The sequence below is a fragment of the Diospyros lotus genome, chromosome 7 (assembly GCF_014633365.1).
Source record: "Diospyros lotus cultivar Yz01 chromosome 7, ASM1463336v1, whole genome shotgun sequence".
NCBI classification, from domain to species: domain Eukaryota; kingdom Viridiplantae; phylum Streptophyta; class Magnoliopsida; order Ericales; family Ebenaceae; genus Diospyros; species Diospyros lotus.
This window is the reverse complement of record NC_068344.1, coordinates 37,292,578-37,362,914: the sequence shown is the minus strand read 5'-3', so window position 1 is coordinate 37,362,914 and position 70,337 is coordinate 37,292,578. Positions and strand designations below refer to the sequence as shown.

General features: G+C 35.8%; 3 protein-coding genes and 2 pseudogenes across 7 annotated transcripts; 2 read left to right on the top strand and 3 right to left on the bottom strand.

Moving 5' to 3' along the window:
* The first annotated feature begins 11,948 nt into the window (after positions 1-11,948).
* LOC127806733 (auxin response factor 19-like) lies at positions 11,949-19,440 on the top strand. Of its 2 annotated transcripts, XM_052344210.1 has the most exons (13): positions 11,949-12,521; positions 12,834-12,949; positions 13,951-14,049; positions 14,153-14,209; positions 14,334-14,489; positions 14,586-14,670; positions 14,808-15,063; positions 15,188-15,310; positions 15,433-15,508; positions 15,605-15,746; positions 16,262-18,123; positions 18,202-18,392; positions 18,747-19,440. In XM_052344210.1, the coding sequence occupies exons 1-13, from the start codon at positions 12,464-12,466 to the stop codon at positions 18,883-18,885; spliced, it is 3,360 nt and encodes a 1,119-aa protein (XP_052200170.1). In that variant the 5' UTR covers positions 11,949-12,463; the 3' UTR covers positions 18,886-19,440. The 2 variants fall into 2 exon arrangements, with proteins under 2 accessions (XP_052200170.1, XP_052200171.1); XM_052344211.1 differs by lacking the exons at positions 11,949-12,521; positions 12,834-12,949 and adding an exon at positions 13,044-13,293.
* A 1,011-nt stretch (positions 19,441-20,451) lies between these two features.
* Positions 20,452-33,027, bottom strand: LOC127806734 (proteasome subunit beta type-6-like; annotated as a pseudogene).
* Positions 33,028-33,984: 957 nt separating this feature from the next.
* On the top strand, positions 33,985-49,234 carry LOC127806102 (DExH-box ATP-dependent RNA helicase DExH10). Of its 4 annotated transcripts, none has more exons than XM_052343122.1 (18): positions 33,985-34,140; positions 34,345-34,406; positions 34,505-35,508; positions 36,037-36,351; positions 36,450-36,554; positions 36,646-36,714; positions 38,743-38,910; positions 39,027-39,098; positions 39,177-39,293; positions 39,763-39,987; positions 40,113-40,271; positions 41,285-41,374; positions 42,039-42,131; positions 42,528-42,681; positions 46,938-47,086; positions 47,165-47,260; positions 48,256-48,348; positions 48,945-49,234. In XM_052343122.1, the coding sequence occupies exons 3-18, from the start codon at positions 34,540-34,542 to the stop codon at positions 49,053-49,055; spliced, it is 2,985 nt and encodes a 994-aa protein (XP_052199082.1). In that variant the 5' UTR covers positions 33,985-34,140; positions 34,345-34,406; positions 34,505-34,539; the 3' UTR covers positions 49,056-49,234. The 4 variants fall into 4 exon arrangements, with proteins under 4 accessions (XP_052199082.1, XP_052199084.1, XP_052199083.1 ...); XM_052343124.1 differs by having other exon boundaries at positions 34,345-34,410; XM_052343123.1 differs by having other exon boundaries at positions 33,989-34,140; positions 34,348-34,406.
* A 1,145-nt stretch (positions 49,235-50,379) lies between these two features.
* On the bottom strand, positions 50,380-52,793 carry LOC127806103 (FCS-Like Zinc finger 14-like). The gene is made up of 2 exons (XM_052343126.1): positions 51,907-52,793; positions 50,380-50,921 (listed from the first exon to the last, which is right to left on the bottom strand). The coding sequence occupies exons 1-2, from the start codon at positions 52,425-52,427 to the stop codon at positions 50,762-50,764; spliced, it is 681 nt and encodes a 226-aa protein (XP_052199086.1). The 5' UTR covers positions 52,428-52,793; the 3' UTR covers positions 50,380-50,761.
* A 5,519-nt stretch (positions 52,794-58,312) lies between these two features.
* Positions 58,313-61,997, bottom strand: LOC127805726 (U-box domain-containing protein 52-like; annotated as a pseudogene).
* Between the last annotated feature and the right edge of the window lie 8,340 nt (positions 61,998-70,337).

Below are 70,337 nucleotides of genomic sequence, written 5' to 3'. Positions count from 1 at the left end.
CTATTATCTTAATATTAGAGCATATCCTATCATCACAACAAAAAACTTAACAAGCCTACAAAGAAAATTTTCTAAAAAAATAAACAAGAAAAAAAAAACTATACAACTATGTACAAAAATCAGATAACATCTTTCAAAAGCCTGCACTCATCATTACACAAACCTATTTAAAATTGTAAAGGCTTTTGATATGAATATCAATATTAGTATAAATTTAAAAATTATTTAATATTAAAATTAACATAAGCCCCACGATCAAGTGTTTTTAAATTTTATATTAATATATATCATACTAGTTTTTGTTAGCAAAAATTGACAAAAAATTAAGAGAAAGACTAAATTGTAACAAAAATTTAAAATTTAATAATTAAGGTGACAAAAATAAAAATTCAATAATTAATTTATTACAAAATACAAAACCCAAGTACTAACAATGTAATTTTATTTAAAAAAAACAATGTAATTTAATGTTCTGCCTTGGCTTTGATGAAACACGCAAGAAACAAAGAAACCCTAACTTTGCTCGCAGAGGCATAGTCAAGTAGCAAAGGAGTAGGTTGAAAGTTTGTCTAGGGATTTTCAATGTGAGTTCAATTCTTGGTGGAAACAAAATATTTCCTTTTGAAAGATAATCTTGAGAGTGACATTAGTGGTGTCAAGTTCTACCACTTTGGTCAATCAAGCACGTCCATCAATTTATCTTCTCAGTGTAGCTCTAGAGATGGGGTGGCTGAGGACGCCAATAATGGGGCATAATAAAAAAAAAAAAAACTTAACTTTGCAATAGGGAATCACATATAAAATTAATTAAATACCCATTATCATGAAGCCACCGATGGTTACGTACGCATAAAAATATGTATCTATACATTATTATATAAATATATGATCTTAAATTATTGTAGCTTATTCCATGTTCTTTGCCAGATAGAAGAGCAGTGTTAAACAAATTATGTTGCCTAAATTAATGTTTTGTTGGATCAAAATTCTAAGTTACCATGTGAGCCTGATCTGGAGTGTGATTAATTATTGTCCTAGGAAAGTGCATATATAAAAGAATTAATTAAGTACATTTGACCCTGAGAACTGGCCCTATCATGGCATGGCAATTTAAAATTCCTTCTAATCTCTGCGGTGACTAATTAAGAACATATATATGCATGGTCTAGGTTAGGTGCATCGTTTTAATTAAACAAACAAAAAAAAATCATATTTTAACTACAATTTAGTTTATACGTTAGGTTGAGTTTGAGAGGTTATTTATTTATTTTATACTGATTCAGTTTATCATGGTTAGTGACTCTTCAATATTTAAGGTCTGTTGTAACTTATGGGTATTCTCTTGATTTATATAGTTTTATTAATTAATCAAATGAGTGTAAATGTAAATATGTTATATTTAGATATTGTATTTAAAGAGTCATTTGGCTGTCACCTAAGGGAAAAAACTGGCCTCGATGGGCATGTAGATCAGACGACTGATGAGGGCACATGTGCTCAAAAGGTGAAACCTTCACGTTAAGAGTCTCTCATTACTTGATCTCTTGATTTTAATAGGGAATGATTAATCATGAAACCCAACAATCAAGGATTGAACACGGGATCTCTCATCAACTATATAGCGATTATAGTGCAAAGCACTCAATCAAGCAACGAGGGCACATGTGCTAAGCCTATGACAATGTGGTGTAAGCATGGACCAAGGGATCTTAGGTTGAGGCATTGTAAGTACATGAGGTTGCATCAAATGGGTGCATAGGAGACAATAGGGCCAGCTAAAGACATTTTCACACCAAGTGCAATGGCCGAAAGGAGTAGGCAGGGGTCACTTGGAAGAGTGACTTTAATAATAATAATAATAATTATTATTATTATTATTATTATTATTGAAGGGGACACCACCAAAAGAATGATTGGTGGGATTCCAAATATAACAATTGAATGTACATATCAATACATACTTATAAAAAAAAAAACCACAAGATGATAGTTTGTGGCATTGAAGTGTTTTTTCGTTTGGTAAGTTCGATTATTGTAACTTTATCGTTTAGAGTTTCGTGATCTTCCAATCGAGTTTAAAAGGTAAATGAATTAATGATTAACAAAAATTTTAGAGTCAAACATTACTCAATTTGTCTAATGGTCATGTTTTTTCTAGTTCTTCTCGATTTTGAAGTCCTCCTAGCAACCCTTTAGCTGAAGTTATTTGGATTGGCCCTATCTGCAAAAGAAGGGCAGGATTCAGTCCCTTGGTGGATTCTTCGACATTCAAGTCAATCACGGAGTTCAAGAATGATACAGTAATGATGTAATAAATGTCGTACTTGATGTCATGATGTCACATAAATGGTCGATTTGATCCTTTGAACAAACTAAGCAAGCCAACTATAGGCACGGGTTTAGGATTAAGCCCTCATTTGTGCTCATTGTTTAGATATCCTTAGACCGAACTTTAAACCTGGTTCAAGTAAAGCCAGCCCTTCAAGTCTCATCTTATTGAAACCTTGTATTAAATTTAAGTTGTTGTGGGTTTAGGCCTTTGCTCTAAAGAGAGGCATTCTTGTATGTATTTATGTAATTAGATATCCCATCACTAATAATATTGCCCCTAAAATCTAAAAAATATTATTAGTTCTTTAAATTAAACTAAAAAATATTTTTCAACTTATAGCTTAACAACTAAGATTTAGATTGTTCCCTATATCAATTTAAAATATATAAAATCACTTTTTTAAATTTAGTTGCTGAATAATAATTACCTAATCTTGTTAACAAAGTATTTTTTATCTATTTGATTTAAAAAATAAAAATTATCTACGTAATTTTTAAAATATTTCCACCATTACATTAAGGCTCGTTTAGATTAAAATTTTACTTAAAAATTAATTTTTTTTTTACTTAATTTTTACATTAAGGCTCCTAATTTTTACTTAATTTTTTACTTTGGATACCAATAAATTTTAACTTAATTTTTATTTTATTTTTTATACTTATATATAATATGTCACTAAATTAGTTAGCAAAATGTCAAGGCACAATAATATGATGGATTTGCAGCTTTCCAAAGTACTTTACTGATCAGATCAATGATTTTTTTTATCTGATTTTTAGCATTCCAAACATGACTTAAACTAATCAGTTCACACGACACCAACCATTTTCATCACCAAAACCAATTGTATATGTGTGTCTATACATATGTATATATATATATATATTATTTCATCATATTATTAAAACTAATACAAGGGTATTTTAGACATTTTATATAATAAAATCACTATTTAAGACTATAAAATATGAACAAATAATATTATCCTCAAAACTATATCCTTAAGTTTTTTGTCCTAGTCAACAAAAAATTCAAATTAAGTTGACCTTTTTAGAATAGATTAGAGAAAAATAGCAAGGTTTTGGTGATAAAATGGTAAACGATCAAGACTTAAAATCTCACACTAAAGAGTATGGAGGTTTGAAAGTCTTTTTCAAGACATAATATTGAAAATCCTTGCAATTCAATAAGAGATATCAAATCGAATTGATATTGATATAATTATATTTCTTCTTTCTTTAAAAAAGATTCAACTTATAATTAATAATGATGTATATATATTTATGGGCATAGGTTATATAATTTTTTTTTGTTCTTTTTTTTTTTTATACCATGAGATATTGATTTATCGTATTTTGAATTTAACTATAAAATTTTATCGATTTTTATATTAATAAAAGCATGTGAAAAGATGCACGTTTGTTATATTGTATGAATTATTATACTTAAGATAATTTTTATAATAAAATTTAATTTCTCAAAAAAATGTTATGTTATAGGTTATTAAACTCATGAATTCTTAGGATAATCGTTTTTCTGCAGCTTTTGATACTTGTTTCCTTGATTACATTAAGGGAGATAAATTGCATGAGGATGATAATTGAACTCACGACCCACCAAATTAAAATCAGTACATTATTTATTCAATCGTTCGACTTATACCCGGGGGGGGGAAAGTCATGAACTCTTAATACCAAGCAAATTAGGCTAAGCCAACTGAAACATTCATTGTTCATGAAAATGAGGCTTTACCCAACAAAACCCATCAATGAACTTGGATTTTTCCAACCAAAAAGAAAAAAAAATTAGGAATTTTCCCGGAATTTGATGGGTGCAAAAGAAACTAGCTTGGATTTTCCGGGAAAAACTATGAGGCTGCTAGCCCTTGTGGAAAGCAGCCACATATTGACATGGGATATGCCTCAATAGGTAACAAGTAGTGGCCAATTTGGCTAAGGCTAAATCCAAACACTATTCATGAAAATGATAATCTAACCAACAAAGCCCTCACTCAACCTCACATTTTTTTTTTTATTTTTCCACCAAAACCCTAATCTCATAAATTTCTCAGCTGTTGAGATTTTTTTTATAAATAAAAATTTCACTACGAAAACTAAAAAATGTCTATAATTTTAAATCGAAGGAACACTTCCAAATTGAAACAAATAATTCATATACAATTATATACAACTGACAGAAAAAATTTATAAAAAAATATTCACCAAAGAGAGAACTCTTTCTTTTAAGTACTTAAAAACTCATGACGTGAATATTCATATTTATGATATTAAGACACAGTTACTCACTTAAAAGAACTTAAGGGGACATCGTCCAAAATATAACTCATCAACTCATAGAATCTCGCATTTGAGATTTGGGACAGCAATAAGTCGATTTATGATTTTTAAAAGTAAAAAATAAATTAATGTGATTCTTAAAAATAGAAAAGAAATAGCATTTGGGTTTTTCTTCTTTTTTAAAAAAATATATTTATTACTTAGTTGGCAAGCAAGAGGGCATCTAATACATCGCGAAGTGGACAAAAAAAATACAAAAAAATTAATATAATTAACACCACTCATAATAATTGAGGCCAATCTGTCACTAATTATATATATATATATAAAATAAGGGTTAAAACAATATATTATGATTATTATTACTATTACATTATTATTGGCATTAATTGTATATAAGATGCATGATTCATTAATGATTAAATATAATAATATCTTCTCAAACAAATTGTAATAAAAAATGTTATCTTGTTATTTAAAAATACATTATGAATTGTATTATCGTAATGCTTGATCGATGCCGGTTTTACCATTATAATTGGGCGGTGGGGTACAGAAGATCTTTCCTCCAGGTCACCGAACCACTCGCAAACTAAAGTGGAGGAAAACAAATACCCACGTTTTTCGATAATATAACGGAACTGCCACTTTGCGGTGCCAAAGGCGGAAGCAAAGCACGCCGACGGAGAAATCGACGGCCAGCCGTTCCCCCTCGGCGGCATCTGCCAACCAAAGCCGTCGATCGTTCCACGCCATCGGTAATGCGTTCAAATTGGTCAAACGAGTGGGTCCCGCCACGCAGAAATTCGGAAAGCACTGCCTGTGGGTCCCATTGGCATCAGCAATTGGGAGATTTTAATATAATTATTTTGCTGGAAAATGGCCATCAAAACGGGGAATGCTAAATTAATAATAGAAAAACTAAATTCGGATCAATTGTTGCATTCGCACCCTTCAATTTGCGAATATTGTACGTTGTCCCCCACATTTTAAGAATAAGTGTAAGACTATATATTATGATATAATTATGTTTTATTGTCCGTGTCGGAATGCAAGGGGTAAGGAGATGTATAGGGATGGAGCCCATGCACCCTTTTTATTTTGTTTGCATCTGACAAATTTTATATTGTCCGACTTTAACAATAAAATAATTTTATATTATGATAATCTTTTTTCAATTTTCAAAATAATAAGTCTTGTATATTAAAAATGTCTTTTTATTAGAGTATGATCCATTTATATAATCATAAATACTCTATGTGTTGCTTTTAAATGATTATTTCAATATCGTGTTTTTGGTGATATAAGATTATTTTAATATGAAGTTATAAGTTATTGTTTTGTGCATAGATACAAGATAGACGAGGTAAATAATTAATAATGATAAATAGTAAATTAATAACCTAGCTCAATGGTAGAAAAATTATAGCTTTGAGAAATACATTAACGATTAGGGGACTTGGAACTACAATGAAAAAATCTATTTTTGTAGTGTGCTCGAAAAAATTATTTAATGTATAAATTATATCTGGTTATAGGGCAAATAAGAATTAGCAAAAGATAAAAATATGAGATAAGTGCCATGCCTTACACTTGGGGTACTTGTCATTTTATACCTAAGATGGTATGATTGGTAGGAATTATTTGTACCGCAAGAATTTTCTATTTCAAGCATCAAATATCGAATTTCATGATATATATTTATTCTAGATATGTGATTTGACCAAACAAATGATAATATATCACAAATATATATATATATATTATCTAACATCAATTATCAATTATAGTAAGATAAATTTTGATATCAGTAATTATTTAAAAATAAGAAAATATGCAAAAATAGGTTTTCTTCCATCCTATTTTCAAAATTTAGGGTTTAAAGATTATATTCAATTTTAATATAATAGGTGAAAATAACCAAATTTTATGATTATTTTTTAAGAAAGCACCTTAAGATTATACATTATTTATTGACAGACCACTAAAATAAACGTAAATTAATATTTATGAGGACGAGTATGTACTTACTAAAATATATTAAAATTCTACTAATTTGTTGTTATTATTTATTTTTAATTAATTTAAATTATTTTAGTCAATCTCAATCATTTCAATTATATTGAAATTAAATATACTTTCTAAAAGATAAAACAAAGTATGACCAAATACTTTTGTCACGATCTACAACAACAGAATGAATAACTTATATTGGAGACAATTTTTTCATACATGTTCACTTGCATCACATACACAAATATTTTTTAAACCGTGTAATAAAGTCACTCATAACACAACTCTTTTACTCGAGTTACCTTAACTCGTAAATTATATTATTCAATAATATTAAAAAAATAGCAATAATATTTGAACAAAATAAGATTTTTTTTTTAACCTTTGCATTTTTACATACTTGTCACTCCCAATCTCAAGGGATTAATGTGATAGTTATTATTATTATTATTTAACTTTTTATCTACTCTCCGTGCAAAAGTAACATATCTATGGATAAGGACATAAGTGAAAAATACTTTTATGGGAAGCATGGGATTCGTAAAACTCCAAAAAGGTGGTAACGAAAATGAAAATAGAAGGAAGATTGGGGGTAGTAATCTAAAAGAAAAGCAGAGCTGTCAACATCGCACATGCTGGTGGGCCCCCACCAGCCGCCGACATGTTCCTTCCACGTCACCACGCGATTATCATTGCGCCCAGATGGTAAATTGGTAAAGGGCTATGAATAACAATAACAATAATTAGAAGCCGTAATTAAAGTTTAAAGCTCCCTCAAATTTCTACTTTAGCCACATAATTAATATTTAATCCGTACGGCTGCGCGTGTAGGCTCAATAATGTAGAAGAAAATTCTATCCGCAGCTCGAATTACTCTTTACAGTCTATATCCTATCAAATTTTTTAATAATTTTAAAATACCTATTTTAGTCACACATCCCACAACCAACCCTCTCATCCGATCACCCCGTTGGCTGTCATCTCGCATCTCTCTTTTTCTCCCACAACATACACACACAAATACATACATATATATATATGCTTATTGAGTCGGTTATGACTGACCCACACATACAAATATATATATATATATATACATGCTCACACCTATATAAATATATATATACACAGCATGATAGCGGTCATGAAACCCACCACGCATAGAGATATATATATATATATACATACACTCACACATAGCTATATATAAATATATACACACTCACACACATAAAAGCATGGTCGTGGCCATGGAACCCAGCCACGGCAACAGTCAGAGAATCCAGGGTTCCTCGACTGCTTCGAGTCGGGGAACATTAGATTCCCCAACTACTAATAGTCGGGGAAATCAAATAAATTAATTAATTTTAATTTTGTTTAAGTATAAAAAATTTAACACTTAATTAATTTATAATTACTTAAAATGTAGATATTTATAATTTATTTATTTATATTATTTTAAATTTTTATTTTATTATAATAAAAAAATTAATAAAAAAAATTCCCTGACTACTGCCATGGTTGAGTTCCATGGCCGCGGCCATGCTTTCATGTATGTGAGTGTGTATATATATATATATATATTTGTGTGGGTTGGCCATGACCGATCCAACAAGCATATATATATGTATGTATTGTTGTATATATATAAATGTGTATTTATGTGTGTATATGGTGTGGGAGAGAAAGTGAGACACGAGACGACGGCCAGAAGGGTGATCAGAGAAGAAGGTTGACTGTGAGGTGTGAGGCTAAAATAGGTATTTTAAAATTATTAAAAAATTTGGTGAGATGTAGATTGTGAAGAGTAATTATGCGGGCTACGGATAGAATTTCTCTAATGAAAATTCTCATGAATGCTTGTGAATTGACAAATTTACCCTTCAACGTTTTGGTTTAACTAATTTAGGTTATTATATTTTCAAAAATGTTCAAATCCTTACGAAATCAATGATATTAGTAGGGTTATGTGGAAAAAATAAAATGGTAATTACCATGCGTCGCCCATTTGTAGATAAAAGTGACCAAATCACTTATAAATGAGTAGACCTTATTTAGTTAAATAAATAATTTACGAGATCATAATTAGTAAAAAGATTATAAACAAATGTTATGTGAATTGATAGAGAACGTGGATGGACCACGAGAACTAAGATATTTAAATACAACTCATTTGACATGTTTCTTACTCATATTTGCGTGATACACAATTTATTGTTAATCACATCTTACAGATATACGTGTGTATATCTATATATATATATATTGTTATTCTTATTATCCCATTGCTAACTTTCAAAAACTTTTAGTTAGTAATAATCAGGTATTTAAACTCTTATTTTTTGAATAAATTTCGGGTCAAAAGGATGGAAAATACAAATGCTTGAGAAAACAAAAACTTTAGAAAGTGACCAAACAAACAGAGCTAAAAATGATTAAAGAGAGTGAGTTATCATCTTTTTATGTGCATGTTTGTAGCATCACTATCATTTGAAACATGGGTTGGGACCATTATATACATACATGCATGCATACATATATATATATATAATATATGGATGGAATTTTGCATATTCAGATAGTAAATTCTTCCAAATGAAAAGATTTGTCATGTGCGGATTGCAAATGGTCAAACCCAATCAAATGCAGCAATATTCCATGAGAATGACTTCATATTATATACATATATACCATGTTTTTTGAATGAATCATTTGATGTTTTTTTATTAATGGTTGGATAAATACATATTTCACTAACTTTAATCATATGCAATGAGTTAATAGTACTCAAGAAGGTAGTTACTTTGGAAACAATAATCCTATTTGGGCCGTTAAGTTTGATACCGAGGTAACGTTATGTATTGATATCGTATATTTTATATCATATCAATATAGAATGTCATCATAAGTGTTAAAATTGAGTGTTTGATAGCATATTTCATTTTAAGCTTATTTATTACGTGTAGGGAAAATAAAATAATAAACACGTGTAATATGATTAAGATGATTCATTGACGTGAAAAAGAAAAATTAACCCGTTATAGTTTTATTTTAGTTCGAGAACTCGTTTGAAGTCATTTTTTGGCCAAAAAGGAATTAGATTTGCATGTCGTAAAAATAAAATGATCACAATGACTCAATTAATCTTAAACAATTATAAATAAATATATTTTTGCAAACCAATTAAAAATAAACATACAAAATGTTACTTTAAGCGGAGAAAATTGGCACAAGGTGATAATTAAATTGAGAGGGAAAAATAAAGAAAAGAGTGAGAAATCGTAACCACTAATTCTAATAAGTCTTTTAACCTAAACAAAATTTTAATTTATTTTCAAAGAAATGTAAAATAAAAATAAATTATTTTTGAATCACGGAAACAAAGTAATCCTCAATGAAGTGAATTCTTTTAATCAGAAAATACAAATTTTGATCGAATTTTTAAATACATAATTCTTTAATATTTTTTTATTATTTTACAAATACAAATTTTTAATACTATATTTGTGCTTCTACTTTCAAAAGTTAAAATTTTCTTATTTTTTTGAATTAGAGATTATACTTTTTCACTTTTTTTAATATTCCTCTCGAATCATCAACGAGTCTTACTTTCGACCCATAAAAACAAGTTTGGTATCTTTATTTTTAACTAATTTAAAAAAATAGTATTATTTGTAATTATTTAAGATTAATCGTGACATTACGATTATTTTTTTGTTTAGACATGTAAATTGAGTATTTTTTTTTGGTCACATCAAAGAGGTTATTGGTCCAAAATAAAACTCAAAGGGAGTTAGGTGTCCCAAATTACTTGAAAAAAATTGAATAAAAAAGTTACACACTTGATGGGACATAAATTGGGCTTAACAAAATGTATAGATTTTTTTTCTAAGAAATCTAAACTTTCTTTAAAGACAAAATATATTATTATATTTACATAATAACTAACCTCACTAGAAGTAAGAGATTAATGTTAGTAACTGTCCCAACCAACCAAACTCTAATAATTGAAATGAAATAATTACTGCTAAGGTATAATGAAGCCTACCTACGTTGTACATTGCTTCATACAACCAACTGCCCCAACTGTCAGCGTGTCTACTAAATTATGGGGAAATGCAGATTGGGGATGGGGGGAACGTCAAATGACAGGGTGAGCTTATTAATGACCTCTTTGACTAACCACCCCCCCCCCCCCCCCACCCCCCCCCCCCCCCTTTTTTTTTTAAAAGTTTTTAAGCTGCTTAAATTTTAAGTGATTTAAAATTTTTAAGTTAGTAACATTTAATTTGATAATATATTTGAATAAATATATTTTTAAGATATTAATTAATAATTATGCGTTTAATTTTAAAAAATTAATAAGATATTAGAATTTGACAAAAAAATAAAAATAGATACATTATTAAATAATACAAATAAAAGATATAAAAATATTAATTTTTAATAAAATTAAATTATAAATTAATATCTAATGTTAAAATTTTACTAAAATTATATGTAATTATTAAAAAAATATTAATACAATATATATGTTAAATATATATACATATACATATTTCTAGAAAGAGTGGTCGCGGGCGATGAAAACAGCAAATGTAGAAGATGAACGACGGGCAATAGAGATTAGAGACGACAGATGCAGGCAATAGGAGTGGTAACGACGATTAGGGAAGAGATGGACAGACAGTGGGAGCGATGGCAATGGTCGACGGTGGTGACAAAAAAATTGGGGCAATTGGCGATGGGAGACAAAGATTAAAAAAAAGGGCATAACTAAAAATTAATAAAAAAGATGAGGTAAAATAATAAAATACATAACCAACCCAGCTTATTTAGTAATAACGTTTTGCAAAAACTTTCCTTACACGGCAAATACTCTAATCAAATAAATTAGTAGGTTAAAAGCTACAAAATCGCCCAGCCAAACTGGCCCTAAGTATTGGGTGGTTTAGTTGTTTGGAGAAGTAGGGGTAATCTGGGAAATACATAAGTGGTAATGCAATATTGTTCAAGAGTGATCAATTTCTGGGCTCCGTTTGGACATCTTTTAACATGTTACAAGCTTTGAATTTAGTATAGATAAGCAATATTTATTATATTATTATATTTTAAATAACTTAATTAATTAATTAAATTATTAAGAATATAATTTTATTTTATGCTGATTACCGCGCAGAATATAAGAAGGAAATTTAAGTTCAGAAAATGCTGTAAATGCTGATAAGTGAGAATCCAAACAAGGTCTTAGTCAGTCCCATCGTTGTGAGTAGAGAGAGAGAGGGAGAGGCACAGACAGGACAGATGGAATGAGTAGAGAGAGAGAGTGAATATTTTATAGGAGAGAGAAGAGAAAGAACACGAAGGAAAGTGGAGAGAGAAAGAGAAGGACGAAAGGGGGAGAGAGAGAGAGAGGTGAAAAGGGGGTCGTGGAAAGAAGTGAAGTAGGAGGAGAGATGATGTCTGGAAGCTGTAGTGGGAAATAGGGGGCAAAGCTGCAGCATTTGGTCTGATCAACAAACCCTCCTTTTCCCAATCAATCCCTTCTCCGGTCTTCCCCTTGTCGGCCGCCTTTTCCGGCCAATCCTCCGGTCACCTCCCCGCCTTCCTTTGACCAATTTTTGACCAAAGAAAGTTCACCGCCTTTTCCCTCCTTTTCCCTCGGATTTCCCGACAAAAGTCCGAATCTCCGCCGGAAAGATCAGTAGATTTTAGGTTTCGATTCGCCGATGGGGTTGTGTTTTGGTTTCGGGATGAAGCGCCGGTGAGGGCGCTCTCCGATCGTTTCAGATTCGCCGTTGACGACAACACTGCAGTGAAGATGCCGGCGAACGGCGCCGGAGCGGCTCCGACGACGTCCACCGCCAATCCAGGCGAAGGTTAATTGTTTTTCTACTTTCTCTCTCTTCTACCGCTTCCTCTCTCTGGACGACCGTCCATTGGAAGAATCGGTGGATCGAGCAACAAGGCGTTTGTCCTTTTCTCTTCGTTTTCTTTCCACTCGTTTTCCTGTAGCTCTAGTCCAAACATTTTCTAATAATTTTCCGGGAAAATATGGAAACTCTCGTGGGCTAGTGCCCGGTTTCGAGGTCGGAAACTTGGAACATCAGTTACGAAAGTTTCCCAACTTTTCTTCTTTCCATTTTCTTTGCAACCAAGCAAGATAGTGACGTGTTTCTTGGGATGGTCAGGAGGGGAGAGGAGGAGCATCAATCCGGAGCTATGGCAAGCTTGCGCCGGCCCTCTGGTAAACTTGCCCGCGGCCGGAACCCACGTCGTCTACTTCCCTCAAGGCCACAGCGAACAGGTTTGTTCATACGTATACACACACAGATATATATATATATATGTGTGTGTAAACACAGATTGTACTTACGTGATTTGTGAGCTATTATAGGTATTATGATCAGTTCACACAGTGCAGCCCCGGATGGCGGCGGCTGCGGGTTCTTATCGTTGTGAAAGGATATATATACGTATATATATATACACTTATATACGTATATATCATTCTTCCTAACATGCGCTGGTAACCTGGGTTTGTATCATTGTCTAGTGCCCAAAAAGAAGATTTGCATTAGGGTTTCATCTATTGTGTGCTGGTGGTGTTGAATTCTGCGTAAAGGGATTGCCTTGATGGCGTGGAATTAGGTGGGTGTTAAATGCCATTTTGGGTTTGCTAATATGCGCCTACTAAGTTGTGAGGTGAAAGTCTTGGTATGGTAAATTACGATTTTGTCCTTGGTGGAGATGTGGGAATTTTGAAGCTTTGCCAATGAGAAAGCTTCCCCCAAAAATGTGTCCATTTTACCTTCTTGAGCAACTAATATGCTACTTCTATTGATTTGTTCTAATTATATATCCTTTAATATCTATCAATTATGGTTGTAGTGACGACTTAATAATGCTAAAAACTCAATAACATCTCACCATGTGCGGTCGGTTATATGAATTTTATATTATTACTCGTTTTTATTTATGATCTTATAAATTTTAATGCTAAAAACTCGATAATCAACAAAAAGATGGGAGCTAGTCGATGACTCATTAGGAAGGTTTTGTGACCACCTTGCTTACCATAGGCACCGTGGATAGGACATGGTCGAAGAGGCAGAATCGATGTTTCTTTTCATAATATTGATAGAATTCGAGGGTGATGAATATGGGTTGATCAATGCTAGGTTCTAACATGAAATAGGCCGATATGGTCTTGATGTATGATTGGGATTGATGAAAAATCTGTGTTTTCTTGGTTTCTATGGTTCTTATGTTTATAGTACTTAGCATGTGTTAGAATTTGTACCTCAGGTTGCAGCATCCATGAAGAAGGATGTGGATGCTCAAATCCCGAACTATCCGAATCTCCCATCGAAGCTACTATGCCTCCTCCATAATGTGAAACTACATGTATGACTGGCTTCGACTAGTTTCATCTCTCTTCTGAAAACAGGTTAATAAGGGTAATTTTTAGTCATCGTCGTCCCCTAAACTAGTTTTGTCTGTTTCTTAGGCGGATCCAGAGACAGATGAAGTCTATGCTCAGATGACGCTTCAACCAGTTCCCTCGGTAAGGGTCCGTCTTGAAAGGAATAGCAAGATGTTTCGCTTGCTCGTCCAGAGCATTTAAGAGATAAAGATAACGAAACTCGACTTGCCTGCTAATGTCTTTTCCCCAACATATTTTGGTGCAGTTTGACAAGGAGTCATTGTTGAGATCAGATCTTTCGATGAAGGCAAATAAACCACAGCCTGAATTTTTCTGTAAAACATTGACGGCGAGTGATACAAGCACTCATGGAGGTTTCTCTGTACCTCGTCGCGCTGCAGAGAAAACTTTCCCCTCTCTTGTAAGCAAATTTTTTTACTCGAAGCCTTAGCTAAGCTGAAGTGATCTCTAGAATCATGCATGTTACTGATGCTGTTGACTGTTGTTCCTTTTGTAGGATTTCAAAATGCAACCACCTGCTCAAGAACTCACGGCAAGGGATCTGCATGATACTGCATGGACTTTTCGCCATATTTATCGAGGTAATGTTCATGTTGTTGCAAGTTTATTCCATTCATTAGGACTTGCTAGAACTGTTTTGCTTTTTGCTCTTAATCTGAATCTTGAACCCTAAACTCTATCAAGGCCATATGACATGGTTTTGCAACTCATGATGCAGGGCAACCAAAACGCCATTTACTCACTACGGGGTGGAGCCTATTTGTTAGTGGAAAGAGGCTTTTCGCAGGTGACTCGGTCTTGTTCATTAGGGATGAAAAGCAGCAGCTTCTTTTAGGCATTAGACGGGCTAACAGGCAACCTACCAATCTGTCATCCTCGGTGTTGTCAAGTGATAGCATGCATATCGGCATTCTAGCCGCAGCAGCACACGCAGCTGCAAACAATAGTCCCTTCACCGTCTTCTATAATCCAAGGTTGGTCTAGTGTCTTCATTTTGTTTGTTTTACCAGTATATTTCCTTCTTTCATACAATTTTTAGCAAGAAATGAATCATAAAGCAGGCAAAAATGTTATCGAGATAACTCTTTGTGTATGCAGAGCAAGTCCATCAGAATTTGTTATCCCTCTAGCCAAGTACTACAAGGCGGTATGCAGCAACCAAATATCTCTTGGCATGCGTTTCAGGATGTTGTTTGAAACTGAAGAGTCGGGAACTAGAAGGTACATACATGCACAAACTTCTTTTGGTTCATTCGACTTAAGACTGTCGTCTAGTTGGTTTTCAAATCTAGATGGTTTTTGGTTTCCTTGAAAGAAAACTAAAGAAACGAAGTTTTCTGCAGGTATATGGGCACAATTACAGGTATCAATGACCTAGATCCCGTAAGGTGGAAGAACTCACAATGGCGTAATTTACAGGTAAAAGTTGGGCTTATGTCTTATCAAAACTCTAGTAGTGTCTTAATAAAGCATTTTTGGCCTAACAATGGAGTTGCCTTGCCATTCTCTCTGCAGGTTGGCTGGGATGAATCAACTGTCGGGGAGAAGCGTAACCGGGTCTCAATTTGGGAGATTGAACCCGTGACAGCCCCATTTTTCATCTGCCCGACTCCTCCATTCTTTAGACCAAAGCGTACGCGACAACCGGGAATGCCAGGTAGTATAAATGCTGCAATTTGACAAAAATGGTTATATACATGAATATGAGTTATTAGGGCCGTAGATAGAGATGAATGACGAGCTAAAATTCATGTAGTCGATCCTAGATAGCGGGATGAAGGCTTGGTATCTGTTTGGGTATCACTTGTTGGGAATAGGGGCCCCCCACTTTTGATGTCTGACTATGGTGGGTTGATCCCTTGTGCTGAGTTTGCCCACCAAGAAGGTAATCCTGGATAAAGTGGAGGGTATCAAATGGTCCAGTTATCCATTCAGAAAAGGATATGGTGGAGAGGGTTTATATGTCAGATGCTCTTTTGTCTTTTCCGGGTCAACTTTTTGACCTTTCACAGGTGCCTTTGCTGTGGTCCTTTAATGGTGCAGGTTATCATGTGCTTAGCTCATGATTAGAAGCTTGAAGATGATTCTGCTAGAACAAAAAGACACTCTTTTCAGATAAACAATGATTTGACAATTGAAAGCTGAGTGTTTTTTTGCATTTACCTTTTGCAGATGATGAATCTTCGGATCTAGAGAACCTATTCAAGAGGACAATGCCCTGGTTTGGTGATGATATGTACATGAAGGATCCCCAGTCTCTCCCTGGCCTAAGTTTTGTCCAGTGGATGAACATGCAACAAAATCCTTCACTTGGTAGTTCATTACAGCCTAATTACTTGCAGTCTTTATCTGGATCGGTTCTGCAGAATCTTGCCAGCACAGATCTAACCCGTCAGCTGCCCTTGCCGGCTGCCCAAATTCCTCAGCAGAACAACTTACAGTTCAATACCCAGAAGCCAAACCAGCAAGCACAGCTTGATCAGCTTCAAAAGCTACCGGCCTCCACGTTGAATCCGTTAGGTTCCATCATACAGCAGCAGCAGCAGTTGACGGATATCACTCAACAACAGAAACAAAGTTTGATTAATCAAACTTTACCCTCAACTCAAGTTCAGGCCCAACTTCTGCAGTCACAGGCTCTTGTCCAACATCAGAATATACTTCCGCTGCAACCGTCAATTCATAACCATCAGCTTCACGGAAATCTCTCTCAGAGTAATCTGCAGCAGCATCAGCAACAGCAACATCAGCAACCGGTTCTTGGTCAGAACCAACAGCAGAGCTTAATGTCATCACAACTGCCTGATCAAGTAAACCAACAGTTGCAGATGTCTGAGAGCCAAATCCAGCTTCAACTTTTACAGAAGCTGCAGCAGCAACAGCAAGCACTCTTAGCACAGCAGTCTACCCTGCAACAGCCTACCCAAATTCTGCATGTGCATGATCAGCAAAGGCAGCTTTTAGATGCGTCTCAAAGCTTTTCTAGGTCTGCAACATCCAGTCAAATGCTGAACATGCCTCAAGCAACAACCACTTCACTCCCTCAGACGCAGCTTATCCCGCAGCAGATGACAAAGACTAATGGCCAAGCAAATGTTCGGTTTTCTAATCTACCCCAGCAACTGAAGCTTCATCAACAGCAGCAACCCAGTGTCCTGCCAGAATTGCCCGGCCCTGTTGGACATACACCAACAAGCAATCAGCTCTCAACAACTGGCAGCAGTTTGCTGACTGGAGCCGCTGGTGGAGGGCAATCTGGAATAACCGATGATGTTCCATCTTGCTCGACTTCACCTTCCACAAACAACTGTCCAAACTTCATGCCACCAGTTATGAATGCTAGGAACCAGCAAAGTATGATCATTGGGGAGGAAATGGTTCAATCTTCTGCTGCACTCTTGAATCCCAGTGGTCTAGAAACCATGCCTGCTAATGTTAACTCAATTAAAGATTTGCAGCAGAAATCTGATATCAAGCCTCCACTGAACATTTCTAAGAGTCAAAACCACGGATTCTTGGCCCCACAAACCTATCTAAATGCTGCTGGAGCCCAGATGGATTACTTGGACACTTCATCTTCGGCAACTTCAGTTTGTCTTTCTCAAAATGATGTGACTTTACAGCAGAACACCAACTCAATGCCTTTCAACCAACAAGCAGTACTGTTCCGAGACACAAGCCAAGATGGGGAGGTTCATGGTGATCCAAGGAACGGTGTTCCCTTTGGAGCAAACATTGACAACCAGATGGGAATGCCCATGATTTCTGACCCTATGCTTACAAAGGGAATGCCAGGCTCGGGGAAGGATTTCTCAGGTAATTTGTCTCCAGGAGGTGGCATGCTTTCCAGCTATGGAAATCCCAAAGATGCACAACCTGAACTTTCATCATCAATGGTCTCTCAGTCATTCGGAGTTCCAGATATGGCTTTCAATTCACTTGATTCCACAATAAATGATAGCAGCTTCTTGAATAGGGGACCCTGGGCACCGCCACCGCCCCCACAGTTTCAGCGGATGCGAACATACACAAAGGTTTGCCATTAAAGGATTTCAACAACTGGACTGTTTTTTATATGAATTGAAAAATCTGACTGGCATATTTTCTTAAAGGTGTACAAGCGAGGGGCTGTTGGGAGATCAATTGATATTGCCCGTTATTCTGGTTACGAGGAACTTAAACAAGATCTAGCTCGTAGATTTGGTATAGAGGGGCAGCTGGAGGACCGACACAGAGTTGGCTGGAAACTTGTTTACGTGGATCATGAAAGTGATGTCTTGCTAGTTGGTGATGACCCTTGGGAGTAAGTCAACAAACTTGTTCTGCCTGTAGTTCTAATTCCACTAGTTTTTACCACTCCAATATATCGATATTCCTGTTACACTTGAAAATCTCTTGAGAGTCCTGCCATTCAATCTATCAAAGGGAGAAACTCCATATCCAACTTCTTCTCCAAGTTTTGGATGGTGTCATGATTTTCCTATTGGCTACTCCAAAAGGGGTTTCCCAATGCACAAGGCTTCGACTTTGCAAAGGCTGGGAAGGGTGCAACCCAGCCCTGTATTCATCTTTGCGTTCCTGTACCTTACAGAGATCGATAGCTGTAGTTTTTCTCCTGTTGACTTACATGTTTTGTTTGTATTCTGCTGCATTGCAGGGAGTTTGTAAATTGTGTCCGGTGCATCAAAATCCTCTCCCCACAAGAAGTCCAGGCGATGAGCTTGGATGGAGATTTAGCAGCAAACAATGTTCTTTCCAATCAAGCTTGCAGCAGCTCTGATGGTGGAAATGTGTGAGATACAGCACACACTGAAACTCGAGCGGTCACCTTACTACTACTACTACTACTACTACTACTAGTAGGAACTCGGTCTGTTTCTCTCAGCAGGTATGCTGCCGGGATGGGCTTTCTGCCACCTTTCGAGCTTCTGCATAATGGCCTCTCTCAGCTCCATCCGGGTTCATGTATAGCAGGTAATCCTTATGCAGTTAGAGCCCATTTTACTACTCTGGGACGTAGGTGAGGGAGTGGAAGAACCAAAGATGTTTCTTTCACTCTGTAGCATTGATAGATGATGATGGCTCGGTCCTAGCATCAAAGCAGCTACAGTTTCAGATTGGAGGAGAATCGAGTTGCCAGAGATAAAACAGTTTCTGTATCGATATATGGTCACCGGCGAGATCAGTGTCAGTCAGTCTGTTTTCTCGTACTGACAATCATTCCAGTCAGTAGAGACAGTAATAGCTAGAATTTGCCATGGTAGTAGTCCTGAGTGTATAGATCTCTAGTTTCTCTCCTCTTTAACCCTCTAATGAAATTGCTTATATTATTGATTTTTTCCCCTTTCTTATATTCATAGAATTGCTTATATTCTTTAGCCAATATTAATGAAATTGCTTGCATTGGGCGAGTTCATGGAAGGGGATTATGCTTTCTAATTTTTGTTGTCAATCGAAGGTCTTGCCAATGTTTTCAAGGAGCATAACTTCGTAGGGTGTGTTTGAGAGGTAAAATGTTAAGTGTTCTTTTAAATTTAGTTTAGTGAATTTTTAATAACTATTCTTTCTTTTTTAATAAATGCAAATATTGCAATTCTATTTGATCTCCCATCATATATATTTATATTTTGGGTGAATTACACCTACTGCTGAAGTTTCACTAAGACACAAGTGACCCTCGTGTTACTCAAAAGATTGTTAGAAGTTTTATGTAATTTTATAAAACTTCAAATTTATGTAATTTTAACCTAATCTTATAAGGTAATATGATATAATTTTATTAACAACACAGGTAATTAGTGTAATTTTTAAAAAGGGTAAGGCACTACATGTATAATATCAAAATTTAAGGGTATTAAGTGCAATTCGACCCGTATTATATATATATATATATATATATATATTTACACATTTATATGAAACTGGTGTGACCAGTTGCTTTTTATCTAAAGATCCAAAATTTAGAATTGAAAATAAGTCTTTTCTGGCCAAGATCAAATTGATTAGAACTCAATAACTTAAATTTAGCAATGCCATCAGTTATCACTAAGCTATAACTGCAATGATTATTGAAAATAAATGTCAAACATGTTAAACAAAACACGACAATGTCCCAAATTGGGCACATGCTATCGTGCAAAGTTAATCCCTCCCATCAATTTGAGCATTATTATTCACTGAAATTATTTTGCCCCCATCATTAAAAGCGAGCATTATTTGGGTAAAATTGTATTCGGAATAGAATGAAAAACTTTCCGTTGATTTTATTTGAGTTCTTAGTAAATTTAGTTCATTTCGATGTGCATAAATATATAACAGGCATTAACCAATTGAAGTTGGTTAAGGTGCAAATTAGTTCAAGATGTCACCAACATGATTTCAAACCTATCTATTACATATCAGTAAGCAAATTTGTTGAAATGAATATTATAAGTTCCCAACCAGCAAAAGAAAACCAATCCAGGGCATGCTCTGATATGAAGACATTGTAGGAAAGTTAGCTATTAACTGACCATTGGGTTGGGGCTGGATGACGAGGCTGCCAATATATCCAGCAATGAATTCTGAGGCTGCAGCTCCTCGTGCCAGAGTGGGAGGCTGTCACCTGGATAGAAGTTTCTGGTTACCCCTTCTAAGTTTATCTGTGGAAAACAAAGTCAATAAGCTTGGGAAATTTGCAGCAGCAAAGAGAGAGAGAGAGAGAGAGAGAGAGCAGAAAATGGAGAAGATGGATTGTGGCCGCATAAATTATGATTAGACGGCAAAGAATGAAAGATCGTATGCACCTATCTCAAAACCAAAGTTCTCAATGTCGTGTCAAGAGAACCGACAAAAAGAACTAATGTTTGGACTATTTTTGAGATATAGATTTACACTTGATAATGAATTATGTTTTGATAACAAAATTCAAACCTTTGTGTTTGCAAAACTGGATTAGCTAAAAATGAACACCACCACAATTCACACACCCATACATGGTTTTTTCCCCTTAATCCATATGGTCCAATAAGATGAGCGAATTTGGACAAGTATGCAGGATAAATTACTTGGCAAGAACAACCGTCAACCATAAAGAAAAAGGTAATTTCAAAATTTTTCAATTTTGTGATTCAATCAATGGGAAATTGCTGCCGAACCCTTTCACCTAGACTTAGAGCATGAATTGGGTATTGTTTCACCAGGATGAGTCACATGGACAGATATAAATGCAGCACTAAATAAATGCAGAACTCACAGTGGCAGTCCGCACAACACCACCGCTAGCATCATCACGGGCAAAGGCAAGAGAGACTGCCTTCACCACGAATTTCTGCAGTTAAAAAATACAGAACTGTTCAAACTTCTAAAATAAAAATGAGTGATAAATGAACCGTCGGAAGTGTGAAAGCATATTGTATTAGCAACAGTATTCTTTTCTATTTGGTTTATTTTACTCTATTGTATTGGTTTATATTAATTCATTAAGTCATGTAAGTTGTTAAAGTCAGTGTAAGAGGCTTGTTGTCATATATATATACAGCAATGCGCTCACTTTCAGTTAGTTTTAGTTTTTAATGAAATACGAAGTTAGTTCCTCCATCAAATTCTCTCTCTGCTCTGTTCGTAATTTGCCCTAAGGTTTTCCTAAGAACTTTTCATGGTATCAGAGTCTTAGACGAAAGTCATGGCATCCAATCCTTCTCACAGTACCTCTTATTCTCTTCCTCCTCCTCGATCATCCTCCTCGCTTTCTACTGCTTCGCAATCTGATTTTGGTGCAATTGAGAAGGCTTTGAATTTCATTCTGATTAAGCTCGATTCAGGAAATTATATTTTTTGGAAAGCTCAAGTGTTGGCTACCATTCAAGCATTTAATCTAGTACCGTTATTACACAAATTGACTCCTCCTAAGTATGTAGTTGATCTAAAAAGTAGTAAAGTTGAGGCTATGAGATTGAACGAGGATTATATGAATTGGTTGAGATCCGATCAACTTTTCCTTGGCTGGCTTTTTTCAACTATTGAATGAGAAGTTTTAGCTCAGGTAATTCAGTGCGAATCTGCCGCAGAGATATGGTCTACACTAGAAAATTTATATTCTAGACAGACAATTGCAAAATCTTTTCAATTAAAGCAACAGTTACGTTCCATCAAGAAATTTGATCTCTCCATTAATGACTACGTATTAAAGATCAAGACGATAGGTCATTCTTTAGAAGCCATAGGAGAACCTTTACAAGATAAAGAATTGTTGTTGGCGATTTTAAATGGCTTGGATCATGACTATGAAACAGTAGTTGGTCTTATAACCTATCAAATGGATGAGATAGACTTAGAGAAGGTTCAATATCTTCTCCTAATGCATGAGCAGAGATTAACTTCACAAAATTTGCCACTGTCATTTGCTGTTTTTTGATTCATCTATGTCTTCGATGTCTGTAAATGTGTCTTCGTATTCATCTCAAGGATGAAATGGACCTATAAATAATTCTAGAGGTTATAACACTAGAGGAGGAAATTATGGTGCCAGAGGAGGTCAAGGTAGAGGTAGATCATCTGGTGGAAAAAGAATATACTGTCAACTTTGTGGAAAATCGGGGCATTTTGTTGATAGATGCTATCACAGATTTGATAAAAATTTTCAGAGGAACTCTGGTCAATCTTTTGAAAGAGGTGGTTCAACTGGTCCTCATGCCTATCTAGCCTCTTATCGTTACTCTAACGAAACCTATACGACTGAAATAAGATCTACTCATGGCATTCCTTATGGAACCATTTCTCAGCCACCAGAAACTTATCAATCTCCACCTATTCATTCTGATTCTTCCTAGTTTGTGGATTCAGGTGCCACAAATCACATTACTTCAAACCTCAACAACCTGTTTCTTCATTCTCCTTATCATGGTGGTGATAAAGTAATTGTTGGTAATGGTAAGTCTTTACCTATCTCAAGTGTTGGTACCACTCAGTTTTCTTCACTTGTTTCATTACCTAATGTTCTTCATGTTCCTCAAATAAAGAAGAACTTGATTAGTGTATCTCAGTTAACTCGTGATAACAATGTCATGTGTGGTCAAAGACAAGGACTCCGGAATGGTGCTACTCCACGGTCACCTTAAGGATGGACTATACCAATTGGATTCGGCATTTGTTCTTGCTACAACCAGCAACTCTGTTCATCCTATTGAGTCTATTGTTTCCATTCAACCTAATACTTCTTTGAATACATGTAATAAATAGTTTAGAAATGCATGTAATAAACGGCACTCATTTTGTCATGAGTTGCCAAATTACCGTATCAATGTAGCTCTTGCAGATTCTTCACTTTGTAAACAATGGCATGCACGATTGGGGCATCCATCATCTCGTGTATTGTGACATTTTGAATAAAATTCAAGTTCCTTGTTCATCTTCTATTCCATTTATTCCATTTAGTGACTGTGATATTACAACTACAAAACCATTGGAACTTGTCTATTCAAATTTATGAGAACCATCTCCAAGTTTGTCCATGGAGGGCTATAGATATTATAGTATCTTTGTAGATACTTATACTCAGTATACTTGGCTTTACCCTTTGAAACTTAAATCAGATGCATTACCTACCTTTATTATCTTCCATAAATTTGTTGAGCTTCAATACCATTCAAAACTCATAGCCTTACAAACTGATAATGGGGGGGGGGGGGGGGGATACCCCCCTAGCAAAATGGAGTAGCGGAAAGAAAGCATAGACATATTGCTGAAATGGGTTTAACTCTTTTAGCACACTCATATGCCTCTCAAATTTTGGATAGATGCTTTCCAAACTGCAATTCATACAATTAACTTGCTGCCTGCTTCTCCCATTCGATTTCTTACTCCATTTGAACTACTGTATGGCAAACCACCAAACTATCTTTTGTTACAACCTTTTGGTTGTGCTTGTTTTCCCTTCCTAAGACCCTATAACAAGCATAAATTTGACTTTCATTCTACAAAATGTGTGTTTCTAGGGTATTGTCACTCTTAAGTCAGGTATAAGTGTCTACATCCCTCTGGGAAAGTTTATGTTTCAAGGCATGTTCAGTTTAATCCAAATGAATTTCCTTTTCCTTCATTGTTTGCTTCCTCTTGTACTTCTTCTTCTTCAACCAATGGGCTTGGGTATTCTACTTCTTATCTTCAATCATTTACTTCAAGTTCTTCCTCTTAGAGAGTAGCATAGTCCTTAAATCCTTCCTTGTCACCTGTTGTTTCAAGTTCTAATGCCCTTAGTGCTTCTAATACAATGCCAATTGAAAGGGAACAACAACCTATTCCTTCTTGTCCTCAAACCAAACCCAGTTCTGCTTCTCCCAAACCTAGTATTGCACCCTCTATTCATCCAATGATCACAAGATCTAAAGCTCAACAACTTGTCACCACCTTTCCTCATGCCTTAGTGAGTAGTCTAGAACCTTATTTAGTTCGTGAGGCTTTAGTAGATTCTTGATGGTTGCAGGCTATAAAGGAGGAATTCTCAGCCTTGCAACACAATAATACATGGGATCTAATTCTGTTTTCTTATGAGATGAATCTTATTGGAAGAAAATGGGTTTTTTTGGGTGAATACAAATCAGATGGTTCAATTCTTAAGTACAAAGCTCGCTTGGTAGCTAAAGGGTTTCTACAAACACCCGGCATAGACTATGGTGATACTTTTAGCCCTGTGGTGAAGGCTCCAATGATTAGAGTTATGTTTTCTCTAGCTGTTACATTTGGCTGGGACATCCAACAAGTGGATGTCAATAATGCTTTCCTAAATGGTGACTTAGAAGAGGTTGTGTACATGACCAAACCAGAAGGTTCTGTGGATCCTAAGTACCCTTCTCATGTATGTAGACTGCGAAAATCTCTTTATGGTTTAAAACAAGCACCTCGTGCTTGGTATGTGAAGCTAAAATCTGCTCTTCAGCAGTGGGGTTTTACCAAGGCAACATCTGATGCATCTCTCTTCATTAAACGTACTGTTGCTTATGTACTCTTTCTTTTAATATATGTTGATGACATTCTCATAACTGGTTCTGATTCTTCGGCTCTAAAGCAGTGTATTCAAGATTTGGAGAATACTTTTGCACTGAAAACCCTAGGATCAATTAATTATTCCCTAAGGTTTGAAGCCTTTACAGATGCAAGTGGGTTTTATTTGACTCAATCTAAATATACCCTTGATTTGTTGAAGAAAGCTGATATAACTGATTGTAAACCCTGTGCAACTCCTACATCATCTGGATTTTGTCTCACTGATGAAGGTGAAGTGTTTTCTAATCCCTCATTATATCAGACTCTCATTGGATCTCTTCAATACCTAACCTACACACGTCCAGACATAGCCTTTGTAGTAAATCGTTTAAGTCAGTTTTTAATTGCTCCTAAGCAATAGCATTGGACTGCTTGTAAAAGGCTACTCAGATAGTTAAAAGGGACAGTAGGTTATGGTCTATTCTTCTCCCCATCTCTAGGAGATTTGGCAATTTCAGTATATACAGATGCTGATCATGCATGTTGCAAGATCACAAGGAGATCAACTAGTGGGCTTTGTGTCTATCTTGGGTCTAATTTGATTGTTTGGAGCTCAAGAAAATAAACTATAGTTGCAAGATCAGTTGGAGAAGCCGGATATAAGGCTATAGCTCAAGGTGTAACTGAGCTAATATGGTTGAAATCTCTATTCATAGAGTTGGGATATCCTTATAATATTTCTTCTAAGCCTATTGTATGGAGTGATAATTTGGCTGCTAAGAGCATGGCTGAAAACCCTGTTTCTCATGGTAGAACCAAGCACATTGAGCTTGATGTATATTTTATTCAAGAAAAGGTTGAAAATGGAGAAATTGAGATCAGATATGTGCTCACAAAATATCAGGTTGCTGACATTCTCACAAAAGGATTATCAAATGATCGGTTTCAATTTTTATGCGACAAGCTTGGCCTAAGGTTTTCTCCAGCTCACAGGGTTTCATATGCCTCTATAAACAATCAGCAACCAGAAGGAAAAGGGAGTCCTAATTGAGGGGGAATGTGAAAGCATATTGTATTAGCAACAATATTCTTTTCTATTTGGTTTATTTTACTTTGCTGTATTGGTTTATATTAATTCATTAAGTCATGTAAGTTGTTAAGTCAGTGTAAGAGGCTTGCTGTTATATATATACAGCAGTGCGCTCCTTTTCAGTTAGTTTTAGTTTTTAATGAAATACGAAGTTAGTTTCTCCTGCAAATTCTCTCACTGATCTGTTCGTAATTTGCCCTAGGGTTTTCCTAAGAACTTTTCAAGCATTGGTCAGATCCCCACTTTAAAACATTGATACTACTCTTATGAAGTTGCAACTGGGTAAACATATCTACTTTATTATAGATTCACCCAAATCACAATCATATCCTGGAACCAGGAGCTATTCAAAAATAGACGTCAAATTTAGCCACACTTCTATGTTTGTGCATATTAGTGATATAGGAAAGAATTACAACTTATACTGAAAAAGCAATTCCAACTACAAACTCAAGAATGATATTTCGAAAAAAATCCAGAAGACTAAGGTCCCATTCGGTTTTTAAAAACATTTTCTAGTTTTTAATTCCAATTTTACAACTATATATATCTTAACATTTTATGTTTCAAAAAGCCATAGCATTCATTTTTAGAAAATTAAGAAACCATCAAAAGAAATGTTATCTAACATAGTATAAAGTTACAAATTAGAAAATTGAGTTCTCTATTTTCTAATGGTAGATTCAATCATCAATAGAAAATTGAAGTTGGAAAATAGAAAATGTTTTCTACAACTGAACAGGCCCTAAAAAATTTCAGTGTGTGATCAATAAGCAGCACAAGTTACTATTCTATTGCAACAATATGTTTCATGGGTATTAATCATAGAAACATGTCAGCACATTGGTGCAAGGGTGCCTAAATTTGAATCTTCCTATATACCTAATGGTGAAAGTTTTGTATATTGGATGACCTTTATGCATGACAAAAATAGTAGCATAACTGGTTGAACCCTAGACAGGGTAAAATATTATTAGAGAGCATGTGTACTTCTGCATATTTTATGAGCAATTGCACCATGTGCAAAACCAGTCTTTTCTACTTTTATGAAAAGCAAAAGAAGGGATTTCAAAGAACTGGATTTCTTTCATGCCACAGATTTTTGGCAAAGCAAATGCTTATTTCCAAAGAAAGGGGATATAGGATCAGGTTGAGTTGATCCTGATATGATTTATGCTAGCATTCTATGGAAACCTGATTTAAGGAGTATTCGGGGGAGTTTTTGAAGTGAATAAATTTCGAATTACATTTCCTGTTTTAGGTTCTTGTTCAGGGATCTCCTTAAGAGGCCACAGATTGTGTTGGAATTTGCAGATTTCACATCTTCAAGCATTTCATCCGAGTTCAAGTCCATCCAATGCAGGTCAGATCACATAACATAATGAACCTATAGAAAATAGCCTATAACTATTTGTACAGGTGTTGAAGTTAAAGCTCATACATAGCTGATATAAGTTACTGGGAAAAGCTACAAACACTTGTTACATAATGAAAAATAAATATGACTAACAGACCTCAGCCTCATCCTTGTTCATCCCTTCCTTCCACTTGTGATCAAAGAACCCATATAAATAACTTGAGCCAGATCCTGTACTTGCAACACGACATTATCGGAGATATATGTCAGTATTGCATGTCAATAAAATTTCAGTCAGTCTTTAAATTAAACATGAGTAAGTTGGCCTTGAACCACATGATTAGAGATGGTGCTGTTTAAAGCATAGGCACAAGGTAAATGTTAGTACAAGGATTATTGAACTTTTATCACATTACAACAAAAAAAATATTTTTGGTAATCGAATAGTTTAATTGCAACGCCACAGAAAATCATCTGACCCAGTAAATACATATATCCACACAAGAACAACAACAAATATAACTTCGACATACCCAAATGAAAGATATCTGACTTGATCCATCATATGGGTGGCACACCACAGAAGTGTAACATGTTACATCTACATCAAATTCCAAATCTTGATAACAACTAAAGGAAAGGGGTTTGGATTTTGTTCTTGGGGGGAGGGGACATCATTAAAATGTCCATGTGGGTTCTAACTAGACTTTTAGTGAAAGGATGGGGGATCAGGTTGGAGGTTGGTTAACTCCAGTTGGCACACAGATCTTCTAGGCTTTCATGAAAAATGTGGAAGCGGAAGTTCCCTGTTATGCCTACCTTCACTTCCCTTGAGAAACAAGAGGTAGCCATCATAGGTCAAGCAACAGTGATACAAACACCCTTCAGTCATGTGCCTAAAAAAAACCAGCAGAGTAATGGCAACCAAGGATAATCTTCACCTTCATTTATTTGATCCCTTGTTTCTTCAGAGAGAGAGAGAGAGAGAGAGAGAGAGAGAGAGAGAAGGGGGGGGGGGGGGGGAGAGAGAGAGTTGGTTCTCTTTCCCTTTTTTTATTTGGATATATCAATCGTTATGGTTAGTTCTCTTCTTGATATTTGATATTTTAATACTTTCCCTTTTAACTACTCCTTTTGTCTTATTTATAACTAACAACAAACTTCAGATTTGGGGAGATATAACCTGCATGACTAGTGAAAAGAAAATGATCTGTGTGTTTCATACAGCTTGTAAATGGAAATAAACTTCCATTAGAAATTGCAAGAACTTGTTGCTAATTTGCATTTAGGTCCATAAATTTCATATTGAGTTGCTTCAACTTAGTTACTACATAAATTTTATTGCAGAACCCATTTAATAAACCAGGAACTTTAAGTTCATACAGACTTACCTCCATCATGCCTCCCTCTTAAGTATGAAGGGTATGCAATACACCTGAAAAACCTGTCCACCTATAGTCCAAAATTGGAGACAAACATTGCATCTAGGGGACACAATTTCAAACTCATCAAGGTACAGAAAATAATAATAATAAAATAAAATCCATCAAATGTATGTGTGTGTGTGTGTGTGTAGAGAGAGAGAGAGAGAGAGGATTACAGATAGATGGACCATTCACCAAGGAAAATGTCAAGGACCATTACAATCAATAATCAAATTTAATCATCAGGTAAGTACATTCTATATTGCCTCCAATTGCAAAAGTTTGCTCTATAATCGTTCCCCCAAGAGGCACTCCATGTATTTTACCTCCTTCATACTTGTCCCAGCCCCCAACAATCAGGCCTGTTCGGAGCACATTCTGCAAAGTTTGGGAGAACAAGTAATTAAATGTGCCAGAAAATGGCAGTGTACAGAATGTTGGAATACACAATAAAAGGGCCCTTGGGAAACCCCTAATAGGCGGGACTGTAACCTGGGGTGACAGCTACGACAACCAAAAGAACCCCTCTGTATCAGGTCACCTTCATACCTAACCCTTACTGAACCTTGAAATGAGAAGAGCCCTATGAACCAGGCCAAATAAGCTAACACATAGCAAGTTGCTTTTTGATATTAGCAGAAAATGTACACTTATTAATTAAGCAAAAACTAAGAAACAACCCGTTCAGAGATGTGCAATTTGAAAATAAAAAAATAATAACTGAGAAGCAATCTCTATCTTGTAGTTTTAGAATGACCTTATTGAGGATGCTATTAAATTTAGAATTCTTTAATTTGCTAGAATATGTTGTTCTTTTTTTAAAAGTGAATCTCAACAGAGACCCAGGAAAGTAAGATCACTCTCCATATAAAGAAACTCCACAAAGTGGCAATTTAACTCATCCAATCAGGAAAAATGAGGACATTCTTTCTTTCCTTTTTTTTTTTGGGGGGGGGGGGGGGGGGAGAGTGAGTTAAAATCATCAGAATAAACCCAACACTTTTAACTTTCTTTCAATACATATTAAGAAAATGAATCAAGGCCAAGTACGACTGAGCATCAAAATACATATTAGACAGTATCCATACACTCATCCAAAAAAGAAAAAGAAAAGACTTAAAACAAAAAATAATCTCCTCCATAATCCACAACAAAAGAGAGAATGATTCCCTTCAAAGAAGCAATAAAATGCTCAAGAGTCTCAAAAGCTCTACAACTTTGTTATTCCAAATAGACCACCTCGAGGGAATGATATGGAGATCTTAAGCAAAGACCAGTTCAGGCAGCCTGTGCACGAAGAAATAAGGATGTCAAAGATAGATACCAGTATCAAACACTGGACACCAAAAGTGTGACGATGAAATTCCAAATGTCATGAGCCATGTCATAGTGGCAGAAATGGTTTGTCTACTCCCCACTCCTTTTGCACAAAAAACATCAATCAGAAACAACCTCTCTCCTTTTCCTTATGTTGTCTGTAACAAAGGATAGCCCCAGGGATGAAGCAAAGTGGTCCAGATGAAAAAAGCAACCCAAATAGGGGCTGGAGCTATCCAAATGGCTTTTCACAAGAAGGTAGAAATCTCGTGGTAGTAGAGAAATGCATAATACAAGCACTCAAATGAAAACTGGCCATGTTAGAGATGTATCTTGCACGCATGAATGATGCAACATGGAAACGTAGTAACTAATTTCACGTTGAAATTAAAACTGAACCAATTTGGGGAGAAAAAGTATGATATTACTCAAGCTGCTCAATAAACTCAAAATAAGAGTATTTATAGGCTAAAGCCTAAACCCTAATTAAATCAAGACAAGGAAATCATAATTAAATCAGGAAAAGGAAATCAAAAGAAAGTCAATCCAAATTAATTAAAATAGAAACCCTAAAACTTTAAGGGCCCTGAAATAGGCCTTGACGAGCCCTTTTGAAGCTCTGCTGTAAAATGGCTCAACGGGCCAATTGTTCGGGCCTTTGCTTGTCTATTTGGTCGAAATAGTCACTTGCAAGATGTTCCACTTCAATGAGAAAACTCGCCAAGAAATTTTGGAACTGTGTACCAATTAATTAAATTATCTTCAATACAATTATACCAACAATAATAATGTACAACTGAAAGTTTTGTTTTGTTTTGTTTTTGTTTTTTTTTTTTTTTTTTGGGGGGGGGGGGGGGGGGGGGAGTATTGAACACAAAACTTGTTGTTAAGCTGGACAAGATTAGCAGCAACTTTGACAGTTGCAGGCTGCCCAAGTTGTACTGTACAAAGCAGAAATTCAACATAAAGAAGTAGAAAATGGCACCAGAAAAGATGCAGCAGTATAGATAAAAATAACAAGATCTCAAAAAGCACATAGGAGGGTCTGCAAATGTTTTGAAACACTTGAATAACACTACATTAAGACATTGATTAAAGTAGATGCAATCTCCCGATGTACATCTTAACTAGCATTAAATTATTTCAATATTACAAAACCCTTTTATCTCTGGATACAGCTTATGTGAGCAAGAACCAGTTTTAGGATTAGTGAAAAGGGTTGGTGAAAATATTACAGAAACCATAAAGATATCTCATAAGGGGCATGTACTTGCATAATTTATGGCTGCAGCTTACCAAAAGAGAGCGAAGTACATAAACACCTCACACAGATTACATATGAAGGTTCAACAGCTAAAAAGTTCATGGATATGATTACAAATGTAATTTGCATTCAAATGATTGCGCAAGGGAAGAATGGGCATATCCTTACGTGTGTTGATGGAGAGCATAACGAACATAATCTGAAACAATCTGTGAATCAGCAGCCTGAGAAAAAAGGCAGTAAAAACCATGACATTACACAAGTTACACAAATCCAATGGAAGAACAATTGTTCCTGAATCAACCATTTAAGGTAGGTTTGGAACCTTTTCATATCCTGAAACTCCGATTATTGGCAAAAATTTAATGTTTAGTGAAAAGTAGTAGATTTGTATTTCCAGGGATACTCCAAACTCATGGTTAGTTTCTTCCAATCATAACAGTGACAGCAAACACAATGAAAAAGTTGAGGAAGTGAAGTCGATGGATGAGTAATGCTAACATTAATGTTAGTGTGATGGAGGGGGGTACTAATTGGATAGTATCATGGTAACAAGGCAGCCATCATTGAGTCTTTTCACTTAGCAATATCCTAGAATAATTTGTAGGTTTCAAGATTGATATATATGTTGCTGCTGTTATAGTGGTATCCTACAATGTGGTTAGAGGCGTAGTTGTGGTAAGGTAGGAGCATTGATGTAAAATTATCATGCTCCTTCAGCCAGGAGACTTCCTCCTGGAATGACTTGTCATTGTTATGGCAGCGTATGGGAAAATAATGGAATTAAAATAACTGTCCATTTTTCCGATACTTGAATAAAGTGTGTACACAGCCAGCAAGCTTAAATCAACAAAACGCGGGCGCGCGCGCGCACACAAACAAGTCTTGCGTCTCCTTCACAGTTGCTTAAAGCAGGAGTCGGAAAACCAAATACAAGCATCTAACAAATTCACTGATCCAGAAAATAACAGATAGCCAAGAGGCAATAACTCTTGTTAAGCTAAACATGAAAAGGAATGGAAAATACCGATCCAGAGCGGCACACAGACACTGTCAGTGAGCTGAGTGATCTTATCCGACGCCCTGTTCGCAACATAGGCTCCTGCCAACTAACAAATTTAGCGCACACCACGAGTCATAACGTGAAAAATAAAAGAACTACGAAAAGGCAGCATCAAAGTAAAGAACAAAGAAACCTAAATTTTAGCTTTCCTTTCTCTTCTTGCATTTCAAATCCTCACTTTCTTCCGTTGTAACCCCGAATTTGACATCTTACCGGTGCTGGTGCGCGAATCGGCACCGAGGACGACGCCGCCGGCGTAAGTGACGCCGATGATGGTGGTTCCCATCGAATGAGGCGAGTTGAGATTGCTCGAACTTGGATCCATTCCACCAATCGAAACTAAAAAACGAAAAATTCAGTAAAATGAGACCGAAAATTTACAGGAGCTCAGTCTATAAATATTGGTTTCGTGACAAGGAAGAACGTGACCGGGTGCGGACGGGTTGAGAAGATGACCCGAAAACCGGTTATGGGACCCGAGCCGAGGGACGGGTCCGGCCGTTGCACTGGCGTGGTCTGGTCGCCTTCAGTAATTATTTTCCGGTCCCGTTGAAAAATAAGAATTGCACATTGCCTTTTGGAATTTTTTGACAATTTAACCCCTATTTTTTCAACATTTATGGTTTGCCACCAAACTGAAAATTTTAAGACAAATAACACATTCTTGGAAGTCAAATATTATACTAAAGCCTAAAGAAAGCAAATGAGATGGTTAGTTGGTACATACAAAACCATTTATAAGATAACAACTAGTATTTTTATTTTTTTGTTTAGAGAATTATTACAAGTTTTTAGGATAAATTAATCAAATAGTCATTAAATTTTGATTATCTAACTTTAACATCTAATGAATTTTAAAATTTACTTAATTAATATATAAATTTTAAAATTATTAGAATATTTTATGAACTTTGAGTATTCAAGGGTATGATGATTAATTTAAAAAATTTTAATTTTTTTTCAAAAAAAAGAACATGAATATGGATTTATTCATTTTAAAGACTAATCAAATCTCAAAACTTAACGTTATTGCTCGAGTCTAAAATCAATCTTGACACAATAATGAAAGCTCTTATAAGTTTATTAGAGAAGTTGTAAACAAACCCAATTAAGTTAATTTTAAAAATTAAAAATTAAGAATTAAAAACTAAAAATGAACTAAAAAATAATTAATTTACTCTTAATTTTTATTTTTATACTTTCATGTTTATGTTTACAGAAATAAGACATGGTGAAACAAGGGAGGGCTTGAAAAGATAATTTTTTTTTGAAAAAGAAAAAAATAAAAATAAGAGGATTATTTTACCATTTTATTAAAGATAAAAAGGGGATATAAGTTTAGAAATAATAAAATACTTTATTTTAAGGGGGAGTAGTGTAATTTCTTCTTTTTATTATCTAAAGGCCAACGGCAAGCCTAGAGTCTGGGCTTTACAAGAGCCCACTTGAGGAAATAAGTCTCTCCCCCGTTCGGTTGAAAAACCCCAAATTCCTAATTTTGTGAGGCAATTAGGGTTTGTGAGTCTCCAAACTCACCACTTACAGAGCATGCCTGCGTTTATTCTCAGTTAAAGGTAAGCAGGGAAATACACAGGATTCGCACGTATATGTATTTGTATACCCGTATAGTGTTAAAAAATTCTTCTAAGCTTTCAAGTGAGTTTTTTTTTTTTTCGCATTGAATTGAAGCTGGCATCGAAGAGAGACTTCAGCAGTTTTAGTGTTGAATATTGGGGTTTTACGAAGTGAGTAGCATCTGAATTGTTTTTGTTTTGCAGCAGCAGGGTAAAGGGTGCATTGGAGTGCAGTAGCTACAGTTCGAAGTTCATTGTACTTTGAAGTTGGTATCAAGTCCTAATTTAGATATTTGGCATTGTTGAATATTTGAATTTTGCGATGTCATGTAGTCAGGGCTGAAGTTCATTTTTTTTGGTGAAGTTGAGAATCCAGGTGTTTGGATGAACCCCTCGTAAATGGAGGAATCGCCTCTTGGAAAACGGAAGGCGCCTGAAAATAGTTTGGAGGTCTCGGAAACGCCCAAGGAAGAGTATGAATCCAAAAAGCGGAACTTGGCACGAACATGCCTACACGAGGTTGCTGCTCCAGGTGGATACACATCATCCAAAGATGGGTCCATTCACGGCACACTCAATGATCCTGTTTACAATGGGAAGATGGCAAAAACCTATCCTTTTACTCTTGACCCATTCCAACAAGTGTCAGTTGCATGTTTGGAACGCAATGAGTCGGTTTTGGTTTCTGCACATACTTCAGCTGGGAAAACTGCTGTTGCTGAGTATGCCATTGCAATGGCCTTTAGAGATAAGCAAAGGGTTATATACACTTCACCACTGAAAGCTCTAAGCAACCAGAAGTATAGAGAACTAACCCAGGAGTTCTCTGATGTTGGGTTGATGACAGGTGATGTTACACTGTCACCGAATGCCAGTTGTTTAGTTATGACAACAGAGATTCTCAGGGGAATGCTTTACAGGGGTTCTGAAGTGTTAAAAGAGGTTGCCTGGGTTATATTTGATGAAATACATTATATGAAGGATCGGGAAAGAGGGGTTGTTTGGGAAGAGAGTATTATATTCTTGCCGCCAGCTATTAAGATGGTCTTCCTTTCAGCAACAATGTCCAATGCTACTGAGTTTGCTGAGTGGATATGTAATTTGCACAAACAGCCATGTCATGTTGTATATACTGATTTTCGACCAACACCTTTGCAGCACTATGTGTTCCCTATGGGTGGGGCAGGATTGTATCTTGTTGTGGATGAGAATGAGCAGTTTAGGGAGGAAAGTTTTATGAAACTGCAGGATACCTTTGCAAAACAGAAGCTGGGTGGTGGTAACAAGAGTGCAAATGCTAAAGGGAGTGGCAGAAGTGCTAGGAGTGGGAACGCCTCAGGTGGTTCTGACATATACAAGATTGTCAAGGTTGTGCACTTCTGTTTTGAACTATTCCCATTCCATATTTAATTGTTGGTGGGATAAAGGCATGATATGGCATTGTTATGTTCAATTGATGATTTCATGTTAATACTTATTATTATTTTTCTTATTCCGGTGGTGATAGATATTTCAATTTTTGTTTGTTAAGTTGTAGTTATCCCCCTTGATTGTTTGTAATGTGTTGTTCTCTGGTCATCTGTGTCTGAGCGTGAGTTCTGTTTACTGTTATCTTCTTTTATTTGTAGCATAATTATGATAAATTTTATGTAGGTTTTTAAGGATCATTTTCATGTGAAATTCTGGTTATTAATATTTGTCTTGTTTCACCACATGTTAAATTTTCTCTTAAGTTGTAGTTAACTTCATGATTGGTTGTTATGTGTTGACTTCTGGTCTTCTGCCCCTCTCTTTCTCTGAATTTTTTTTATTGCTATCTTCTTCTATTTGTACATGGTTAACAAATATTTTATATAGTTTTTTAATGCCTATGCCAAAAACTGCTCCATATTTCAGATGATCATGGAAAGGAAATTTCAACCAGTTATAATTTTCAGCTTTAGTAGAAGAGAATGCGAACAACATGCGATGTCTATGGCAAAGCTCGATTTTAATACCCAAGAGGAGAAGGATGTTGTGGAGCAGGTTTTCCAAAATGCCATACTCTGCTTAAGTGAAGAAGATAGAAACTTACCTGCTATTGAGCTGATACTGCCACTGCTTAAAAGAGGCGTTGCTGTTCATCATTCAGGACTTCTGCCTATTATTAAGGAGTTGGTTGAACTTCTCTTCCAAGAAGGCCTTGTAAAAGCCCTTTTTGCAACAGAGACAGTAAGATTCTTCTTCCTACGGCTTACTTGTCTGATAATCTATCATTCATATGCGAATGAATATTAAAAGGCAATGTGCTTGAATTTATTGTTTGACAGTTTGCTATGGGTTTGAACATGCCCGCAAAAACTGTTGTTTTTACCAGTGTAAAGAAATGGGATGGAGACAGTCATCGTTATATCGGATCTGGTGAGTATATCCAGGTGAGTGAATGTTATATCATTTCAGGGAATACCTCACACATTGGTTTTTCTTTTAGTTTTTGATTGTTGAGGTTTGTTGTCTTTTATATAGATGAGTGGAAGAGCTGGACGTCGTGGCAAAGATGAGCGAGGTATCTGTATTATTATGATTGATGAACAGGTAATTGGAGTAAGTTATTACCCTATGTATGTCATACTTATACACCAATTAGTATCTTCAATCTGAATTTTGAAATTTATTGCTTTTACATGAACATATAAGGACCTTCTTTCTAGTTGAGAGCTCTTTCATTGGTTTATATCTTGTTAGGCCTATTTTAAAATACCAAAGAAAATTTGAAGATTTTTTTTTTTTTGATAAATGAAAATGTAAATGGAAAGGAAAGAGCCATCTTAAGGAAACATACCTGTAAAAAGCCAAAGCCAAGCTTAAAAGCCTATATATTCATGAAAGGATATGATTTATCCAAAACACAGACCATAGACTCAACAGAAAGGTGCACTATTCTTGCAACCCTCGAAAAGGGAAATGAGAATTGTTAAACCCGGGAGCACTGGAATAGCAATTAGACCGATTTGAAACTCACTCGCACACACACAGATGACACGGATCAATCAAGAACAACAAAACAGTAATGGAAATACAAAAAATAAATCAAACCACTGGAGACAATAAGACTTTATCCTGGTTCAGATCATTTCTTAGAATGACCCTACATCCAGCCTTCAAACCCCTCGAGAGCAGCCTTCCTTTGAATATGAATGAATCAGTACACAGCCTATCACACGAGTACAATTCTTGATCTTGCCGAGATTACAATGAGCTATTGATTTCTAGTCTTTCCTCTCACGCATAATTGACTCGTCTAAATCATGCATGCCAAACGACTACCCCCTGCCCCTTATTTATAGACTAAGAGGGTGGATAAATCTATACAATATAACCGGTTTAGATATTACTGGTTTTACCCCCAACTAAATGAATTTCCATTGGAATCATACCGCCTAACTAAACCAGCTGCTTGATACATTGACTGCTTCACTGAATCCTTGGCTTACTTGAGGCAAACATTCTAACAAGAATGATTCCCTTCAAATAGCGACAGGGTTCTCCAAACCTTCTAAAGCCTACTGTTCTGCTCTTTCCTAATGGACCACAACACACAAAGGAGAACTACTCCCTAGATTTTGTGAAGAGATTGCCTCAGGCATTCCTTGTACAAAAAATGGTAGACCAGTTACTGATGCTTGCATGATTTAATGAACTTCAAAGGAGAGAATAAGATTTCATAAATCTTGTTGGTTATCTCCCCACTGCTTTGCAGACATAACATGGATCCACCACCACCTATATCCTTTTTCTGAAGTTGTTGGTTGTCACAATAGCCCCCAGAGAAGCCAACCAAGCGAGAGAGCTACCCTAAGAGGAGTGCCTGCTTTCTGATTAGCTTTCTTGGGGAAATGTGATTCCCCCACTATAGGGAGATCCATAAAACAAGTAAATTTAAAACTTTATTTCATGCTAGGACCTAGGTGCCAAATTCATTGGTCTTTTGCCCAACCAGAAGTGGAATGACCAAAGAGAAAATCATAAAAAGCTGTCATGAAATCTATCTCTGCTTTATGAGATTTTGCATAAACCAAGACTGCCAAACTGTCACTTGGAGTGACTCACTCCCTTGTTGATTTCCAAATGAAACCAATAAGGGAACACCTCAAAAAGAGGCTTTTGGCCTCACACCAACCCAAAATTTAACTGTATACGCAACCTAGGAGGCTATATTAAAACTGCCAAGAAAAAAATAATAAAGAACTATTATATGTTGGTCACACTTGAAAGATCCTGACCTAGCAAGTAGCTTTACCCAAGCTGGGTGGTATAAACATGGTATGGAAAGGAATGAAAACAGATAGAGTAGAGGAGTTACAATATTGTAGGCGTTATGCATTCAAGTGTGTACATGACCACTTCCTTTAAAAGTCAAATGTGTCATGATGGTTATAGTTTTAAGCTGGTTGCAATTGCAATTACAAGGATTCCTTTAATTCTTGATCATTTCTCTTTGTTTTTACTTTGAATTGGGATATGCCCCATCTTATGCTCCTCTCCTAAATCTCTTTTGCTTTAGTGGAAAACAGCATTCAGAAAAATTTATTACCTGTCCTCAAAAACATGTTATGTTTTCAGATGGAGATGAATACCCTCAAGGACATGGTCTTGGGTAGACCAGCGCCATTGGTCAGTACTTTTAGACTGAGCTATTATTCAATTTTGAACTTAATGAGCCGCGCTGAAGGACAGTTTACTGCTGAGCATGTTATCAAGAATTCATTTCATCAGTTTCAGTATGAGAAGGTTTCCTCGGAGCACATTATTTCATTTTTCCTTTAAAATTTAGTTCACGACTCCCTATATGACCATTGCTCTTTATATAATAGTTAAACCATCTCTGGTTACGGTCACTTCTGCAGGCTTTACCTGATATAGGGAAAAAAGTTTCAAACCTTGAAGAGGAAGCTGCCTTGCTTGATTCCTCAGGAGAGGTAATCCTTGCACTTGATTTCCTTAACGCGCCCTTCTGCGTGTATTCCAATCCGAAACATCTTTTGTTTGCATTACAGGCTGAGGTTGCTGAATATCATAAGTTAAAGCTTGATATGGTCCAGCTTGAGCAGAAGATGATGGCAGAGATAACTAGGCCTGAAAGAGTTCTTTATTTTCTTCTCCCTGGTAGGCTGGTAAGTCCTAGGAGAGGTATTCAGTCCTTTTTTTTGGGTCATCTGGTGATTGAATTACCTAGCAAGGGTGCGTTCTGCTATCCACACTTGGCCTTTTCCTTGTGGCATTAGAATTTGTTTAACTTCTTTTTGATATAGGCCTAGTGCATGGGGGAGGTCATGTTTGTTATCGACAGCTTTTACTCTATTTGAAAGTGACTCTAGTTTTCAAAATGTGGGGTGTGATATTTACTGTTCTGTGCACCTTGAAAGATTGTTTCCATTCTGTTTTAGTTAATTAGATGATATATTTTTCTCCTCCATTCTGTTTTCTTTTTCCTCCTATTTCCTTGAGTGTGTGTGTGTTTTCCCTACTGGGGTGGAGGTGGTGGTGGAATGGTAGTTCACTTGGAACTGCTATTACTAATTGTATTTCACTTGGAAGTGCTTCTAGTTTGAATTATGCTGAAAACCACCTCTCATATTGCAGGTTAAGGTGAGGGAAGGTGGCACAGACTGGGGTTGGGGAGTCGTTGTTAACGTTGTTAAAAAGCCCCCAGCACCACTAGGCAGTTTGCCTGCTGCACTATCTTCTTCACGTGGTACTAGCTATATTGTGGATACTTTACTTCATTGCTCTCTTGGTTCAAGTGAAAACGGTTCTCGACCAAAACCATGCCCACCCCGTCCTGGAGAAAAGGGTGAGATGCATGTGGTAAGTTGATCTCTTGGAAGAAAATTTTATTGATGTTTAGTTGTGAGATAGTTAAGTTACAGGATTTCAAATATATTCTAGACATATTTCAAGAAAAATTAACATATATCAATTCCATCATTTAGGTTCCTGTTCAGTTGTCTCTAATTTCTGCTCTTAGCAAACTCCGAATATCAATTCCTTCTGATCTTCGGCCATTAGAAGCCAGGCAAAGTATACTTCTTGCCGTACAGGAGCTTGAAAAACGTTTCCCTCAAGGCCTTCCTAAGCTTAATCCTGTGAAGGTATATCTAAATTATCTGCAGATGCTTTATATTTATAATGGAAATGCTACACAGACACTGAGTTTTGACACTTTATGTGACTCTCAGAATTGATGGTCAGATATTCATCGGTGATTATGCACTGCATTGTGAATAATCACTAATTAGCAAATAATCACCAGTGCATATCTGACCATTATTGTCGAGTGTCATATAGAGTGTCAAAATTCAGTGTCCGTGTAGCATCTGCGTATTTATAATGCATATTTTTGTAAATGATGTGATACAGCCTAATGATATTTTTTGCTTCCGAGATAGATTCAGCACCCACCAGTAAATTTCTGTAACTTAGACACATTGTAGATCTTCAAGCAATTGTCAGGGGAACTTGGAATTTTCATCTGATTATTTTCAGCATTATTATTTTTCATAGGAGTTGATTATTAGCAGATGCCCTAAATTTTTTATTTTGGAGATGTCTGGACTCTGGATACATTCAAATTGCTCTGAAGGGATCACTGAAGCTAATATGGCATGGTGCTAGTTTTTTCAATATGACTTTGTTTTAGTTTCATAGCATACTTTTGGTGATGCCTATTACACTATCTTTTGTGGCCTTGCACACTTGTGGACTCTTGTAGCCATTTTTAACTGATTTACATTGCATGGTATTGATGAGGCATACTGTAGAGACATTCCAATATAGCTGCCTAGCTGAATCTATTTTGTTGCTTGGTTGATTTGTTATCCTTTTGAACCCTTTATAGTTGCCTACTATGCCAAAAGCACATTCTTTGATATTGTTTGACAATTTTGTGAACATGTAATGTTTTCTTGGTTGCCTTCCATGCATTTTGTCCTTATGTCTTGTGCCTTATAATATTTTGACAACCGAGGAGAGAAATTTCTTCTTGATATTTGTAGAATGATTATACTAGTTTACTATAATAGATAATCTGGGAGAATATAACTTTATGAATATTTAATTTTGATCAGTGCTGTTGTTTTTCATATTGGTTTTACTTCCTTGGCAGGATATGGGCATTGAAGAGCCAGAATTTGTTGAGTTGGTCAATCAAATTGAAGAACTGGAGAAAAAATTATTTCGGCACCCACTTTACAAGGTAAAAAAAAAATATGCTGTTAGATACATCCTTTTCTCCATTTGACACTGGTAAATTAGACACACACAGAGGAAGGGTGATAAGGAAGGAAAATTCCACTGTCCTCTGTCCACTATCCAAAAGGAACTAGCTTTTGGAAGGGATCAAGTTACCTATGTTCATGCAATTACAAGGTCACCATGCTATGCGGGTACTTTTAGATGTCTGTTTTTTGGTAATTTCTTGTAAATTTTTGAAGCATTAAGGAATTAGTTATCAAATGTAAGAAATATTGCCAATTTGCCATTTTCTGGCTGCTATATTGCAGCTAGAATGTGAAACCAGCAGCCTGATAGCTTATGGCAGCAATAAAGAAAATCTGCATCTTTGAGGAATTAATTTCAAGGAAACAATAAAGATGGCAATTGTAGTTGATATAATTGAGGCTTATTGTTGCCTTAATAAGATGGAAAAACATCAACACCACCAAGTTGTCTTACATGACTAGCTCGCGACTTTTAAAATTGAAAGGGAACACAAAGAAAACATGATTATGTATGGACAACGTTGAAAGTAAAAGGCTACCAGCACGACTGAACCTAATCTTCCCTTGCACTGCTGTAGTTGCTCCAGAATTACGCTTGCTCTGCCATGCATGGTTCTCATTACTTTTGATATTCTGCAGTCCCAAGATGAAACTCAGATTAGAAGTTTTCAGAGGAAAGCAGAAGTGAATCATGAAATTCAACAACTAAAAACAAAAATGCGAGATTCTCAGGTATGCATTTTGTTGTTTGATTTCACTTATTCTGCAAAAATAAAGGATTCTTGGGTTGGTCTAATATGGTAAATATTATGCAATTTGCTAGAATAGCTGGCTTTGGTTACTAAGTTACTAAGATGCACAAGAAGGTTTTAATCAAGAAAATGGGAATGGAGTTTTATTGCTGTTGGTTTTCTTCAAATGCTATTAATCTTGTGTCGATTCTGGAATAGTTTCATTTTTATGTGTTGTTGGATTGTGGAGATTTAAAATTTAAAATGGTGAAAAAAGACAAAAGGAGTTCTCAATTACTAAAGATAAATCTGTTGTAGCAGACTAGGCATAATAAGATTTTCGTTGTACTGATACTTTCTTTTTTGGTGCTTTAATTACATGTTTTTGATTTTGCAGCTTCAAAAGTTCCGTGATGAACTTAAGAATCGTTCACGGGTTCTTAAAAGGCTTGGCCATATAGATGCTGATGGTGTTGTCCAGCTAAAGGGACGGGCAGCCTGCTTGATAGATACAGGAGATGAACTCCTTGTTACAGAATTGATGTTCAATGGTAATTAATTTTATTTTGCCAATGAAATATGTTATGTTGGGATTATATTGTCAATTAGGGTGAGAATTGAATAACTAGCAGAAGAAAATATTAGGGTGAGACTATCCCTGACATTTGAGAAATTACAGTAAGTACTCTTGCTTTGCAAACTATGTTGCAAAGATACCCCTACCGTTAATTTGCCACCATTAAATTTTCTTAAATTCCCTCTCTCTCTCTCTCTCTCTTTCTCACACGCACACACACACACCCAACGACCCCTTAAATCCCCAAACCGTCATCAATTTTGCCATTGTCAGCAATATGGGAGCTTCCCAGCTTCCTCCTCAAGCTCAGTTTCCCCTCCATGGTTCCAATCAAGTTTCTCCAATGCAATCCATGGTGGAGAGTTGTTGATTTCTCTATCAGTGATGACCTGAAGCTGCTACTCTGGTTACCGACTCTGCCATTGTTGGAGTCGGACTCAGAGTTGGAGATTTCCAACTCCAAAAGCCTCTGAACAACAACTTTTTTACTGTCCTCGTCTTCTCTCATTTGGCTTAGTAACTTTGTGTGGAAAAGAATACCTTTGTGTATTGTGTTACTATACACTGTACACTAGGTATTTATTACAAGTGTAGATCCCTTAGGCAACCAATCCAAATAATAAGGGATTAGTCAACTCAAGAAGGAAGAAAAAATAAGTCAACTCAACAAGGAAGAAAAAATGAAGGAAACAATACCAATAAGGAAACATAATCTTATCCTAAAAAGGAAACTCTAGAAATAAGGAAATAGAGATATTTTAGGAAAGAAACAATTATAGGAAAGAAATAATTATAGGAAAGAAACAATTATAGGTAAGATTACTGGATTTCTAATGGTTTGTTTCTGGCTTCTCTTTTGTTTCTGCCATTGTTTTCATTATGACTGAAAACTAGAGAAATCAATTGGAAGGCTTTGAAGAAGGTTTACCTTATGATGGGATTGCCATGGTGTTCTTGGGTTTCAGTTTCTTCTGCTTCTATATTTGGGAAAGAAAGAGTTTGAAAATAAGATTTGAAGCTTGAAGATCTACTATTGATGAACCCAGCAGATTGCTGGGCTCTCTCTCTCTCTCGGGGTTGAAGAAATCAACCCCAGCAATGGGGTTGCAGACCTGCAATCCATTACCGGGGTCTCTGTCAATCTTCCATCACCAGTTCTCCAGCAATGTTTTATTTAATTTTTGTATAATTTAGAAATAATTATAAATTAAAAATGTATTTATTTTATGAATGTAAAAATTGGAAAATATATATTTTGTAGTTAAAAAATATATTTTGTGTGGTTGAAATATATTTTTGTAATTAAAATAGTTTATAGTAACTAAAATGAGAAAGGATAGAACAAGAGATGAGAGAGAGAGAGAGAGAGCAAAATTGTCATTTTGTTCTGATCTTTAATAGTAAGGGTGGTCCTTGTCATTTTCAAAACGTAAGGGGTACTTTCTGCAATTGGGGAAACCTCAGGGATTCTCTGTTTTCTTTTTTATGAATTAACTCTTTCCCTTGTTTAGAAGAGAGTTCTATAACGGAATGGAAAGGGAGGGGATGTACATGATACCCTTCCTTCCCTTCCCATACCCCAATTTTCCTTGCACCTCAATTCATGATGTGGGAAGGGAAATGAACACATTAATAAATATTTTTAATTTTTTGCTATCTTACCCTTACTGGTTTTGTAAACACCCAATATCATCCTTATTACTTTTTTAACAATTTAACGTGAGATATATTGTGTAAATACTCAAAAATCAATATTCATATATATATATATATGTGTGTGTGTGTGTGTTTATACATATATATATATATTCATAACGCAATCTAAATCTCATCCAAATTTAGATTGTTTCCATACAATATATATATATATATATTGTAGCTTATAATTTATTTTGAAAGTAAAGGGTATAATTGTTATTTGCTTTTATTGTTGTACCATTTTGCCCCTTTCCATTCTCCATCCAAAGAAAGTAAATTTATATTATGTTCTTTTACATTTCATACTTCCCAAATATGGCGAGAGTAACTATAATACCATGGGTTCTCACCATAGTTATAGAATTCGTGGTCCCCACAACCCCCCCCGCCCCCCCCCCCCAAAAAAAAAAAAAGTGTTTCCAATTGTGGTACAAAAATGTATTGGAACAGGAAGGGATGTGACTTGGATCACGAAAAACGGTAACCCAAATATAGAACTTTAATGTGACTTGATAGCCCAAATATGAAGGTCTAAACTCAAAAATTGTTGGGAGATGAAGCAAGTTCAATTCTAAAGATAGGGGAAAAAAATAAGTTATAACAAGCTGGTTAGAGATTTGGGATTTAGGTGCTCTTATCATTAAGCTTTTGAGATGATTGTTAGCTTTAAATTATGCAAGCATATATTTTTTCATCCTGTTTCTGGTCCTACTGTTAAGGTTTTATGTTATTGCAGACTTGCTTTTAGTTAAGTTGAACCTTATTTTCATTGCAATATCTTATGAATATAACAAAATTTTTCCTTCAAATTTTAATAAGTGTACCAAACTGATGTGCCAATTAATCCTATCCATAGTTTGGTTTTGTGGTTAGCTTTGAATATGTTGCAATGCAAAATAAGGTTCAACTTAACAAAAAACAAGTCTGCAATAAAACAAAACCATAATAGCTGGACCAGGAATAGGAAAGGAAAAAAAAACTGAATGCTAACATAACAAATTTAAAGCTAACAGTTATCTCAAAAGCTTAATGATAATGTGAACTTCTTTGATCTCCCAATGATTTCTGAGTTTAGACCTTTGAATTTGGGCTATCACGTCACTTTAAAGTTTTATATTTGGGATAACCATTTTGGTGATCCAGGTTGAGTATCTTCCCGTTCCAATCCGCGTTTGTACCCTGATCAGATATGTGCGATTGAAAACACAGGTTGCAGGGGGTGCCATGAATTGTCACTATGATCCTACCCCCCACAAATGCATATCTAGCTAAGTAGCGTACCTTGTACCCAAATGCGTACCACAAACTGAAACGTATCACGTTGCGTGTAATTATGGTTTTCACCCAAAAGTGCTAGTAGAAGGTAACTTATGATTCTTGGGACCAAGTCATATACCCCAGACCTCCCTGGTAGACTACCAATGTGGGTTTGGCTCGTGAGAAACTCCCCTTCTTTATATTCTTACTGTCCTTGCTAGGCCTAAATAATACAAAAAGAGTGAGAGCTTTATGCTGATCCTTGGTGTAAACCTAAAATATTATGAAAATTACTAGTTTCTCATACAAATGTTTTCAAAATGAGCATAGCTCCATCGTAAGTCTTGAATCACTTCAATATATCTATTTGTAATGTCTTTCTTTTTGAAAACCTGCATCTCAAATCTCTAGGGACTCTATTGTGTGTTTTTTATAGTTTATAGAAACCATATCAGGATTCCTCTTTCTTCTTTCCACACATCTCCATTTTCAAAGATGGAGTACTTCCAGAGTTGACTTCCAGGCACGAACTCAAACTGCTTATCCATCAATGGCGTTTCAAGTTCTTGAGTTACTCTCTATTACTGTCTCTAGAAGTTTCATAGTATGATCTGTAAATTTAATGCCCCATAGATTATCCAAGTTATTGGAAATTTGGTACTAAAAACTTTCCTGTTATTCTGAATTTTGTTAGTTACTATAATTTTATTTAATAGTTTTATTACTTAAAACATGCTTAAATCCCCTAAACACTTGTGGATCTTGATAGTAATGCCATCTGGCCGTAAAACCTCTCCCTACTTTATTTCCCTCGAAAGAAAACTCACTGCATATATTCTTTTCCACATCCTTTCTTCCAAGTTACCATGAAAATTGTCTTTTGCTTTTAACTTAGCATATATAACTACATTTTCAACTTTTCTCATTAGCACGAACGTTCCCTAGCATAAAAGTTTGTTTTACTTGAGGTGTTTCTTGTGTTCTCCTGATTTTTTTTTGTTAATATGTTCATAAGCACTATATTACATAAGTTATATGCTCTCCAAAAAAGTTATATTTGTATTTTGTGTTTGCTATCCTGGTTCCTAGTTACTATTACAATGTTTTCCCAATGTTTTTTTATGTCCTATTATGCATCCATACATTCCTGTGTATCTTTACTCATGTAGTTAATTATATATACCTCTAATTATTGTAAAAAGGAAAGAAAGAAAAAAAAAAAAAGTTTAGTTCATTTTCCCTGTATGTAAGGATTCTGAATGGTTTTGTGATTAGGTACCTTCAATGATCTTGATCAGCATCAGATAGCAGCTCTTGGAAGTTGCTTCATTCCAGGAGATAAATCGAGCGAACAAATACAGTTAAGAGCAGAGCTTGCTAAACCATTGCAACAGCTGCAAGATAGTGCAAGAAGAATAGCAGAAGTGTGTTAAATTCTTTCACTCTGTTGATATTTTGGAAAAACTTTGAATGACTATAAAAACAATCACTAAATTTTCCAGATTCAACGTGAATGCAAATTGGAAGTAAACGTGGATGAATATGTGGAGGCAGCTGTTAGACCATACTTGATGGATGTCATTTACTGTTGGTCGAAGGTTAGTTTGTTTTTTTATTGTTAAATTCTCTCACTCTATGTTGATATTTGGAAAAACTTTAATGTTTCTCGGGCTTCATTAATTTGGTACAGAGCAAAAGATCTTGACGAAGGAAAATTGATGTAAAGCCTACTCAATGTTAATGATTGTCATTTGTCAAAAATCAATTGTTGTTGTCTCCAAAAACAGGGGATTGATGCAGTTAAAATGAATTGAAACCCACACAAAGAGACTACCCTGGTTTGGAGTATCTCATCTTATATATATATATATATAATATTGTATTTATGTTAGTGTTATTGTTAAGTTGGTAGAAAAGAGAGAAAAACCAGGGGGGGGGGGTGGTTTATCTTTGACCATTATTGTATCTGAAATCTTAATCGATAACAGATGTGGATTTAGTTCTATTAATTTACTAGATTGGATGGCTTATTTTTAGATGACAGATACATGTTCAAGTCTTCTGAAGCCTTTAATTAGGTCTAGAATGTACTAACAAAACCAGGTTTTTGTTAAATGAATAGAACTTTGACTTTTGGAGCTTTGTCTCCTCGTTTGCCTTTTGTTCTCATCTTCTCTTTCCATCTCTCTGGATTCCCCCCTTTTGCTTCTGCTGCTGCTGCATTCCCTACTACTCTATGTCTTGCTTCTTCTCTCTGCCACTTCATCGGCACTGGTTTCCTGTCCTCCTACTGCATTTGCTTTAATCCGTCCTCCTCTCTGATACATCTTCATCCCCCCACCACCACTGCTGCACTTCCTTCTATTTCTGCTATGTTCGTCCTCTATTAACACTGTTGCATTGTCTTCTCTCTTAGGGTTTCATTAGTCAAGTTGTGGATATTTTTGGAAGACTCTAGCTGAGCCAATTGGTTGATTAAATAGGGTGGACTATTAATTTCAACCTGATTGTCATTAACTGGAATTCTCATTTTCATGGTTAGATGCCAGTTCAGGCATTCCATTCACTTTATTGTTTATGTTTGTTTTCCCAGGGAGCATCTTTTGCAGAGGTTATACAAATGACTGATATCTTTGAGGGCAGTGTAATACGACTTGCTAGAAGGCTTGATGAATTTTTGAACCAGGTAAATTGACAAACTGAAGAAATTCTTTTCTTGTTTTTTCTCTAAGAAAATGCTTAAGCAATAAGGTAACAGTTCCATTTTGTTGTTCTTTGGCAAATATTAGTATGGGAGGCATGGCTACTGGTTTTATAAGTAGTACTTCTACTTTGGCTTACTTCCTATATGGTTTCTTCTCTAAAGACAAGGAGTTTTTATTTTCAAGTTATTCTTACGGGGACTTCCTTCAGTGCGTCAACATTTTGCCTTTTCTTGTTTCGGGAAAGGGGTTGGGATTGGTCATGAACCCAGATTTCGTACAAGTGTACTTTGAACATGCAGAAGGGTAGGTGCTTAGGTTGCTTGCACTTTCCAAAGCCTTTGCAGCATTTTGGTGCCATCTTCAGTAAGTCAGTCGGCCCTTTCCAAAATGCCAAATGGACTGGCCAGTCTCTGCTAGACCTAATTCTTCTTTCCTTGGATACCGTGTTCCCATTATATATGTTCATTAACCAGGATCGCTGTTTTGGTTAGCTGATGGCTTTAAAATGAAAATACAATTATTTTACGATGATCTTACTGGATCTTTTTCTGTATTGTTATTATCCATGCTTGTACAGCTGCGAGCTGCTGCTCATGCCGTGGGGGAACTTGATTTAGAGAAGAAGTTTGCAGCAGCCAGCGAAAGCCTTCGCCGCGGTATTATGTTTGCTAATTCCTTATATTTGTAAGCATCTGTGGAAGGATGCTCATGTATGTTTTTTAGCTTTCAAGTTTCCTTCAGTGTAGCTGTGTCCCATGCAGCTCCAAATGCTGCAGTTAGCTCTTCAGGCATGTCAGAAATGATTTTTGATCTCATTAGGCGTTCTCTTTTATTGTTCATCTGTTGATAGTAGTTCATTGTTCTTTCCTTTTCTTTTTTTTTTTTTTAAATTTTTTTCTCTTTGTTTTTCTTTTACTCAGTGAGGCTACTTTGATATATTTAGGTGTTGAGTTGTTAAAACATGGCTTCTAAAACATTTCATGACCTGTGAAAAGCAAAAGAAGGATTGAAATTGGCTGCTCTTGTTTCTGTTTTTCTGATCTGTTGTTGACAATGTGAAATCTCGGTTTCTGGTTGCAGTTTATACTTAATATGTTGTACCTGAAGTATCAGATGATTAGTTCATACTTTTAGGTTGGTGCTAGAGATTGGAGAAAATATCAACTCTAATATCATATCATCAGATTGGAGAACATAAACTCTAATATCATATTATCGTATTGACATCATATCATAATTTAATCATATATTGTCATCATGTGTTTAGATTGTCAAACGTACGTTAATATATAATACAAACTCTCTTATTTAGATTTGAGTTTTCTCCCAAAAGTGGGGAAGAGGCTAAAGCCCAACTGGGTTATTGGGGATTTGACTTTTAAGAGAGTAGGGTTCCTTTGGAACTGTGACATATTTTAATTACTTTTTATTTTATATATATATAATTTTTATTTTTTTATATCTAGATGTAGAATTTTTGTTTTTTTTTTAATATTTAGATATTATGTTTACTATTTTCAAATTTGAGTCTATGATAATGATATTTTCAAGCTTGTGGTATTATTTTATTTTTAAAATTTTTAATTGTAATTTGAGATATCCCTTTAACATTTATAAGCATTAGAGTGACATATTTGCATGCTCCACGCACCAGAATGATGAGATTTTTATATGGTAGAATTTGGAATTGTATTCGTCTAGATAATGTTTGTTGATAAAGATAGAGATAAAAAAAAAAAGTGAAATATGAAAAATATCTCAGATAAAAGTATTTTTCATTATATTTGTTAATTTTTTTAAAAAAAATTATATGATTTCTTATTTTAAACTTTCAAGATAAATTTATTCATTTCTCTTTTTTGGATAACATATCTTGAATTTTATAAATAAATTATCTTAATAGAGTTTTTATCTTATTCATTTTAACAAACATTAGAATAAATAACGGTCAACTTTTAGTGATAAGTTCTTTATCGAAGGATAGAACAAACTGCATATTACACATACTAGGATGAGACAAATTCGTTACTAAGAGTAGCGAGTTCGTTATTACATACTGCATTTAGTGCTTAAGACATCAAAACGCTTGCCCAACTCCACAATGGCTCCCTCTCCCGAGTAGTATTTAATTATATAATATAAAAACTAATAATATGTTAAAATTTTCTCGTGTTTCATTTCAACAAGCTGCCAAACGGAAACTAATTCTCTTCCTCAAGATCATCATCATCATCTCCCACCTTTTGCAGCAACTTCCTGCAATTTTCTTGCAGATTTTCCATCCCTTGAATACCTTTCAAATTCAGTACAAATGATTCATTTCGGCTACATTTTCAAACTCAACTTCTCTATCCCCCTTTTATTTATCTATAGAAACTCAAACTGCAAGGCTGTCTATGCTGCAGCCAGCCCCGCGAAGAACTGCATGGGGCTGGAGCAGGGTGAGACCGAGCACTCCAGTTGCTTCATCCCCCCCGAACCACATCTCTCCTTCCTTTCATCCATTGAAATTTGCTTGCACCGACACTCCGCGCTGCAGAATGCTTTCTCTCCCCTGCAAGTATCGAAGTTTAGGGCTTAGAATTTAGGGTTTATGTATCGATAGAATCTCTAACAAAAAAATCACAAGAAAGTTCCAAAGTTTCTTAGAAATATCTCAAGAAGATACAAGCAAGAACAAATTAGATAGAAAGGGACCACAATTGAACCTCTTAAGAAAATTCATGGAGAAAAAATGTGGGCCTAAGATTTGTTCGACCAAAAAAACGAAAAAAAATCTTCCAAATGTATGGTAACCGAAGAAAATACTCGGGGATCTCTATTTCTAACACTGTGGATGTGTTCAAATGACGACCACAACATCGACCAACCAATCGTATTCTTAGAACAAACAGAGCTGAATGGACAAGCCGAGCTGGGATAAACAGTTGGCCAAAACTGCCTAAACACACCAAACGGGACCCTTCTGAAGATGATATCAATGAAATAACTACGAGCCTACAATCAGGGACTGGTTTCAATCCAAGAATCAGATGCAGAAACTAATTAAGAAGAGGAAAACTGAAATTTTCACATCTTGGAGCTATCAGTTCCAGAGATCAGCTCAAATCTGAGGCACAAAAACGATAACAGAAAGCACAAATTTTTCAACTTTAGCATCCCCAAAACCATCCAAATTCCACTGTGAATAAGCAGAGTCTCTGGAACACATGGATGGAGTTCAAATGATGTACAAATCAACACCCAAAGAAAATAAAATCGCAAACTTCCCATGGATAAACAGCATGAAAGTAAGAAAACTAAACATCAATCTAAGACCCGAAAACATGCTTACAATTGGACTAACATATCACATCAAAACCCAGAAAAACCCAACAATCAAAACAAAGAGGAGCAATAGATTAACGTTAGGATCGGATCGAACATCACACTAGATTTAAGGTTGTTCGATCGACTGTCCGTATCTCTTATTCACAATGAAATTGGGTTTTATCCGGCAAAGCAGAATTTGAGGAAGAAGTAAAGCAAAAGCTTCATACCTGTACATGAAAATGTCGAGTCCGTGAAGCCGCTTCTTGCAAAGATTGCAAGAACTCAGAAACTCCGCCGTCGGAAACACCGTCGCGGCTTCCTCGCTGCCGTGACCCTGAACTCCGGCGACCGGTCCGGAACTGACCTGGGACTCATTGGCAAAAACACCATCAAAATACTCGCGTTTCCTGATCAAATTCTCACCGACGTGTGAAATCACGCAAGTATAACCCTCCGACAGCACCGCCTCCAGATTGGGCCCGCCGCCAAACTTAGCACCGCCGGCGGCGATAGGGATCGGCGTGGTGGTTGATCTGGGCGAGACGGCCAAAATAGCGGCTCGGCCCGATTTGGTTTGATCCGCGTGGTTCATGGCGGCCACAATTCCGAGCCCAACGACGCCATCGGCGTTCGGTTGGAAGCTCCTCGGCGACTTGGCCGTTGATTTCGCCCAGCCGTTGTGATCGGTGGCGGTGAAGAGGGAAAGGTTGATGGCCAGTCTGTTCTTGTTCCCCTTCAAATCCGCCATTTTTGCAGCCGGAAATTACTTTCCTCTCACTTAATCGGTGATTATATTCCTTCAGTTTAGTGGGTTTTCTGATCAAACCTAGAGATTGAATAAAATTCTTCGGAGTTCAGGCCCTTCAGGTGATTCCTCTAGCAATCAATCAAGATTCGCGTTTTTCTCTGTACTATACATATATCTCTACTATATGACCATATAAGCATATATATTACAATCTTATAACATATATATATATATATATATATAGAGAGAGAGAGAGAGAGAGAGAGGGAGGGACTTGACTCCTCTTCCTTCGTCTTCGCCTTCTTCGTTCTCTGAATCTCTCTGGTTTCAGTGATGGAGAGGAAGAGAGGCAGAGAGAAAGAGATAATAAAATCAAGTCTTCTCAGTCTAATAATTTCGTTTTTGTCGTTTTCTTTGCTTTTAATGTTATTATTACAGTTTTGTCCCCCACTTCAAATAAATAAAGGACATAAAATGTGCTATTTTTCCAGGATTAATGTTAATTAAAGTAATAATAAATTGATTGAAAATATTACTTTATATATTTAAAAGTGACATTTTTGTATTGTTGTATCGTATTAGGTGTGTTTAATCAATACACGTATAATAATGTATTTGTTAATGTATTGCAATCCTATATAATCGTCCAACTCAACTAAGAACAAGTGCAACAAAATAGAAATAGAAATGAAGTTCTCAAAATACAACTCACACACACAGAACAATAACACAATGAGATACGTGTTTGGATTCGAAACAATCCTACTCACGGTAGAGACTTTGCCTCTAGTCAATCCAGTAATAACTTTCAATTACAACTGAATTTCAAGATCACAACAAGAACAAAAAACATATTGCAAATACATCAACTGAAATCAGAAAACAAAATACAAGAACAAGTATATGATATGTTCTACCGATCTCAAGATTGTGTCAAGAATCTGATCTATCAGTTACACCAAATCTCTCACGTCTCAGACAATTCAACAACAGTAATTAAAACAATACAACCTTACCAAGTGATCTTACCACAAATCGAAGTCAATCAAACGAGAGAAAGATTTACAAGCGAGAGAGAGTCTCACTTCATGCGCTAAACATAGGCTTTCAAAATGAGTTGAATAGCATATCTGAAATCAGCTAGGGCATGAAGCTGCCCTTATATAACAGCAAGCAATCGACTAGGCTGAGGCAAATTGCATGGGCCACATGAAAATGGGCTTGACTTATAAAAGAGATCTCGACCCAATGACTATTTGACCCACAAAATAATTAACAGATTATATACATATTTAAACTTCAATTAAATGTAAATAAGATGAAACCCAAATACATATAATCAAATATATAAAAATACATTTTGAATCATAAATCCTAACAGTATTAATATTAAAGTTTTATACCAAATGTCACTTCTAAGTGTTCGAGCAATATTTTCGTAAATGAATTTTGTTTTTGAACAAAGTGCACTTGCCGTATCTTGTTGTTAACATTCAAATAATTGTAATATTAATTAAATATTAATAATAAGGTGTAATGCATTTTATAAGGTGTATTTATTATATTTTATTTTTAAATTAAAAATAAGATACAATAAATACACCATATACTCTAAACTTTATGTATCATTGTTTGAAAGGTGAAAATAAGATACAATAGATGCACATAGGATGAAAATACGGTGCACTTATCTTTGCTTAACCTATAAATAAATAATTTAATATATAATAAATAATATTTTTTACTATTATTTTTTTCTATAAATGATTTTTTTTTCTCTCACTATTGTCACACCCAATAATAAGTCAAAAAAAGAAGGTTCGTAGGTTCATTGAGTGATCGAAAGACCCAAATGAGAGACTAATGCAAGAGGCTAAAGCGAGAGACTTAGAGAAGGGACCGATGTGGTTAGTAACCCTACCTAGAAGCCCTTCTCAACGTCACCAAGAGATCCTTTTAAGGAAAATCTCATTAGTCACTTGATAGCAAGAAGATTTATATTCGAAAGACTCTCGTATGTCACCCAAACCTAAAAAATTTTCTCCGTATAATGTGAAATTTTTTTGGGAGATTATAAATCTCGAGAGATCTGATTTCCAAATAATATTCACGTTATATGGTAAAGAACGAGTCAAACTTACCTTCAATATGCTCACCTACAAATCTAGAAGAACATCCAATGTGCATGCTAAAAAATGTGGTATTTCTAATATATTTCTTTTTATAAATAAGAGAGCTCTTTTCCAGTTGAGATGTGCTTAGAACTTTACACTGACTGTAGTTCTACTATATTTGCATTCTACTCTACAACTAAGCACCGACTTAAGTATTAGAAAGCCTGCACGAGAGGTCACTCACGCCCTTAACCGATTTTTTCGTTGCAGGTCACCCATAGACTATGATCATGACATTAATTTTTTGCTATAAATAAATTTATTGTTATATTTAAATAACAACAATTATATTTTTGTTTTATGAAGTTAATGTTAACAATGTCTAAAGATATGGTACATTTAGTGTATTTTTTATTTTTAATAAAATATAATAATTAAGCATTATTTTTAATTTTCAAATACTATTATTGATTCATAATATAGATTCTTCAAGATGGGTTGTAAATTGTAATAAATACCCTATTTCTTAAAATAGTAATGTTAATTGTACAAAAATTTATAATAGTTATACTTAAAATTAATAATAATTCATAAGTTCGTAACAGTGAGTAAATTAAGATTAATAATAGATTTTCTCTTTATTATGAATTATTATTAATTTTGATAAAATTATTATAAATTTAATTTATAAATATAACATTTTTAAAGAAAAAATAAACACATGAATTTTGGACTATTCATAAATTAGAAAAATGCATTTAAATTGTGAAATAAGAAAGAAAAAGAGAGTAGCATTAGGTCAATGTCACTTGAAAAGCTAAGCATGATTTAAGGCAATGATGATAAGGATATATATATAAATTTATATATAACAATTATTTTTTACATTTTAATTTAAGTTAATGGCCGACAGAGATATGAGTTACGTATCAGAAATATGGTCTTGTCTCCATAAATATATGCAGATTATCGATAGTCACACAAAGATAGAGTTGATCTCTCAATTTTGTGGTAATTCAAGTTCTCAAACGTGTGTAGTATATTAATTGCATTACGTTGAGAGGTTTATGGTAAATTATATTATTAGTCCCTTAAATATTATAGTTATAATAAATTTAATATTTATCACCATAATTACAAAACTTTAATTTTTGTTATGCTTCAATCCCTCTTTTGATTTTTTATTAAAATGTGTTAATGAAAATTAAGATAATATATATTACTATAAACTCCAAAATCACTTAATATTAATATAAACATAAATCCCCATGATCAAATGATTTTGAGGTTTATATTAATATATACAATACTATTTTTTGAAATTAAAAAAGAACTTGAATGGCCAAATTTATATTTTTGCATTTGTACTTTCATATTTTTTTTCGTGTGGTCACCCAATTTTTTTTATTGTTATGATTATATCTTTGAACTTGATTTTAGAGTCAATTTAACTCTTATAATTTGATTTTTTTCGTGTAATAATTTAAACTTTTTATTATTTTAATTATATCATTAGATCTACATTTTCGAGTAAGTTTTACCCATATGATTTTATGTGTAAGAAAAAAAATAAAATGAGATGACAGAATGCACATTAAACTTTGTTCACACCATAGTGCATGGGCTAAATTGATTCAAAAATAAAGATTTAGGGATATAATTAAAGTAATAAAAAATTTAAGTTGTCATATAAAAATAAATTAAAATATAAAAATTAAATTAACTCAAAAAATGCAAGTGCAGTCGTGTAATCGAAATAATAAAAAATTCAAGATAAAAATATAGATTTAGCTAACTTGAATTGTAACAAAATACAATTCTTATACTTTTTATAGACACTAACACCAAAAAAAAAAAGAAAAAGAAAACAAAGAAAGCTTAATCAGAGATAAATTGTGAGAATTGTTTAATAAATTAAATAATTAAAATCAAGATTATAAAATTTGAATAAATTAAAAGGGTATGAATAAAATATTAATTCTTTAAAAATATTGGTAGAAATTGGGGAAAAGTTTGGGCGGCCATTGCTGTGCGAGACTTTTGAGGAATAAAGCTGGAAGGGAGCACAAAAGAATACGTAGATTGGCTGCTTTTTCCAAACAACTAATCATTTGCATCTTTGAATTAATAACATTTAATCAAAATCTTTTTGAATTCAATTCGATCTAGGGTCGGTTGAATCCGGTCTAGCCCGAATGAACACTCCTATATATATGCCCAAATCAAAATCTTTATGTTTTGCATAATATTTGGATTATAATATCTTATATTTGAATATAATTTAAGATGAAAATTAAAGATTAATAATGTTGACTTTAAAAATTTATCGATCGGGTTTATTAATAGAGATGATTAATGGACCTAAGACGAGAGTAGGGTTGGAGTTGAGCTACGCTCGTTCTACACAAAATTGTCCTTCGATACTCTTATATAATATTTTTTGTAGTTCGAGCTCTAATTCTCAATAAATTATTTGTATTTTTTTATTCTTTTGTAAACTAAGTTCTTAAAAAACTAATATTATTTTTTACAACCGAACAGAGCGGGTTTAAAGAATTTTCAAAATTATTGGTGGATTACTATTATTTTAATTACAATTAATTTTAAGTTCGAATCGAGTTGAATAAAGTTATTTGAGATAATCGAAAATCAAGTAGTTGGATAAAAATTCACAATATTTTGAGACAAAATTTGTAAATATAATGTAAAAATCAAATTTAGACAAAGTACAGGAGTCCAGGCAGGCAGCTTAATGTAACCTTCTTACATTATTATTTTTCAATAGCTAGTAGATCATGGAGCTTCATGCTGTCACACCAATGCTTGTCTAAAGCCCCTTGAAGAACAGCTTGCTCAGGTATCTTCGCTCTCATTGGGCTGTCACAAAGCAACAAAATATGCTCATGAGTCTCTTCATAAAAATTCAAAATATTTCTACTCAAAGTAACAATAGTTCATAATATATAGTGACCGGATCTATTACTAATGAACTATTAGTAAATTTAAGTAGAACCATTATGAATTCGTGTGCGTTCGTTAGTTTGTGAGGGTTGCTTGTGGGTATAGCATTTTCCTTTTAACATAAAATGGTTCTATTGATCGATTAAATATGATTTGAGACACATTGCATTTATCATCGGCTAACAAAACTGTTTAGATGTCAAAAATAAGATATAATAAATACATCTTATTTAAAAATAAGGTGCATTTATATTTGTTACAACATTTAATCGATTAGTAAAATTGTTTAAATGTTAAAAATAAAATAAAATAAATGCACGTTATTTGAAAATAATGTGAGGGTAATGGTGATAAAAGTTAAAAAAAGATCTAAAATGCTACTTATACTAGTGTAATATATATATATATATTTATCGTGAGAAACTCGAGGGGGTCCTCATAAAACAATTAGTATTTAGCTCAGCATGTTCCATCCAACTCTAAAATCCATGATCCGTCTTATCTCAATCTAAGGTATACGGATGACTGGAAAGTCGCAAGTCAAAACTTGATGGCCTGACCCTTTGAAATAGACACAAATTATCGCAATCCACATGGAGATAGATTCAAAGCCACGTCCTTGTGCTAACTCAAGTTTTCAAACATATGCGATAGACCATCTATGCTACCCAATATGATATCAATGGTCACTTCTTATTCTCCCAGTAATAGTTTTTGAAGAAAAATTAACTTGAGAAAATGGGTTTTATTGACCTAATAGTTCAACAATGGACCAAAATGCATGCATTGGTTGGGTGAAGAGGACCTTATTTAGGATGAGAATGGGTTGTTGTAATACTTACAGGATACGTAGAAAGAGCTGCTCTGTGAACTTCCAGACCCAAAATGGCGGAGCATGGGGTCGCTGATATCTTGAGAAGTGGTGGAAGCTTGGCTTTGGCCAGACGAATTTCTGGGAGTTCCAGATCTTGACGACATGGAGAAGTAATTGCTGGGCATGCTCTCTTCCGCCATTGCTCTCAGTCGGTTAAGCTCCGGCAGTATCTCGTCCTTGAGATCCGGCCGGTCCTTGCGGCGAAGCTCAGCGCACTTGAGGGCTATCTTGGCGAAGGCTAGAGCTTCCTCCACCGGCCACTCGGTGACGAAAGGATCAAGCATCTCCTCGAAGGTGCCCCTCTCAATCGCCCGTTCAACGTGGTGAGTCAATCCCATGGGTGGCTTGGCCGTGATGATCTGCAACAGCATGATTCCGAGTGAGTAGATATCGGACTTTATTCCGAGCATGCCGGTTTGCTGGTATTCCGGGTCGATGTAGCAGAAGGTGCCGGCGGTGGAGGTCATCCTGTATTGAGTGACGCTGTTGGCGACGGAAGGCGGCACCAACCGGGCCAACCCGACGTCGCTGATCTTGCTGACGAAGTTCCGATCGAGAAGAATGTTGGCGGGCTTGAGGTCGCGGTGGACGAGGGGCTCTGGTTTTGACTGGTGGAGGAAGAGCATGCCGGTGGCGATCTCGGCAGCGATTCTGAACCGGAGCTGCCAGGGCAGTACCGGCGTGTCACCTCGCCGGAAGAGACGGTCTTCTAAGCTACCGTTAGCCATGTACTCGTACACTAGGCAGCCAAACTCCGGGCAAGCTCCCAGCAGTAGCACCATGTTTGGATGTCTTATGCAGCTTAGCACTTCCACCTGCGTTCATCGTACCATCTTCTATCAATTCTACCGATCCATTCAAACAACAACGACATCATATTGTAAATTAATTTGAAATGGCCATGCGCGCACCTCTTGCTGGAACTGTGATCTTCCCTGAGCTGCATCTGGACGAAGAACTTTAATGGCGACCGGCGTGTGATCCAAATAACATCTGTAAACTGGGCCGTAGCCACCCTCTCCGATCTTTCTCGAGGCGGCGAAGTTCTCCGTCGCCGCTTCAATCTCCTCAATACTGTATTTCCGGTACCGCACGTCGCTCTTGGCCAGCGCCTCCAGAGCTTTCTTCTTCTCCTCCGCTTCTCTCAACGCCTTCATCTCGGCATTGACTCTCTTTTGGGCTTCGAGTTCGGCGATCCTCTGAGCTGCTTCTGCCGCTTCAATGGCGGCCTTCGTCTTCATCTTTTCTTTCTCTGCAATCACCAGCGCTGCCTCGTGAGCCACTCGCGCCTCCTCTAACTTCTGCTGCTCCTCCATTTTCCAGCGGTGAAGCTCCATCGCCTTCTGCTTTGCGTTGAGCGCTTCTTTGCAGGCCGTGCTATACATATCCATCGTCTGCTTCAGCTCTTGCTTCAGCCTCCTCATCTCAGCTTCCACTTCATCCTGCAAACCCCCATCAACATCAGCTAAAACAAGCAATCTGCAAGCCAATTAAATCATTAAAATACGTACGATGTTCTGCGAGGAAGATGAGGAGAGGCTGTCGAAGTTGTCGAAACTGGAAGAGAAGCCAGCAGATTGCAGATAGTCAGGTGATTTGGGAACCGAGAAGGGAGAGCTGAAGCTACTGATATTCTCCGACGCGTCGGAGCCGTACGAAAGCCGAGGAGGCGCCCCATAGTCCTGGCTATCCATCAACATCCTCTCTGTGCTCGGCCGGCCGGAGCTCACAAAGGAGATGTCGCTGTCGCAGGCCGATAATTCTGTGTATGTTCTGTTTACAGATTTATGCCTATTGAATGGTGACCTGCATGCCCATGCACGCACGTACTTGTCAACTCACTTCTCTCTTTCTTTAAAACAATCTAATTAAGGACTTGAATCGTAATATATAATTAATCAATTAATTAATGAATACTTACTCAATCTCCAAGTCATCGGGGATGCTCCGAGAAGACCCGTAAGGCAACCTTTGGTCAGCTGCACAATTAAGGGGGATTCGTTAATTAAGTACTTTTTACATATTATTTCTATATATGATAAAAGACAATTAGCGACGATAAACATATATATGATTAAGCAAACCTCTTGAGCCATTACTGTAACTATTGTTATTGGGCAGGAAGCGAGGGTCGATGGTCTGAGGGGGATTCACCGGGCGAGGTGGTGGATTGGGCATGGGGATGGAGGCTGATCTCACCGATGAGATCTTGGTTTTGGAGATCACGTAAACGCTGCAGAATTCAGGGGCTCCCTTTGAGACATTTGTCGGCACATCCGAGGCCTTGAATCTTCTGTCACAAAAGACGATAATTTTAACTTATACTATTGATGCAAGATTGGATCGTGTCAATATTGAGAAGGTAACGGGGTAGCTAGGACAAACAAGTGACACAATATGCGAGTACCTGACGAAGCCATTCTTGGAGGGAACACCGAGGACTAGGGTTTCCACCAAGTTGATCTTAACATACTCACAAATAGCTCTTGATATGTCCATGTCTTCCAATATCACTTCATTGCATTTTATCTGCAATGAAGTTAGGTTATTGTGATCATCACCTATATATCTAATTAAGCCAACAATTCAATTGTTGCCCTAATAGATATTTAATTAACTAAAGAGTTCAAAAAATTAACTTTGTCCTTTATTCTTGATGTATTTGGCTCGCGCTAACCTATCTTGTATCTTGTTGTGTCCTTATTGACATCGTTGACACTGATATCGTTGATTGATCAAGGAATTAATTTTAACAAAAAATAAAATCAAGTATAACTCACCTCCTTGAGAGTGCAAAAGGCTCGATAGGGCAAGAATAACTCCTTGGCCAAATTGTCAACTTGGTTTTTGAATGCTTTGGCCACTCCTTCGTTCACTTCATTTAGAGAAACTTTGTTTCCCACTACATCCACCCAATTTGTAAATAAATAAAATTAACAAGTAAATGTTGTAATTAAAAATCCTAATTAATCAGAATTAAAACAAAATAGGGTTTACTCAAAAACTTGATATATATCCTAGATCAAGATCATTTCAAATCAATGGAAGATCATATGGATTAATAACGAGAGAAAGAAGAACCTCAAAGCTATGAATAAAAGGGAAATGCCATTCTCGTCGAATCTTTATACTGAACATGTCGTAAAAACAATGCACTTAAAAGTTTCATTTTAAGATTGCTATGATTTAGATATTCTCATGCGGGTTTTCTATCTTGAAAAACACATTGCAGGCAATGTATTAGAAATAGCGATATTCTCATTGAATCTTTATACATAACATGTTATTAAAACAGTACACACATAATAGATGTGTCATTTTAAGAATTGCTAAAGGTCATTCTCATGTTGAATTTCTTCATTGAAGAGTGCATTGCATCATATGAGAGAGAGAGAGAGAGAGAGAGAGAGAGAGAGAGAGAGACTTACTTGGAGTAGGGATGGAGGAAGGCCTTTGCTTGACATGGATGAGAGTGACAGTTTGGCCCTTGGAGAGGAGATGATCAACAGCCCATTTGAGGGCATACTGGCTGCCCTTGTCCTTGTCTATTGCCACTGAAATTGCTTCATCTTTTCTCTCCCCATTGCTCCCACTTCCACTGTTCCCCTTCTGGTTCCACATTCCACCACCCCCAAATATATAATATTTACCCAATTAATCAATCAATCAAAGCCCCCTCTCCTGCCCAAAGCTTGCAGCGGCCAGCCGAAAGAGATTGAGGAATTAATTAATTAATTCCCCAATCTCTTGATCTTTGCCTCTCTAACAACAAGCAAAACACAAATTAAACACCAAAACATAAAAACAAGAAGAAGAAGAACCCTTTCTTTCTAATAAAGATTAGAGAGGTGGAGGTTCTTCGTTTTAATTTCTAATGAATCTCTATCTCCAGGCTAATTAAGCTCAACATTAATTACAGACCATTCAAATTACCACCTCTTCCCTTCCAAAGAGATGGAAACAGTCTCCCCATAATTCCGGGGCATGCAGTTAATTACCCTTATTTTTGACACCTCCTAAAATGGCTTCCCTTTGGTTATATAGATCTTACAATTAATTAATTACATCCATGATTTTTTAATTAATTAATTACATATATATATGGTTGAAAAATTCACTTAACGCCCCCTCAAACTTTATAATTTGAGACACTTAATTTCCTGACAGTTTTATTTCTGACCTACAACCCCATTTGCCATCATTTCTCAGCCCAAAAAAAAAAAAAAAAAAATTTACATGTTGATAAAAAAAATAATCAGTGTCCCGGTTAAAAGCAAGCTTGTTTTTGTATATAATAGTTCATATGTATTATTTTAGGGAGTAACTTCTTCAACACTATCTTGTCTAACCGAATCATGTATATTACAAAGCTGCTTGAGCCAGGATTGTTGCCCCAATTAAATGAAAAGACGATCCATTTCTCTTCAAGGGATTAGTTGGGTACTGGTTGTGTGTACCCATCTATCTTTGGTGAGCCTGAAGAGCTTATCTATGCTTCTCCTGATCCCTCCACAGCGTCTATAATATACAAGTTCTTATAACCTATTGATATACTCGAATAGAAAACAATCCACTTCCTTAATTAATGTCAGGTTAAGTTCCCACGAGCAGTTATTTTTCTGTTGATAGTCAAGTTTTTAAAGGTCAATTGATAGTTTATCAAACCTTTAAAAACTTAACTACCAACAGAAAAATAATGGTTTCATGGCAGCTTATGAGAAGTGGATTGCTTTCTGTAGGTATATATGTCAAGTTACAAGAACTTGTATATCTCAGGTGTCATGGAGCGGGAGAAAGGTGGATTCTTTAGGCTCATTGAAGGCCCATGGGTAGACACAATCCCCAGGTTGGTCCCTTAACGAGAAATGGATCAACATTGTGGTTTAGTGAACAAACCACATATGAAGCCCTTTGCATTCATTCAAAACTATAGTACAGTTTCAACTATATATATAAACCGATCTTTATCCCCAAGAAGTAGACTATCTTTCATTCATTGTGGTTTGGGTTGCTCTCTGAGTTGGCCACTAGATCTCAACACTCAACCTATAAATTGACAAAGGATGCTTGAAAAAGGGAATCCCATTAATTGGTATGCATGCATCAAAGAAATATACATCCATTTGTTAAAACAAAAAATGTCACGTAACACGGAATTTTAATATTTTGTGTGACACTTAAATTTAATAGTCAAATATTCACCTTTGATTATATAATGTATTGTGAATAGTACATAAATAGTTATCAATGAATATGTTAATTATCATAAATATTAAATGTCACACAAAATATTAAAAATCTATAATTCAATTATAAGCTTTCCATTTATAATAATTAATGAGCTAGTTAATTAGTTACTATAAATGAGAATTTTATGATTGGATATTTGTCACACTACTAATAATAAACACATAGAAAATTCTAATTTTATTGGATTAAGAGTCAACTGTCAAGGTCAAGTTATGGTTAGGGCATGAGTGCATATTATTTTTAAATATTTTCCTAACATTTAAATGCATTCTCAAGTTTTTTTCAAAAATTAAAAATTAAAAATTTGTATATAAAATTAAACAAGAAATCATTTTTCATAATTAACTAAATGACCCGCCCCTTAATAGAAACAGTAATTAATGTCAATTCATAATAAATATTGAGTTATTGCATAATTGGTATAACCAAGACTACAAAGTATAAAATCTCTCTGGGTAGTGCAAACGATTTGCCACACTTGTTCGGGACTTTGGAATATTACGAGGTCGTAAATTTGAGTTTGCCTTCGTTCGAGATTGTATAATTGTCTTTATCTATATGAAGAGTTAGACCTTAAATTTCAGCTTGTGATTAACCTGTCTATATAGCTAAACTAAACTAGATTCAAGCAAATCGTGAATATTTGAAAAGATGGAGTCTGTGTATTAAAAATCCCTAGAATTTCTCACAATAAAAAAAAACTACATAGAGACCGGCATTCGTTGGCCATGTGGCATAAGTGAGTCGTTTACCCTCCGGTGAGAAAGCCGGAAAGTAGCCGTCAAAACGAAATAGAGAGACTCCCTGAAGTGGGCTGTGTTGGTTTTCTAGCAACTAATGCTCATCTCCCGCTCGACATCTATGGTAGCCAACCCGGATGGCATCTGGAGAGAGAAATGGGTTGTAATGATGAAATGTTGGAGCGATGGGCCGAGTAATAAAAGTTCTAGTAACGACGTTGAAGAGCTCTATGTGGCGGTATCTTGAATTGGGACGCCTTGTGGCCACGACAATGAAGCCATTGTTGGCCACCGAAGTTGCTTGCTTAAATACGTGAAGGCCAGGTGGTGTTAACCTTTGAGTCAAAATGTAATCAACACTGATCATCTGACCCTTTTCCGGTAGGGTGGCACTATGAACGCTCCACCACCCATCGTCGCTCTTTCGATGATAGTATAAAGTCGAGTCATGGGCCCAGCACGGCCACCCTCCGCGCTCCACCACCTTCACTCGACGGTTCCCGTCATTCGTTCTGAATACGTAGATTGACGCATTCAACTCCAGCACCTCACCTCCCCGGCTGTTCTCGCCAAATGATGCGACCGCGCCGTCCAGACACCCGACCGCGACACGGCGGGACTAAAGTCGGCCGACCCGCGAGGATAGAATCAAACCCGTGACCTAGGATAGATGTAAGTATTTAAGATTTGAAATTTGGTTTCATGAAATCTAAGTTTGATTTAGGATTAATTATTGTCTTAAAACTATTAGTTAATTAGAAGTAACAAATATTTTATTTTTCAGGTAATATATATTTATCTATTTATTTATATTTTATATAAGCAATTGGTTATATAAAATCTTGTTATTTTTTTAAATATCTTTTATGTTTATCTTAAGATTTTAAGTCATGATGCTAAACAATAATTGATTTTTTTAAATAACTTTACTAATACATCAACTGATCAACACTCATTTTATTTAAAATTTTACCTAAAGAAATTAAAAAAATAAATTGATACTATCAAATGTTACCAACAAACTTTCATTTATTTATTTTTTACTTTTTTTTTTTATCGTGCTTAGCATGTGCCACACAAGTGCTTTGAACTCATGATCTCGAACTTATTACATACTGAAATTTAACTTCATATTACATTTAATTTTGTCCAAAAAATATGAAAACTAAATTGTAATTGTCAACTAAGTACATTCCAATTAACATTCATTCAAAATAATTTATTTTTAAATTTACACGCTGCATAACATGTGCCACGCCCAATTAATATAGATATAGGAAATTTTAATCTAACAAAAAGTTAAAAATTAGTGAAACTCAACATAAACATTAATTAATATTGCTCAATCTCAAGCATGCACGGGTGTACATTTAAGGGTTAAGAGTTGGTGGTGAAGCAAGTCCTACCATAATCACACGGAATTAACATCTGTCTTTCGAATAATTAAGCAGCATAATAAAGCATAAAAATTCATATATATATATGATCCAAATATAAACATTAATTAATATAATTTAATTCCAAGAGCATATTTGTTCTCTTGCGCAGGGGAGAGCGGGTGGGGCTATGCCTCCCTCTCATTTTGTTCTCGTTGAATAAATATATATTTTTAAATAAAATAGATATATATAAAAAGAATAAAAACGTCTGTATCTCATCGAACAAATGTTATATTACCTATCCCAGAAAATATAACATTGTCCTGTTTAAGAGTTGTTAAGAATTATTGGTCCATCAAGTCTTACCAAAAGCACACACATAACATTTGTCCTTCAAATGATTAACCAAACACATAATTAAGTATAAAAATTCATATAGCTAGCTATCTAGCTAAAAGTACCCACAAACTTACCCTCCGCGGGCAGCTTTCCTGGTCCTCTTCTGTGGCGCATGCGAGCGGCCCGCACCATCACCAGATGAGGATGCCCTTGCCGTCGACGACGCGCCCTCACCAACACCGGACCTTTCTTGCTCGATGGCTGTGTTGTTGTTGCGTCGGGGACGACCACGGGGACGGTTGTAACTTGTACGCTCGAGCAGTGCTGCGTGCGCTCTGGTTCTGGTGGTGGCTGTTTCACCTCCATTGGACTTGAAGGATCATCTCCTTTAGCTCTTCCCCAACCAACTTAATCTGATCAATCCACAACTTTTTTCCCGCCGCCGTACGGCGCACAGTGGCAGCACATATATGTCACGACTATTGCACAATATATGTATATAAACTAATTAAACTTGAATAGTGCTGCATGGGTAGATGTATGTATATATAGGGAAAGACAACGTCATACCATGGTCCATGTCAAGTCTACGCCCCCCCCGATGGATAAAATACCATCGGAGGTTGATCCGCTGGTGGCGACATCAACCGCCGAGTGATGCGTCGATACCATGTGAAATACTCCCCGTCTCTTGGCAGCGGCACAGTGCTAGGAACCCCAGTAACAATGTGATCAAGGGGGTTGACCCACAAGTTGACGTAACGTCGATGGTAGTTTGCGAAATCTTCAGTTGACGTAACTGCAATAAGCATAACGGGCCACATATCTCCCTTTCGTTACGCTGACATCCGCGACATAGTCCTCTATATAGATATGCAAGCACAGCCCCGCCCCAGATCAACGACCTAGAGTAGTCGAAGTCCCGGAGAAGTAGAAGGTACAAAAGCTGCACTAGTGAGGATGATTTGTCAGGGAGCAATTGCCCTCCGATCAAATAAATGATGTAAGCCCTGACATGCTTCTGAACAACATCTTCAGTTGCATCCTCTGGCAGGACAGCAAACTGTTCAACCTCCATTGGACGTTGCTGCTGCTCACCGCCTCCTCCTAAGCCGCCAGTTGCCACCGCCTGCTGACCACCCACATTTGCACACGCATCATGGTCATCCATCATCTGCTGGTCATCACCATCGAGCAGCTGCTCTATTTCGTCCTCCTCATCCCTTAGTCGGACTTGAAGAATCATCTCCTTTAGCTCTTCCCCAACCAACATAATCTGATCAATCCACAACAGTTTGCCCGCCGCGGTACGGCGCACAGTGGCAGCACTTGCGTTCTTGCATATCTTATCAACTCCCTCAAACTGACGCACAGTGGCAGCACATATATGTCACGACTATTGCACAATATATGTATATAAACTAATTAAACTCGAATAGTGCTGCATGGGTAGATGTATATATATAGAGGGAAACACAACGTCATACCATGGCAAGTCTACGCCCCCCCGATGGATGAAACACCATCGCAGGTTGATCCGTTGGTGGCGATATCAACCGCCGAGTGATGCGTCGATACCATGTGAAATACTCCCCGTCTCTTGGCAGCGGCACAGTGCTAGGAGCCCTAGTAACAATGTGATCAAGGCGGTTGGCCCACAAGTTGACGTAACGTCGATGGTAGTTTACCCAATACATGGTAGGTCGGCCTCTCCTGTCGTCATCGTGCAATTCCCTCTCTGAATCATCCCTGCTGGGCACAGTTTGTAGTAGGCCAAATTGTCGTAGTACGCACGAAGGGGAAGTGCCATTCAATAATATCGAGGCAGATAAGGGGCACTTTTGCCAACCATACGTTCTGCCCCTCAAGGCATATCGTTGGCAGCTGCGCGATGACCCCCTGGGGTGTATGGCTGCCAGACAATCTACAAATACAAGGGAACAATAATACTAGATATGCTAATGCATAAAGTTGCACAAGTGAAATTAGAAATATGAATGAAACTGTACCTGGTTGTCAGATTGCTAATGGCGCTCTAGCTCACCACGATAATACCGAAGTGTATGGGGCCTAGGATTCTCTTGGGAGGATAGCTTAACCCTCCATCGATGCCCCACAGGAGTAGTGTCTGGATCCATCTCTGCAATCTCAACACTCTTGGGTCGTAAATGATGTAAGCCCGGACATGCTTCTGAACAACATCTTCAGTTGCATCCTCTGGTAGGACAGCAAACTGCTCTCGCAACCAAGATATCTTTAACATACTCAAATTTTAGTTCATATTATATTTAATTTTGTCCAAAACATATAAAAACTACATTGTAATTGTCAATTAGGTACATACATTCCAATTAACATCCATTCAAAATAAATTATTTTTAACTTACACGTGCATAACATGTGCCACGCCCAATTAATATAGATATAGGAAATAATTTTAATCTAACAAAAAGTGAAAAATTAGCAAAACCCAACTTAAACATTAATTAATATAGCTCAATCCAAAGCATGCACAGATGTATGTTTAAGAGTTAAGAGTTGCTCATGAAGCAAGTCCAACCATAATCACACAGAATTAACATCTGTCATCTGAATGATTAGGCAGCATAATAAAGCATAAAAATTCATATACGATCCAAATATAAACATTAATTATTATTGTTCAATTCCAAGCATGCATATATATATATATATATGTGTGTGTGTGTGTGTTTAAGAGCATATTTGACCCGATGCGGGCATGTATGCGGTGTTTGGGGTGAGGAGAGCGGGTTCGGCCCACGCCCCTCTCTTATTTTTCTTGCATTGAGCAAATGTTATGTTGCTCAATGCGGGTACGATAACATTCTCGTGTTTTGGAGTAGTTAAAAATTGCTACTCCAAAGGGTTTTACCAAAAGCACACAAAACATTTGTCCTTCAAATGATTAAGCAAACACATAATTAAGTATAAAAATTTATGGACCGTGCTATATGTACCAACGGGATGATAGGCCCGATAACCGAATTAGAGTTTATTAGATGATAAAATCCGATCGAATTTCATCCGATCATGAAATTCGATCGGATTTCATAGATTGGATTTTATCATTGATCATCAAGACGTCGCAGATGGTATAAGCTCGGGCATGATGAAGCCCAATCGGACTTCATCCAAAAACAGCGGTGAGTCTAGATTTTGTCTAGCCCACACATCCTTTAATCGATGCTGCCTTTGGAGGTACAACGCACGTCTAGTAATGGGTCCTGGGTTGATTTCTTCCATGGTCCTGTAGTTAATGTAAAAGTTAGGACAATGCCAATTCCTTTAAGTTTGCATTACATGCTTCGTTTCTATATTTCTACAAACACCATCTCTTTAAATTTTCATTCCCCAATCTGAAAGGGAAATAGAAAACCATTTCATGGAATCTTCACTGGGTGTTTGAATTTAGAGATTATGCTGTTCATACTTAAATTTAGATGTCCAAGTTCACTACATGAGTAATAACTAGATTACAGTAAATAAGTCCCCATGAGTATAGTCTAGCGGTTGAGGGTGAGCACGAGTTGGAATCTAAGAAGCCTTTGAACTGTAGCTGCTATATATAGCCAGTGATGGTCTCATGTTCGATCCTTGGCCTTGGATTCCGTGATTAACCTCTTTTGCAGAAATCTTGGGGCTGAGTTGTGGGGGCCCTTAAGAAGAGGTATTTCACCTTTTGGAACCTAAGATTAAAGTAAATAAAGAAAGAAAAAAAGAAAAGAAAAGAAGGACTCAAACTTTCTCATAATAACACATCCGAACTAAGGACGAGTTTTTGGAGTTAGCTCATCCATGCAGGGATCCCATCCATTCTAGCACGAGTGTTGCACAGGGCAAAAGGGTAATTAGTTTAATATATCAATCCTTAGTCCTTACATTTGTTTAGAAAAATCTATTGGCCACAATCATTTCATAATGCTCAATTCAGCCACAATAAAACACTATATCAATTAAAAAATATCACATTTCAACCCAAAGATAAAATTATTTATAAAAGAAGAAAAGATTATCAAAATACATACTTTTGTGTATCATAAATGGTCAAAAATGAAGAAGAAATGGAAAAAAGATTATCGAGTGTTGTGTTGTTAGGAAGAATAAGATATATATACTTTTGTGTGATAGAAACAAAATACATATGCTTCAAGAATAAAAATCGAAAACAAAAAAAATGCAAGGTACAAATATATACATTTAAAACAAAAAAAAGGGGAAGAATTGGCCTCGAG

Excerpts from the sequence above, each read along its gene's own strand:
- LOC127806103 (XM_052343126.1), bottom strand. The coding sequence starts at position 52,427 with ATGGCGGATTTGAAGGGGAACAAGAACAGACTGGCCATCAACCTTTCC. Across the intron at positions 50,922-51,906 it reads CTCGACATTTTCATGTACAG|GGGAGAGAAAGCATTCTGCA; the intron begins GTATGAAGCTTT and ends CGATACTTGCAG.
- LOC127806102 (XM_052343122.1), top strand. The coding sequence starts at position 34,540 with ATGGAGGAATCGCCTCTTGGAAAACGGAAGGCGCCTGAAAATAGTTTG. Across the intron at positions 39,099-39,176 it reads TGCTTGATTCCTCAGGAGAG|GCTGAGGTTGCTGAATATCA; the intron begins GTAATCCTTGCA and ends TTTGCATTACAG. Across the intron at positions 47,087-47,164 it reads GTGCAAGAAGAATAGCAGAA|ATTCAACGTGAATGCAAATT; the intron begins GTGTGTTAAATT and ends TAAATTTTCCAG.
- LOC127806733 (XM_052344210.1), top strand. The coding sequence starts at position 12,464 with ATGCCGGCGAACGGCGCCGGAGCGGCTCCGACGACGTCCACCGCCAAT. Across the intron at positions 14,210-14,333 it reads CGCTTCAACCAGTTCCCTCG|TTTGACAAGGAGTCATTGTT; the intron begins GTAAGGGTCCGT and ends ATTTTGGTGCAG. Across the intron at positions 18,124-18,201 it reads GGATGCGAACATACACAAAG|GTGTACAAGCGAGGGGCTGT; the intron begins GTTTGCCATTAA and ends ATTTTCTTAAAG.